Raw genomic sequence first — 71,056 nt, 5'->3', positions numbered from 1 at the left:
GTTACCTGGCTGTGCCAGCCGTAATACATGGTCCTGCAAAAGAAGCTTGAGAAAGGTGTAAGCAGGGTCAATTTGGTCTCCCGCTTTCTTACAAGATATGTTGGTTGAGTTTTGTTCTTTTTAGCTTTAGAGCACAGGCTGGGGATCCTCCCTGGGCTTCGCTTCTGCAGCTGTTAAAGGCATTACTACTGTAGGTCCTGGCTGGGATTTCTCCCCAGTAGCAGGGAGAGCAGAAGCAAACATGCTGGGTCTTCTGTGGCTTTATTTGTTGCTTCAAATAGTAACTTAATTTTTGCAAGCTGCTGGGAGGTTTTTCAAACCAAGCTCAAAGATCAAGATGTCAGTAAAACTCTTTAAGAGAACCCTTTCTTCAAAGGATGTGTCTGCAAGTGGAATAGAACCTGACCAAATAGAATCATAGAGTCTTTAGAATTGTTTGGGTGGGAAAGGACCTTAAAGATCATCTTGTTCAAACCCCCTGCCATAGCAGGAGCACCTTCCCCTAGTCAAGGCTGGTGTTAGTCTGTCTAATTGCTCACTGTCACTTGTGCTCCGTTTGTTGGTGATTCCCACCAGAGCTGTCTAGCAAAAAAATCCACTACACCACGTATTTTGAGCCTTGAGGGTGAGTCACAGAAGGCTTTCAGTGGTTTTGAACCAGAAGGACTCAGCCTTGTTTATTTTGTATTCTTCCAATGCATCTCTGCTAAGAGGGAGCAAATGGGCCTGTCCCATTTTAGGGCTCTGTTGGGGAGTGTGTAAAGCTCAGCCCTTTGAGTTTCCATTACCCAAGCTTAAAGGGGCTTATGAAAAAGCAGGAGAGTGACATTTTACACAGGCAGATAGTGATAGGACAAGGAGGAAATAATTTTCAACTACAGAAAGTAGGTTTAACAGAAGTTAGGAAGAGGTGGTGAGGCACTGGCAGAGTTGCCCATGGGAAGCTGTGGATGCTCCACCCTCTCCTCCTGCTCTCTGCCTCGCTCTCTCTCAGTCCAGCACAGCAGCTGTGCTCAGCACATCTGACCCAAAGGCTCCCTTCAGATGGTGTGGTTTGCATTTCAGTTTTGGGGCAGCCTGGGCTGTGTTTTCCCAGCAGTCAGGTGTTTAGGGAAGCCCTTCCACTGTCATGGGCTGTTCTCTGTGCCAGCTCAGACCCACCGTTGCCATTCCCTGAGATTTCTGTGCCCACAGCAGCACCAGGATGGGGATGGAGGTTATGGGGCTGCAGGAGCTGCTGCCGAGCCAGCCATGAGGGGAGAGCAGTTGTGATGGAGGTGGGAAACAGGAGCAGGAGGCAGCTGAGGGCTGGGGTCCCAGGTCCTGAGCAGACGGCATGCAGCCCACAGGGTCCCTGCCTGTGCAGGCAGCAGATGGTGCTGGGTTTCACAGCCCGAGCACGAGGCTCAGCACTCACTGTGGCTCACAGGGAAGGGCTGCTCTCAGAAATGTTTGCTGCTGCTGTTTGTGCCCAGGTCTCTCATGGAGGTGGTTATTGCCACTGTTAGGCTGTGCTGGGCACCCCTCTCATGGCAGGGACACAAACAGGCTGCTAGCGAATGTGCAGGTGGGAAAAACATATATTTCATATCTATTCTCATCCTGCCAAACACAAGGTTCCTGCCCATCAAAGGTGCTCTGCTAGGGTCTCTTTTCCATTCATCCCTTCCAGGCCATGATTGGTTGGTGGGGCTGTGCCAGGGCAGGTGGCAGAGCCCTGTATCAGGAGCCTGTCCCAGAGCAGAGCTGCAGATCCTTGTGATCTGGAGCAGGATTGCCTCTGGCCCCATAGCCCCAGGGGAGTGAGAACCCCCCAGGGAGGGTTCTGTGGGGCAGCCCACCCTGGCAAGGGCTCAGGGTGCCCATGGTGGGAGAGGGGATCCTGCCAGAGGAGCTGCTGGTTTGCTAGAAGTCGTCTCCTAAATATGGACATGATTATTTTTAATTTTTTATTTGCTTGCTCTGGAATCCTTTGCATTTTTCCCTTAATCCTGGAGAAGAATCAGCGGTGCCCTGTGTGCATGTGGCATGGCTGTGCACAAACTCCCTTTGTGACTTTCTTTCACGGGAGAGAAACACATTCAGGAAAAGCAGGGCCCTGACAACAGGAATCAAGTGTTTCTAAATATGGACATCCTTTTTTGGACTAAAAAGTCTTTTTGTACCATGCATATTTCCCCTGTTAATCATTTCCTTTTGTTCCTTGCAAACTTGGGTCCTCCAATGTTATAGGAGGAATTATAGCTGCTCTGTTTGTAAACTTTTCGTTATGATCCATGAGCTGCCTTGTACGTTGCTCTGATTTGCTGGGTTTTCTTTTTAATGTGGTTGGAAAGGCCAGCACTCTAGTTTACTCACCCTAGGCTTTCCTTTTTTTAAAAAATAGTCATATTTAGCTAAGCCCATCTCGAAATATTGGGGATTTTACAGGCCATTGAGCTTTGCCTGGTCCTATTCACTGCTTTTGTGCTGCACTAATTGGCTTGATAAAGAAGGGCCTGGGCTCTGTGGAGTGCTTCTCCTCCAAGGTGAAATGTGAGATGGAGGGGGAAATATTCAGATGTTCACTAGCAGTTATGCTCGCTGGATAATCTGAATGCATCAGAAATGAGCTAGAGCTCAGACAAAGTAGGGGATTAGGAGTCTGAGATGGGCGAGCGGGTGGACATCTGGAAGCCTGCTGTTGAGCTGTCTGCTGGGCTGGGCTGTGTCCCATAATGTGGGTTATGGCACTGCAAATGGACAGCACTGGGCTCACGGTGCCTCTCTGTGCCTGTGCTCCAAAATAACAATCACTGCTGTTCTTTGGGACCCCACCCTGCCCAGCAGAGCATTCGGCTCCCCTGTGACCCTGCAGGGACAGGCTCTGCTCTGGTGGCACTGTGTGCCTGCTCTGCCTGCTGCTCCGGGGTTCTGGGGAAGCCTCACCCATCCCGGGGCTGGTGATGCACAGCAGATGCTCAGGGCCTTGCTTGCACAGTGCCCCTGTGATTCTGGGCAGGGGCAGCTCTGCAGAGCCCACCAGAAAAGCCAAATGCATGGGGGAGGAGGAGAAAACCCAGCCCGGGGCTTCTGAGCCCTTCCCGTGTGCAGAGCCCAGCTGTCCCAAAGCTGAGCCCATGGTTACAGGGCAGGGCTGCCTGTGCCACCAGCAGCATCTGCTCTGAGCACTGGCTGCCCTTCCTCCATCCCTCCCTCATTCCCAGCCCCTCACCCTCACCCCTGCAGGCCAAGGTTCATGGCTTGGTCACCAGAGTGTGGATGGGTCAGGGTCTTCTTCATTTGATGATAAAATAGGAGTTCAAAAATCCTTCTGCTTTTTTGAAAACAGTGTTGGAGAAGGAATTACAAATATGTTGTGAACAGAAATAACTGAATAGTGGTTTGGTTTGTGTTTTCCCAAAAGGTAATTTCTTTCCCAGCCTCTCTTCATGTGCTCCCTTTCTGCTCCTCCCTCTCCAGCACCTTGCTCATGTTTCCATCCTTTTCCTGCATACCCTGCCCTGGCAGCTTCAATTTTGGCCACAGCTGTGAGTACCCAAAGCTGGCTGTGCACAGCTGGAGCCTCTTAGTGCTCCCAGCACACATCCCCTGCTGCTGGAGCAGCACTGTGCCTGCCACAGGTGGGAGCATCACCTGAGCCAGCCAGCACTGAGGGTTTCTTGTTCAGGAGCAGAGTAATTCCCACCCTGCTCTGATTCTGGCACTGCCACCACTGCTGGATCCATGTCCCAGGAATTAAAGCAGGAGTGAGGAGTGAGCTGTGTGCCAGTGTCACTGAAAGTTCTGACTCAGCAGGACGTGGCCAGGTTGTGTGACAGCCCTGCAAAATGTGTAATTTGTGGGGGATGGTCTTGTTTTACCTGTCAGCTCCACACACACTAAGCTGACCCATGAGGCTCTGGGTACAGCACCAATGGCCAGTGGCTCCTGCTGTGCTGCCTTGTCTTCTTGTCTCTTTCTGGCAAATCTGCTTTTTTAGCTTGGGGGAGCAGAGCTGAGTCCCAGTAGGCACTGGCAGCATTTTTACTTTTTGAGTACTTGTGTCCTACTGGGTTGAGATGTAGTTGTACATTTTTTTCTGGGTAGAAGCTTAGGGAGCTTCTGCTGAGGGTGATTTCTTGGCACTGGGTGGAGTGTGAGCACACAGGTAAAACAGCTGCTTTGCTGGGGCCAGTGTACCAGGGATCCTGCCTCTGTGCCAGCAGCACCTTTTGGCTGGGGAAATGCAGGTCTGGAGGAGTGGAGCAACACTTTGGGGTCACCTGTGGGCACCCTGGAAGCCAAAACTCTGGAAAGCTGGATTCAAAATACTCCTTTTTGCCCCAGAGTGGGAGGAGGCATGTATTTTGCCAGAAAAGCAGGGCCAGAAAGGGTTTTTGTGTGCTAGGGGGGCTCTAGGTTAGGTGACCTGCCTGATTTTACACATGCTGAATGCAGGTAAGCATCCCAGTCCCAATTCCTCCTGCACTGTAATGTAACTTCAGAAGTGCTGGCAGCACAAAACATTGAACCTGCTCCATACCAGGGGGAGACTCTGAGGGCTGCCCAGGGGCTTTGGGATCCCCAGGGCAGGACAGGGCACCCTGCAGCTCCCTGATATTCTTCTGGGCTGTCAAAGCCTTTGCTGTGAGGTGGAGAGCCCAGGTTTGGAGGAGGCAGCCCTGAGCCCTGTGCCAGTTCCTGGGTTCAGGGGGGGGATGCTCCTGCAAACAGCAGTGCTGGGAGTTTGCATTCCCCTCAGCCTCAGCCCTGAAGGAAGCCTAAAGCCTGGGTCAATAATAAGCTTATAAGACAGTAAATCTTGGTAATGAGAAAAACAGAAGACGGCATCTGCTCAGCACAATGGCGCTGTGTATGGTCTGGTAAACAGCTATTGAAAGGAGATGCCTGTTGTGGAATGGGTTACAGCTGAACAGCCCAATTTCCATGCAGGGCTGGGGGGTTTCACTGCCCCCAGCCCTGCTGGGGCTGAGCACAGGCAGAGCTGACCTGTTGCCCATGAGGCTCTGTGCTTTCCACAGGTGCAGCAGCCCCTGCCCCAAAACAGAGCCCAGCTATCACTGTCCTGCACGTGTGGAGCTGGAGATGAGATGGGACTGTCACCGTGGCTGTCTGCCCCTCCTCCTGTGCCCCTCCAGGGCCTCCTTGCAATGCCTGCACTGGGAGATGTGCATACTCCAGAGGGTACTCTGCTGCAAAAGGGGTCGGGGTAAAAATGGGAAACAGCTTCTTCTGTTGTCTTTGGAGGTGCCAGAATGAGATGAGCTGATGGGCAACAGGCACCTGGGGAAGAATGAGTTGTGCAGGAAGGAGAAGAGGCTGGGTCTTCACCTGACACTCACTTCACCTGAGGAGCCTGCTGCCCGTGGGTGGGAGCTGGCAGTGCTCCTGCTCCAGCTGTGTGAAGCCAGGTCTGCAAAATGGGGAGGAGGAGGAGAAGGGGGGAGTTAAGGGGAAGAAATCTGCATATGGTGTGTAATGCGTTTATGAATTGGGTCTTTAATAATTTACATTACCAGTTTAATACTTTGAATACAAATTATCTTGCCCATATGCTGTGCTGACAAACATAAAAATGGAGTAATCAAAGCTGTAATAGCACTACAGCAAAAAGACATAAAATGCCACTAGAAGGCTTAGGATAAATTATTGCATGCACACACCAGCTCTATGGCTCCCTGGTGCCAAAGGATGCATTGCAATTTCTTCCTCAGACTTTGCATTTGGGCTTGAGGACTGATGCAGTACCAGGAGTTCTGCTCAGAATTCTGCAAGACAGGCAGCATTTAACAAAGGAGAGGGAAGAAAAAAAGGCTCAGACTTGTTTGATAAACACGGCAATTTAAATTCTGCTCTGGCATTCCATGGGCTGCCAAGAAAATATAGCCCTCTTATTTGTAGGGAGCCCCTTTCTCCCTCCAGCAGGGTTATTTGCATGTATTATAAACTGCAGTGCTGGCTTGCCATCTTCAGGCAGCTGCCACACACTGCACAGCATCCCTGTGCATCCCTGTCCATCCCTGTGCTGCTTGGAGGGGCTGGGTGCAGCCTGGGTCCACGAGGGATGCCCAAGGGAAGAGGCACCAGGGGACCCAGGCAAAGGGCAGCATCAGTGAAACACAGGTTTCACATCATCCCACTTGAATGTGTTCCCCTCTAATGCCTGAGCATTAGGGGTTGGAGGAGGTGGAGAGGATGAAACAGCCCCTGGTGCTGCCTCTTGGCCCCTCCTGGGCTGCAGTTTGGGTACAAGGGAGCAGCTTGGGAGGCCTTGGGAGCTCACAGATGCTGCACTTAGGGTTTGTTTTTAGCAGTCTTTTGGTGCACGTGTGTGTGTGTGCTGGGCACAGGGTTCTGCAGCAAAAGGAGCAGGTTTGCAAAACAGAGATGCAAGTTGTGCTCACAGGGAGCAGCTGCATCTGTAAATGTCAGCAGAGCTTGTGTTGTACCTTGTGGCAGAGCCTCTGCTTTGAAATAAATACCAGCCTATTCAGTGGTGCCACATCTCCAGCACATCCCAGCTACAGGCAGTCTTTCACAGAAAGAGCCATTTAAGGCTCCCATTTGCATACACTGAATTTCTCAGCTATCAGGGTTACTCCATGCTGTAATCCATTCTGGGCTTTTACTCCATTCTGTAATACCATCAGTGAAAAATGAGGCTTCTTCCCAAATAAATCATCACCAGTGAAGGAAATGGTGGCTTTTCCACAAGGCCTGAGGCTCCTGCAGCAGCAATGTCTTTTTCCAAAAGGCAGAGAACACTGGGCAGGCTCATTCTGTGCTGCATGAGCTCACTGCCACTCTCCCCAAGATCTAAGTCCTTTGCATATGAATGAGTTTTTCCTGTCTTTGCCTCTCCCAGGATCTGCTGCTGTCTGTCTCCCTGGAATGTGGTGCCAGCAGCTCGGGAATAGTGCACTCACAGGCTGGGGCTGCCCCTCTTTGTCTCAGCCTTTATTCCATGCACTGGTGCACCTCCCTCTCACTGCTAAGGGAAGAGGAGTGAATGCCAGTGTTTGGCATCCTGGCAAGGTGGGTGCTCAGGGCTACAAGAAGTCAGAGAGAGAAGAGGGCACCCTCCCCCTGCCTAGCCTGCCAGTTCCTGTGTTCCACCTTGCTCTGCTCCTTGTCTTCCTCCAAAGCCTGATTTGGCCTGTGAGCAGGGGGTTTTGGAGGAGCCCCTCTGCATCCCCTGCCCCTGGGGAGCAACCACATGACAGAGCAGGCCTGTTACTGCAGCCAAAAACCCTCAGTGCAAAGAGGCAACCACAGCTTTTCCTGCCAGAGCAGAGGGACCTGTGTGAGTCAGGATGGGGAGAAACAGGTGGGCATCCAGCCCCCACTGAAAGAACTTTTCCCATTGCCAGATCTTCTGCAGAATTAGGCCCTCACTGATCCTTTTGATCCACAAATAAATTGGATGGATGAAGACCACAATGAGAAATATCCCCATTCTCATCCAGAAGGGATTTTCAGCATAAAAAGGCTTTATGTGACTCATAAACTTTAACATTTATTTCTGCACGCGAGGTAAATATTTCCCCCTCTGAACGTCTAAGCAATGCAATTTTGTTTGAAGCCTCTATTTGTTTAAGTCTGAAGGTGACAATAATTCACTTGTTTTCCCTTCCTGTATTTCCCCAAGCAGTGGCACGAGCCTAAATAGAGCAAACTCAGCTTTGGCTGTTTGTCACCTGTCAGCTCTGTCCCTCAAATGTGCTCAGACAAGCTTTGTCCTGGAGTTTACATCTGGGCACCTTCTGACCTCTAGCTGCTGGTAAATGGCCCCATGTTCTCCTGCTTAGAGGAAGAAATACAGCATACCTGCATGCTGCCACTGCCAGGGCAGGCAGGAGAGAGAGTCATAACTTAATCTAACTCCAGATAAATCACGATTTCACAGCAATCTGCCTGCCACAGGCAGTTGGGAGTCCCATCTCCTTGGCACTGTAGCAACACTTGTCATCCAATGTCCCAAAGAGACCCACTCATGGCCAGAGATCACAGATGACTGGGAAGATGCCTGGAGTTGTAAACATCAATCTGGAGAAAACAAACACTCCTGGGAGCTGGTGTCAGGTCGGGATGTTCGAAGTCAGCGCTTGTCTCTGCAGAGCACAGGATGTGCACATGGGCTGAATGGATCCATACCTCACACCTCCCCAGGTCTGGAGCTCCAGCAAATCCAGGGAGACAAAGTGCTGTCTGTCTTCTTCCCTGGGAGGGCTTGGGTCCCCAGATTTTGGAGGCTGCAGCCCCCCATGCAGCTCACAGAAGGGGACCAAGGTAGGAGTGAGCTGCTGTGGGGCATTGGGGGTGGCTTTGGGGCTGTGTACAGCTGCTGGGGGGCAGAGGGGGTAGGAGGTGGCATCGGGGCTGGCCTTGGGGCTGTGTGCAGCTGCTGTGGGGCAGAGGTGTTTGGGGTGGCTTTGGGGCTGCCATGTGGCTGTGTGCAGCTGCTGGGGCAGCCCCATGCCTGCCAGGTGCCCTTTGCCACCTGCTCCTGCCAGAGAGGGAGGCTGGTTTGGGAGAGGTGGTAAAGTTTTGTTTTCAGTTCCCCACTTACAGGCAGAGCCCCCCATTGTGGGCAGAGAGCCCCTTGTCCCACGGCAGCTTTTGGAGAAGCTCCCCCATCTCATCACAGGCAGTGTGTTTGCAGCACAGGTGCCTCACTTGGTTTTTATCCTTTTTGGTATCCCTTTGGTGTCTTTCCTGGCTTTGGTGGAGCCACTTTGATGTACAGCTGGTGTCATATGAAATCTGAAGCAGGTGCTCTCCTTCTGCCCTGCTCCCACCCAGGACTCCCCTGCAGCTCCCAGTGTCCCCCTGGGTCTCTGCCTGTCCTCAAGGATGTCTTCATGTCCAAGCCTAAATTCAATGCTAACATGCACAGGCTGTTTCTGTATCTGTCTGCCCTTTTTTTCCTTTTCCCTTTATTTTAAAGGAAACTGAATCCAAGGCTGCCATGTAATGATGACATTATTGTTAGCAGTTATTTCTATTTCCATAGTTCCAAGAGGTAGAGAACAGAGTCCCACTGGGTTAAATGCAGCACATGTTATAACAAAAAGACAGTCTGAGTGCCAAACAACTTGCAATCTTCTTTTTAATGCAAGGAATGTAAAATTAAGATTACTATAGCAACATCTTGCCCACGATGAACACAGATAGGATTTGTTGGTCTTTATAAATATATATGAGTGTGTGTATGTATATATATATGTAATGTACACATACAAATCCTAAATATCTCTGGCAACCTTTTCTGTAGTTGAATTTATATTTAATTTCAAGCTCTCTGTATTACAGATCTAATTTGCATCCAGCTTTCTTTTTTCATAACTTCGGCAGCCCTGCCTTTTCCTTCAGGCTATTATGTGCACACTGCATGGCAGGCTGGAGTGCCCACTGCCTGGGGAGAGTGCTTACTCCCTTCCTGGGAGCAGGGACAAACTGACTGGGGGAGCTAATCCATCTACTGGGGTTTCATTTTAACTGTGTACAACCCTGTTAAACCTTATAACTGACTTAACATCTCCAAATTTGCTTTCTTCAATCAGATTTTAGGAAAGTGGGGTGAACCTGAGACATGCACATCCTTCCTTTTTCTTCCCATTTCTCTTCTCTGAAGTTATTCCTTCAACTTTCAATGAATTTCCTATGAGGTATGAACTGAAGCTCTCATTTCTTCCCCATGACTGAATAAAACCTGGGCCTGGTTTTATTAAGAAATGCCTGTGGGAAGGGCAGAGCACAACCAGGAGTGAGGAGCTGAGGGAAAGGCAGCAGGAGGATGGATGCTCCTACAGCTCAGTGCCACTTAAATTCTCTAAGAAAGCAGCAGAAATTCAAGCACTGTTTTCACCTTGTTGCAGAGGTAAGTGGAGTTACTGATAAAGAAGAGCTTTAACATCACCAGATCTGAAGAGAACTGTGTGCTAATGAGCCTGCAATTGGGGAGGAGGGGGAAACCAGGCACCAAACTGTGCTAAGGAGAGCTGGAGGATACCGCTCTCTGCCATAGACACATTGGGGGGATACCCTCCTCTTTGGAGGAGCAGGAGGAACTTGCAGCTCACTTGTAGCAGCTTTAAGGCTGTGGAGTTGAACGTGCACAGTTGGAGGGTTGGTGGATCCACTGTTTTGAGACCAGACTGTAATGGAGATCTGAGAACCAAAACTGAAAACGCCTGCTGGCAGGTCTGGATGGAGAAGCTGGAAAGCAGCCTGGAGTTGCCAGCTGCAGATTTCTGGTGCCTATGACTTAGCAGAATTAAATACAAGGAAATAAATCACAGGCAGCTCTGCCTGCAGGGTGTAGAAGGAAAGCAAAGGGGCTGGGGTGAGGAGGGTGAGCAACCCCAGTGGGTCTGTGGGGACGGCAGGAGTGGAAAGGTGAAGAATGGATCTGCAGGGCACAGAGAGGCCCACTTTCAAAGCCCACCCAGGCAAAACCAATAGCTTTCCTTCTGGCAGAACTGCTCTGTGAGCAGGAATCAATGCCCTCCTGCAGAGCCTGCAAAGGCACTGACAGGTGTAAGTGTGCAGGGCTGATGCCCAGAGGAGGTTTCTGGGTGCAGTTATTGTAGAGATGGGTGGGACAGAGCAAACACGAGGGGCTCTTCACACGTGCATTGGGCGTTGGTGTGCACATTACAGTGGCAGGCTGAAGATCAAACCAGACAATGGGGAGTGGCTTGGAGACCAGTGTAAGTTCATGAGCAGTGAGGTATTATAGGGCAGAACAAAGTGATTTTTGTAAGATGGGCACTCAGCTGTTTGCTGCAGGAAAGTTGTTCCTTTGCTTCAATGTCCCTGACCCAACCTGTAGGCAGAAGAGACATTGCCACCTCCTTGCCCAAAGGAAGGAGTAAAGGCAGGCTCCAGGGGTCCAGCAGGGCAGTGAAACAGGCCCAGGAGGAGTCAGCAAGGTCTGTAGGGCTGAATAAACCATCTTCAAGACCACTGGTTAAAATCCACACACACTTTCTCACCCTGTTCTCTGGAATGGGCACCCAGCAGGACAAGAGTCTGTTTATGCTGGAAGTTAACCCTGGGCTCCCTCAGGTAAGAGCAGCTGCTGTGGGCAATGTGAGCACCAGTGCTGCGCACGGGGTAAAGGTTTGTGTGCAACCTCAGCCCAGAGACCTGGTGCTTGCCTTTTGGAAATGCTGCAGAGCTGTGCAGGTGTGCTGGATGGTCCAGTGGAATCAGAGCTTTTAGTGGGAGTACAGCAAGAGAAGAGAGTAACTTCCCACCTATGGGCTGCACATTGCTGATCCGTACCAAAGTGATAGCCTGAGGAAAGGGAATCTCTTCACTGCAGAAAAAGCTTTGGTTGTGGAGTCAGCTGGCTGCAGCCCTCTGTGAACCCCCAGCACACTGGCACTGTGGGAGGCTGCACTTGTGCAGGGGCAGGTAGGTACCACATCCCCCTTGGCTCCACAGCACTGCGGTGCCAGCCACCACCACCTCTCTGCTTTTTGTTGCTCGTGACCCTCCTGTTCCCATCAGGTGTTTTTAGCAGGCCTGCCACCAAGGCTGTAATCGGTTCTCATGTGCTCCTATTTATGCTCTCACCCAGCAATTTGCACAGGGCTGTCGAGCTCTCTGCTGGTAATTGACAGGGGAAGGCAATCTGCTTCATGAGAGGAAACATCTCCACGGCTGCTGGATCTGAGCAGGCCATTTCCCATAATGAGGGTGAGGTAAAACAGGATCTCACTAACAGCCGTGGATGTAGCTGGGCCCTCATTACTGCAGGCACGGAGGTGCTGCTTGGGACATAATTAAGAGCTCAAAAGTGTGGCACTGTCCTTCCTACACTGCTGCCCCATAGCAAGATGCTTAGCGGCAAGTGCTCCTGAAGTTTGCTCAAGTCACGATCCAGGCTGCAGGAGGGGCTGCTCCAGCAAAGGGAAAGCTCCTTGTCTTCTTTCTTAAGGCAGCTCATGAAGAGGAATTTCAGCCTTAGCATTGGAAAGCAATGCCAGTGTCAATGGCTTGTGCCATCCCCAGCTGGAGCAGCAGCTTGGACGTGGTGTGGGCAGAATGTTTGCAGGTGGGTGTGCATCCAAACACAAATGGGGGCTGGGGAGGCAGGGAATGTGAAGGGGAGAGTCCCCAGAGCATCTCAGCAGGGATGCAGAGCTGGGTTCGAGGCACTGATGATGCTGCAGGAAGAAGCCTGAGTTTCTGAGTTTCTTCACACGTATTTATTTGCCAGCAGAGACTGTACAAATCCCATGCATAATTCAGCCACTGCCATACAAATCATCCCACCAGCAAAAGCTTTTTCAGAAAGCACGATTTGATTGCAACAAACTTTGACCTAAATGTGCTGCAGCCCCGTATGACAGGTTTTAAACTTTTGCCGTCACTTCCTTCCGAGAGGCAGAGTGAATCTAGGTCAGCCCCCCTTGTTTGTTTGTAATGAGGCTAATTCTGATTTCATTCATGTTGCATCCTCGAGTTTGAGATGGGGGGAAAAATGGGATATTCGAAAAGGCAAGTCAGCCTCAAAGTCATTCTTAAATCTCATTGTGGAGCAAAGGAAGCGGCTTGATGTTGCATTGTAAGGCAACATTGATGGTGCCATTTACTATTCAGGGTGCAAAAGGCAGACAGAGTTTTCCTTCTTTCCCTTTTTATTTCGATTGCAGCGCTAAGCTGGGCTGAATGAGCGGGCCTGTGCCGGGTTTCTGGCGGTGATTAGCAGCCAGGGCTGCTCTGGCCGGCGGGTTGTGTGCGCTGCTCGCTGCTGCCGCCGGGGACAAAGGGGGAGGCGGCTGAACACGAGGTTCCCTGTTCGTCTGGAGCTCCTGGGCAAGCTCCACAGCATAAACAGAGCCGCTGGTTTGTTGATCTGCTCCAGGATGGCAGCTCAGGGCAAGCTGCTGCATTCATCTGTTTGCTGCTGAAGCTGCCAGTGCTGCTTTTCCCAGGACTGGGATTCCCTTAGCCGTGCACAGAACAGCTGTGCTGCCTCTCTGTACCACAGAAAAGTTTGGGAGAGAGAAACAGCTCCTGAATATGTTTGGCTAAAGAATTGCAGGTGGGCAATAGTGATTCCCCCTGCATATCGTGATTCTGCCTCCTGGCCACGAGCTGGATTTAAGGGCAGAATTGAGATAAGGGGTAGGGGGTGGAAAGTGTTTGCCCTTATTTTTATGCTAATAGTCATGATGCGTGGCATAAAATGACTTATTTTAGCCGTGTTTGTGGGCTCAGTGAGTCTTAGACTGCACTGAGGAATGAACCTCCACTGTCTGGGAGGTCTAGATCAGAATCTTAAGCAAATAAACCAGACTGTACTGGAAAGGCATGTGCTGAAGCTGTGCACTGGCTGAGCGCTGCATCCTTGTGGCATTCAACACCTGTGGGCTGCTGCTATCAATATGGGAGGCAGCAGAGACCTCTACACTCTCACCCAGTCTGTTCAGGGGTGGAGGAAACCTGCTCTGCCCATCACCAGGAGCAGCCTAAAGAGTGCAGGGGCTGAAGAGTGTGGAAATAGTCCATGTGGCAAAGGATTTATCAGCCTTATTTCTGCTTCTGCTTAGTGTGTCTCCCAAAGGCCATTGCTTGAGTCAAAATGCCCATGTGTTGAGAAACTACAACTTTCATTTGTTTTTGTTAGAAATAAATACAGGTACTTGGCTAGGCTGTGTGGTGGGAGAAGAGGGTTCAGCTTCATTCAGCATCTTTGCCCTGCGTGTGTGGGTCTGGGGAACAGAGCAGGTGTTTGGTGGGACACGGGCAAGGGAGACAACTGAGTGTTACTGCTTGGGGAGCTCAGTGTCAGGAGTGACTATAAAACTGCCCTTGCAGCTCACTGGGAGTTATTTTCAGTGAGGAAACCACTAACCTGCCCCATGGTCCTGGTGGTCCCTGGGGTCCTGGTACTGCTTTTGCAAGGAGGGAGTTCCACATCAAAGATGGCTTGCCTGCACCCTGTCTGCAACTGAGACAGGCAGTGTGGAAATTGAGACTCTGATTTTGTATCTCTCTCTTTTCTTTTCATGTCTTATCCCTCCTTTGAAGTGGGATACCAAGATACCTTTGAATGAGCTCATGTTGGAATTCTGAAATTTCCAATCTGAAATTTCCTGATTCAGTGCTAACCTACCTGTTCCAGCCTGTGCTCAGGGGGCCACTAATCATCATGAGGTGTTCCCCAGTTCTGGCTAAAGGGAATGGGTATGTCACTGTCACTAAGCATGCTTAGTCAAAACAGCAAGAAAAATTGGCCTTAAATATGCCAAATTCAGTATAGTAGTATTTGTAGAGAACAGCTATTATCTTTGTATATTTGACAAAAGTTAATTGTCTCTGTGACAGTCAGGGTAGTAGTCAGCCTGTCCCTGTAAAGGAGGGGAAAAAAATTCTTCATTTATAAGCGATTCATTAAGTAGCATTAAAGCTGTCTCTGAAGACAAAATAATCTTTTTAAAGAGGACTCAAGGTAGCGAGAAGGAAGATTAATGCCTCAGCTATTTTTCAATTATGTAAGCTTCCATTTATTGCAGTATACCTGGATTAACTCTTACTAAGCTGTGTGGCCTGGTAGGCAGGGGTGTGAAATGGGGATGTTTTGTGCCACTGGACGTGCTCAGTGAGGGGTGAGAGATGCTCTGCACAGGGCTGCTGTGATGGGCATGGCAGGAGGGTGCCAGGCACTGCCCCTCTCAGCCTCCCTGTCAGCAAAGCTCTGACAATTTTGCACAAGGAGTGTGCATTTATGGTGCTGGAATATTTTGCACTGATTACATTCTACTTGGTCTTCCTGTCTGCATGCATGTACCTACTCTCTCTGGTGTAGTTCAGGCACTGAAGGGTTCTGGTTTCTGGTACTAATTCAGGTGTCTTCTCCTGTGATCATGTTCATGATCCTTTCAAATGAGCCTAAATTCTTCTAACACACTGGGGATCCTCTTATTTCAGCGTGATTTATGTCAGCAGTTCTGGTAAAGTGTAATTAAAAGGATCTCATTGATACCGCTACCTTAATTTTTTTCCCTTGCCACTGCTTGCCTTGTCTTAATTGAAGCAGTGAAGAGTCCATTTAGCAGCAAGGGGGGAGGAAACAGCCTGAAGATCATTCATCTAAATCACTCCAGCGATGAAAACAGTTGCTCACTACATCTATCATAATTTCTTCTAAGTTTCTTATGGAAGATTAGTTGCTGCAGCTATGCAGATGCACACATGCCTGGTGGAGCTCTGCAGACCTGCCTGTCCAGGGCAGTCACCCCAGGCTGTGGAAAAAAAGCTGCTTTTTGCAGGTATAAATTACACACCAAAAAAAGTGTCCAGATTAAAAGCCCTTTTAATGTTTTTCCAGTTGCATTTGTTTAATGAAATGTTACACCCCCTTTACCTTGCACTGCTCTGTGAACAAGGTTTTTTTAAGTCTGAGGCCAAAATCTTTTTTGGGTAGCTTTGGTGCTCTTGCCAAGACACGTTTATGTAAAGTTCAGGTCCTTTGAAGTCACATCCTTGTTCTCCACAGCTGAAATACTCCTGAGAGCATCTTATACATGGTGCAAAACCGACAGAGAAGAATGAAGGTGAAAGAGACTGAAAGGATATGTCCATGAGACTTCACCTTACTCCTGTCTGCAGGTAAGACAGGAGAACAGAGCAGCTGAAAGTCCATGAACAAAATTATTTGATTTACACGGAGAAAATATTTTCAAAACTATGCAGAATTCAGTGCAGAATGTCAAAAGGAAGCCAAAAGAAGCTACATATCAAGGCAAAATGCTGTCTTTAACAACTCAAGGATTTTGATAGCTCTGACCCTGGGCCACCAGGCCAGGGCAGACCCTGTTTGCTGCTGGTCTCTGCTGGCAGGGAATGAGCCACCAAAGGCTTTGCTTTTTGCTCTGTTATTGACTCACTCGACCGGGCAGCAATAAAACCCCCATGGTGGGTTGTGACACAAGCTTAATGTTTGCTTGGACACTTTGACCTGCACACAGAGGGGAGGCTTTGGGCAGGAGCAGGAGGTGGTGCTGGACAGCCTGAGCATGGTCCTGCCCTCTGTCCTGCCCATGGCTGGTGCTGAGCACCTCTGCTGTGAACACAGGCTGAGAGAGCTGGGCTGTTCAACCTGGAGAAGAGAAAGTTTCAGGGACACCTTATAGCACCTTCCAGTCCCTAAAGGGGCTACAAGAGAGCTGGAGAAGGACTTTAGACAAGGGCAGGGAATGGCTTTAAACGGACGGAGGGTGGGTTTAGATTAGATATAGGAAAGAAATTTTTGACTGTTGGGGATGATGAGGCACAGGTTGCCCAGAGCAGCTGTGAATGCCCCATCACTTGAAATGTTCCAGGCCAAGCTGGATGGAGCTCTGAGCATCCTGGTGCTCCTGAAGGTGTCCCTGCTCAGGGCATGGGGAATTGGAACTGAATGATCTTGAAGGTCCTTTCCAACTCAAACCATTCCATGCTTCTATAGTATCCCTATTTTCTCTTTTCTGATTTTGTTTTCTAAACAAAGCTGAGAGCTCATGTGGTTGTGGTATTGCAGCCACAGCCTGACCACAATGGTTTGGTGTCCTCTTGCTCATGGTGGTGTGGAACAAAGCACAGAAAGTGCCTGGAAGCCCCAGCCATGGGGCTGGACGTTGGGAACTGGGTATTCTGGCTATGGGAGCTGGGCATCCCGATTGAGAGAGCTGGATATCCCGGCTACGGGAGCTGGGTATCCCGGCTGAGAAGCCGCTGAGTGAGGGGGCTGCTGAGTTTAAATTACTGCTGGGGATTCTGCAGTGCACACGTTACAATCGGTTAAAAGTACTAAACCGAAAATGAATGGTCTTATTCTGGCGTAATTGGTTGAAAAATTCCCTGTGGGGATGGGTTTGCCTGAGGGGTGGCTGGCTGGGAGCGGAGCCGCGGGGCGATGGGAAGCAAAGGCACCGAGAAAGGCTTCAGCGACTCGAGGTGCGAAACTTCGCCGCGTATTCTCTCCCTGCCGGCACCTGTGCCCGAGGGCGGAGACGGGAGAGCGTCCCGGCGACAGCGGAGGAGGGCGGGGTGCGGGTCCCGCGGGGAGGACGGGCGGGGTGCGGGTCCCGGCGGGGCTGCGGGTCCCGCGGGGAGGGCGGGCGGGGCTGTGGGCCCGGCGGGGCTGCGGGTCCCGCGGGGAGGGCGGGCGGGGCTGTGGGCCCGGCGGGGTGCGGGTCCCGCGGGGAGGGCGGGCGGGGCTGTGGGCCCGGCGGGGTGCGGGTCCCGGCGTAGCCGCGGGCGGGCGGGCGGGGCTGTGGGCCCGGCGGGGCTGCGGGCCCGGCGGCTCCGAGCGGGGACCCCCGCCCGCCCCCGCCCCGCGCCGCCCGCCGCCGCCGCGCGGTGGCGCCATCGGCCCGGAGAGCGCCTCAGTGCCCCCGGCGCGCGCCGGGCACCCCCGCCCGGCCCCCCCGCTCCGCCCCGGGCAGGGCGGCGGCACCGCCGGGGAGGGGGCGGCGGGCTCGCCCCGGGACGGGCCGGGCCGGGCCGGGCCCGGGGGTGAGAGCTGCCGTCGGGGCGGGAGGAGGAGGAGGGGCCCCGGCGGCGGTGGGCAGAGGCGCGCATGGAGCGGCCGGGGAGCAACGGCAGCTGCCCAGGCTGCCGGCTGGAGGGGGGCCCGGCGGCGGGAGCCGCCACCGGCCTGGCGGCCGTGCTCATCTTCACCATCGTGGTGGACGTGCTGGGCAACGCGCTGGTCATCCTGTCTGTGCTGCGGAACAAGAAGCTCCGCAACGCCGGTGAGCGCGAGGCGGGCGCGGGGCGGGCGCGAGGGGCGGGCGGAGCGGAGCGGCCCCAGCGGAGCGGAGCGGCCCCGCTCCTCACCGCACCGCACCGCGCCCCGGGCTCCGCCGGCCCGGCCCCGCACGGCCCCGCTGCTGGCGGGACAGGAGCCCGCTGGCGGCGGCGAGAGCAGAACGGCACCGGGGCCGTGAGGGCACCTCCGCTGGGGAGCCCCGGGCCGGTCTGCCCCGGCCGAGGGCTCCGAGCTGCCGCTGAGCCGCAGCAGTGCCCGCCCGTCGCTTCCCTCCGGTGGCCGGGCTGCCGCGGGGCTCCCGGCTCGCTCTCTGCCCGTCCCGTCCCGCTGCTGCTGCTGTCCTCCGACTTGTCGAAACTTTTATCCCCCAGAGGCAGCTGCAGACGGAGGAGCCAGCTCAGGTAAAACCCACGTCCCTTCAGCGAGCCGCGCTGGGAGAAGCGGGGCAGAGGTGCAGGTGAGGACGACTCCGAGTGCCGCGTCAGGTGCTGAGCAGGAGAGCTCGGGTTTTTAAGACAAGACCATTTCAACGTTGAACACTTGCTTTTGTGTTCCAGCCTTTCAGTGTTTTAGTATTTTTATTGCAAACCTGCTGTGCTGAAAGCACAGTGAAGAATTTACGTCTTTTTTCCACGGGTAACTTGGAAGTCTGCCTTGTAGCCTTATGTATTGACTTCCCTAATGAATTCATCTAGGAAAATTGTTAAACTGATACTATTCAGTATTTTCAAGAAAGCTGTATTATTTGAGGATGTAAATTTCTTTCTTTCAAAGTCTTGTTATTTTAGCAAAGAAATACTGGATATCTGTATTAACAGAGAACTTATCCTGGATATAAGTTGCTCTGTAAGGAGTTTGAAGTAGTCTGTGTAGTGCTGCTTATATTGAACCGTAGAGTATGTTTTACTGAGAGCTATATCACTGTCTGCTTTTATAGAGAGAGACATAAAATGACCTTCAGTTTTATAGCTTGTAAAGTGGCTTTAATGAAATATCTGTGGTGTTTACGATGTGCAAGTTGCAAGTATTTTGAGATGCTGATGTCTCACTGTCCCTCTCAGTCTCCTGTAAATAAGCAGTAACTCAGCAAGGTTCAGTAAAAGTACCGGATAGATAAGGCTGAGAGGACAATTTCACTCCAGTGCCTCTAGCATTTGATTGATTTATTAATGAAAGAAAGCACAGAAATGGCCATTGGCTTGGGCAGGCACTGAATGCAGTGACCCTGAATAGTGAGTTGCTTTTTAACTGGTACATAAAACGCTGCCCATAGCTACACAGACAGGCTGTGCTGGGTTTATGAGAAACTGCAGTGTAGCTGGAAAAGCTCTTCTCTTCAGCTTTGCTTTAAAATGTGGGTGCTGCAAGCCAGTAATCGGTGGTTCTGGGGAAGAAAAGCACCCTGCCCTTCTCCCAAGATAACTAGCTGTTTGTGTTATCTGGCTGCCAGCAGATTTGAAGCTATTAACAGCTTTTATTACTTTTCGATTTCTTGATCACTTGAATGCATTTCATGTTTTGAGACTTCCTCCACTGTGAGTAGGGTTAAAGCTCCCGTGAAAGTGAAAAAGAACAGCTTTGTGTTGAAGTGATCACGGAGATATTTTCCAGATCTTAGTCCTTGTCAGTAGCCTGTTGTCCGCTCTCTGTACGAGCTGTCGGCGTGTAGGAATAAAGTCAACACAAGTGCAAACAGTGCTAACCTTCCTGATCTGAGGGGACGTGGCTCTTGTTGCAGACAGAACGTGAGTGTGACTAGTGGGGAATTCAGTGTGACAGACTTTGAAGCTGTGGCAAGTCCCAAGACCCGTCCTGTTTTGTTCACCTGAGCACTGTTCCTGCTTCAGTCACAGCCTAAACTGGGAATTCCTGTGCTAAATCGCAAAGGGGTTCAGCAGCAGGGGGTGAGGTGGTCAGGCCAGTGGTGGTGGTGATTCAGTAAAGTAAAATGTCTAACCTGCATCTGAGTGTTGTCATCTTGTGTTGCTAAAAAGATCATATGTGCTTAGGGTATTCAGGCAGTCCTGCATATCTCTGTGTTGGGATGTAAGCAGTCTGCCAGCCTCCCTGGATGCAGGACAAAAAGTCAGGGATCTCAGCTCAGTTCATGCTCCTCCTGACATGTGAGCAGCCACGTGAATGAGAGGGGCTCATCTGGAGCCCAGCAGCCAGATTGAAGTCTTTTGGACAAAGAGTTTATCTGCTCATGTGCGAATACAGCCTAAGCCAGTTCAATAAATGAAAAGGGCACCTGTGATGGCTGTGTCAGCTCCTGCCAAATCCTGGAAGGACCAAGTCTTCTGTTTCTGGAGCAAGCTCATGCAAGGTCATCCACTGGAGCTAAAACTGTATTGTCAGGATAAGCTGGGTTCAGGCTGGGATGTGTAACTGGCGCTGCTTCAGGAGCTGTGGTGGGTGTCACTCTTGTGAGGTGGGGTTTTTGGTCTGTTACCCTGGATGCTTTTGAAGAACTTATCCCTTGTCACTTCAGCACTGCCCACAGCTGCAATGGCACATAGCCACAGGAGTGTGACTGTTGGGCAGCACCTCACATCAGCATTTGCCTGGAACTGAACAAAGAGAAGGAGGTGAGTGGTGCCTGTGGGCAGAAGAAACTGGGATTCACTGAAAGCCCCAGGTGTGCTCTGTGGTAGACAGCTCACATCCACAGCTGGCTCTTCAGTCAGTCATGCTGGGCAATGTCTGGTGTTGGGCTCTCCTACATCCAGGGTTACCTGGACACTTGGAGATATTTGTGTGGTCCGAGAGGTTCAAAAAAGCTCCAGGCTTTGGTCTGTATGTCCACAGTGCAGGGCAGTGACATGATTGAGGGTGAAGGGTGTGAGGAATAACCCTGCTCCTCTCACAGGAAAGATGTCTCTATGTTTCTATGGGAGGGGTGAAGTTTTTTGGCAGCTGAAAACTTTGACAAACCTGATCAGCCTTCTATTGCTCTGGACACTGGGGGCGTTGGGAAGAACTTGCTCTTTCCAGAGAAATCACACTGCTTGTCTTTCCATCTGGGAAGGTGTAAGGTAAGTTGATGTGCCCCGTGTTGTTACTGGGAGGTGCCCAGAGTGCTGAGCACAGATTGGGACCCAAGTAACAAACAATGGTAGTGAGCTGTGTACAATGGGGCATGTGCGGGATCAGGACCCGCCGAGGGCTGCTGGCATGGCTGAGTTTACAGCTTTCCATTCTGCCTCTGGCCAGCTTTACAAGTGTGAAAATCAGCTCTAAAACCAGCCAATATTTTTCAATGAGCTAGCCTGCTCCCTAGGCAGAGGCTCTGGCAATACCCTCCTCTAGTTCTTCTGAACTCGCTGCAAACTCAGGCACAGAGCCCAAACATGCATTCCCTGGAAACCCATGTCTCCCAGCAGTGCTGCCTGGAGCGTTGTGTGCAGAGAGCAATTTCTGCTGCCTCACAGGCCCTTTTTGCTCTTGGGAATGTCATTTCTAGGGATCCAAACCCTCTCTAGGGGCAGGCAGAGCAGGTACAACTCTAATGAGGTCACTGGCTTTTAATCCTTTGGATATACACTATACAGGGCTGTTTGCATAGCGAGGGGATTTTGTTCTTGAACTGTCACCCCAGCCAAAGTCGGGCGTCACATACAAATCTGGATGTATTATGTCAACAGTTACCTTTGTCAGCCAAATGCAAACTCTCAGAAGAAATCCTAGATCTGTTTGACAAGCTCTGCAGCCAGAAAACTGTGTTGACTAACAGGAGTTGTGTTTCCATCCCTGAGCACGGGCAGGGTGACCAGCCTGCACTGCCCGGGTCAGCCGTTTGCCCTCTGGAAACGCTGGCACTGGGCTAAGTTTTTGTTTGCTTGAGCAGGGCTTTTTATTTATTATCCCAAGACCTCTGGAACTTCCTGGCTGGCCTGGGACAGGCTTCTGGTTTGTTTTTTTTTTTTGAAGTCAATGTTAGGAATTTGGGTGAGCTCCTTCATAGGCTCTGAGTCCAGGTTTTCTCGTTACAGATGTGAGGATGGTTGGCAGATGGTGCTGGGGATCTTCCCAACTTGCTTCTCAGAGAATTTTGTTATAGCTGAGATTTAAGTCATCCTTATTTGCAAAGATAAAACGTAATACTTGTACTTTCTGTATCATCTATATCAGGATACTTTCACTGTACTTTTTTAGCATCAAGCCTAATGTATTGATAGATTGTTGCTTTTTTCCTGATAGAACTATTGCCTCTGTTTTTTTAATATCCTTTAGCTTTCTTTATAAAATGTGTTGAATTATATAAAATTGGCTCTAATTTTATAGTAGATTTAAATTTTTTACTTTTTTTAAATTTGGCTCTTGTCTTAATTTCTATTTTAAACCAAATATTTTCTAAAAAATATACTGTTGCTTTTCTTGGTGGGAAAGAGGGCTCTACTAAGGCATCTTTAAACATCCTTCAATAAGTATTGTCACACTTACTTATATTTAGATGTTTTCTCTCAGTTATTTTTGTGTCTGGTTCTTTTTAGTTTTGTGAAACTGACCTTTAGGAGATGTTGTTTTGGACCATGTTCTGTTTCCTTACCTCAAATGTAGTTGGGAACTGTGATTGGTTTTCTTCCAGCTACTGCAGGATTTCCTTGTCCTAGAAAGCTATCTATTATATGTAGGTGTTGAGATTTATTTTTTTTTAATTTTTTTTAGCACCACAAACCCTCCAGCATCTGCCATAAGCCTGAAATTCCATCTCTTCTTGCTGTACACTGTGGGTAGATGCTTCAGGAGCTGCTCATCTGTTGCACTGATTCACTTGTCTACAGCAAACTCCTACCAGTGCTGCTGGTGCACCCAGCCCATGGCCCTGAAGTGAGGGGGCCCTGCTGCAGGTGGCTGGGCTTTCTGGGGGGCTCTGCAGAGGGGAGCAGCCTGTGTGTTGGTTAAACTGTCACAAGGTTGCTGGCACTCCCTCTGCTGTGGAAGGGTGGCACCCAGCGCCCCTTGCCCTTCAGCAGGGATGGCACCTGTGGCATCGGAGGGGTGAGCTGCTGGCAGATGTCTCTGCTCCAGAGGGGCGCTGTCCATGCCAGGGGTTGTTCTTGGCTTTGTTACTGATGCACCAAGAGCTCGGTGGTGAGTTTGCCATCTCGAGCTGACTCCCCCTGTGCCCCAGCCATGGGAGTGGTACCTGCAGCACTGGGGCTGCAGAGGAGCCTGGCTGGGGCTGGGGCTCAGCACAGCGAGGGCCTGGGCTGCAGGGCTGCTGCAGAGAAGTGTTGAGAGTGGTCTCTTGGGGGTATGGTGGGCTCTGGGAGCAAGAGGGCAGGGGGGGATGGATCTGTCCCTCTGCTGCAGCCCTCTGCATTGCAGTGGGTGCTGGAATGGGGCTGCTGGCTGTGGCAGGGAGGTGGGAGAAGCAGGAGTGACAGTGGGATGAAACCTGTGGGAAAATCAATTTGGATTGAGGTGAAGTGTGAACTTTGAGTGTAATAGGTGTAATAAAGTAGAGAACAGTGTTGACCTGTCTTTTCCTAGAAGATGTCTTGCACAGTGAGACACAGAGACAGGGCATTTGTTTGGGCTGTGTTGGAGCCACAGGCACAGCCCCATGGCCAGACTGATTTGGAGAGGTCTCTGATGGCATCACCTTCATCTGCTCCTGCATTGGTGAGCGTTCAGGCTGCGTTCCCATCCAGGCCCTGGCACATCCCTCCTTCCAGCAGTGCTGCTCTGGGCTCCTCCTGGGCCGTGTCCAGAGTGCCAAGGAGGGGGCTCAGCCCCTGCCCTGTCTTGCTCCAAGTGGCATTTGTGCTCCCATGCTGTGCTGCTCCCATGCTGTGTTCCCAGGGCTCCAGAGGAAGCAGCAGCTCACTCAGCCATGAGCAGCTCCTAAGTTGCTTTGTAGCACAGTAGCTTCAGAAATATTTCTAAATTGGTCCTTCATGTAGCTCCTTTGGGGTTCCCAAGGGGATTCCATCCCATCAACTCTGTGAGGTCAAAGCTTCCAATATTTGGGTTTGGTTTTTTTTTTCTTTTCTATTTTTTTTTTCCAGGGAAAAAAGTCTTTATGTAGATGTGAGTATTTTTAGGAACACTGGATCTCAGGAGCCCCTTTGTGAAACTCTGTGTAACTCCCAGCAGAAATTTTTGGTCCTCCCACTCCAAACTCGGGGTTGGAGCAGGACTTGAACACAGCACTGTAAATCATGGATGTGTGGCTGGGGAGTGGAGCTGAAGCACTGTTAGTCATTCAGTAAGTCAGCAGTGCTCAGCATGCACTTCAGGTGTACCAGTGGTTTGGGAGCCAGATGGTATGTGGTCAAGTGATAAATACATGATTCGAGAGGAATTGTCATGGTTTGATGCTGGCCCAGTGCCAGGCACCCACGAGAGTCTTTTGCTCACCCTCCCCTGCTACAGCTGGGCAGTGGAGAGGGGGAAAAATAATTGACAAACATTTCGTGAGTGACATAAGGACCAGGAAAAACACTTAAAGGACAAAACAGGCTCAATTTATGGTTGCAAAATGAATTTATTACTGACAAGATCAGAGGAGGATAATGAGAAGTAAAACAAACCCCTAAAACACTGCTTCCCCCCAGCCCCTGGCTCCTTCTGACTGACAGGGCAGGGAGACAGGGCTCGGGGGTTTGTTCAGCTCATCATTGAGATTTTCTGCTGCTGCTCAGGGAGAGGACCCCTTCCCCTGTGAGACTGTGGGGTCACTCCCACGGGAGACAGTTCTCCTTGAACTTCTCCAGAGTGGGTCCACTTTCATGAGCAGCAGCCGCACCACACCTGCTGCAACATGAACTCCCCTATGGGCAGCAGCCCTCCCAAAACTGCTGTGATGTGGCTCTCTCTTCCCATGGGGTGCAGCCCTCCAAGGACAGACTGCTCCAGCCTGGAAGAAGGGTCCCTCTTTCTCCATCAGGTCTTCCACTGGATCACAGCCTCCTCCAGGCATCCACCTGCTCTGGTGTGGGCACCTTCCCCTATGGGCTGTGGGTGGGTCTCTGCATCCCCTGTGGATCCCCAGTGGCTGTGGGTGGATCTCTGCATCCCCTGTGGATCCCCACAGGCTGTGGGTGGATCTCTGCATCCATCTCTGCATCCCCTGTGGATCCCCACAGGCTGTGGGTGGGTCTCTGCATCCGTCTCTGCATCCCCTGGGATCCCCACAGGCTGTGGGTGGATCTCTGCATCCATCTCTGCATCCCCTGTGGATCCCCACAGGCTGTGGGTGGATCTCTGCATCTGTCTCTGCATCCCCACAGGCTGTGGGTGGGTCTCTGCATCCCCCTGGATCCCCACAGGCTGTGGGTGGGTCTCTGCATCCCCCTGGATCCCCACAGGCTGTGGGGGAGTCTCTGCATCCCCCTGGATCCCCACAGGCTGTGGGGGAGTCTCTGCATCCCCTGGATCCCCACAGGCTGTGGGTGGATCTCTGCATCCCCTGGATCCCCACAGGCTGTGGGTGGATCTCTGCATCCCCTGGATCCCCACAGGCTGTGGGTGGGTCTCTGCATCCCCTGGATCCCCACAGGCTGTGGGTGGATCTCTGCATCCCCTGGATCCCCACAGGCTGTGGGTGGATCTCTGCATCCCCTGGATCCCCACAGGCTGTGGGTGGGTCTCTGCATCCTCTGGGATCCCCACAGGCTGCAGGGGCTCAGCTGCTTCGCCCTGGTCTCACCATGGCTGCAGAGCAATCTCAGCTCCCATGCCTGGAGCACCTCCTCCCCCTCCTTCTCCACTGACCTTGGTGTCTCCATCTTGTTTTCCCTCACATGTTCTCACCTCCTCCTCTGACTAGAAGCAAAACCTGTGACTTTGTTTTGATTTCATTCTTAAATGTGTCATCACAGAGGCATTACCAGCCTCTCTCATTGGCTCAGTTTTGGCCAGCAGCCTGTCCATCTTCAGAGCCATCAGAGTTTGGCTCTGCTGGACATGGTGGAAGCTTCCAGGAGCTTTTCACAGGAGCCATCTTTGTGACTCCCCTGCTACCAAAAACCAGGCTGTGCAAAACCAATGCACCAATGAATCAGGTTTCCACTAGGAACAGTAATTCTGGCATTTCTGAACTGAAGATTATTTGCCTTTGCAGTGTTTGACAAAAGTTCTGTTACACATGGGTAACAGGTTGAAATTAGTTGAAACAAAACTCCTATTATTAGGCAGATCTGTGCAGATTTGTGTCTTGTATCGTGTCAAATAACACCCTGCCTCCCCAGCTGGCCACCCTATGGACAAGAGATCAACCCGTGTTCAGCACACTGTTGAGCTCCTGTTCTCCCTTTCTTAATCCCTCCTAGCCCTGTGCCCTTCCCTGTCTCTACCAAAGGCTCTTCTTTTCAGCCCCAAAGAGCATTGCTGCCCAAGGACTTGATGTTCCTAAAAAATCTCAAGAGCCAAGTACTGGCGTAGATAATGGTAAATAATTAATTACCTTGCAGACAGTCCTTCAATATGAGCTGGAACATCTTTCAGGAAAAGGGAAGGTGGGCATATGTGCTCAAAGTAACTGTTCCCTGTGATTAATTAAAAGGCTTAGAAGGACAACTGTCATGTCATGCCCTATAAATAAAATGGAAATTATTTCAGAGATGGGTTTTGTATACTTTTATCTTTTTTTTTCATTTTGTTTGCATTTTGTTGTTTGCCTTTTGTTTACTTTTGTCTCTCTGTGCAGGATGTTTAATTCCTTCCAAGTCTGTCCCACAGCAGAGAGCAGGGGTGGAGGAGGACAGGACAGTCCTTAGGAGAAGGCTGTGCCACAATCCCAGGACAGTCTTGTCTGCCGCAGCCCCAGTCTGATGGTACTGCTTTTTCTGGTACTGAGCAGGCACACAGCCTGCAGTTCCCATGGGCTTTATGAGCTGTAACTTAAATGCAGTTTAACATATTTCATCTTACTCTTAGCCTGTTGTGTGGCCTTCAGATCTCAGCTGAGAGTTTTATTTCTGCAGGTACTGCAGTAGAAAATAGATCAAATTGAATCTGAATGGGATGGTAGAAATCCACAGCAGCGTGGCATTTGGATGCATTAGGAAATGGAGCCCTGGCTGTGCTGCCCAGGGAGTGCTGCCTGACAGCCAGGTGGGAGGGAGCAGCCTCCCAGGGTGCCCACAGCATGAGCCAGGATGGGGCACAGGGCTCCTCTGGTGGCCTCGGCTCTGCCCTACTCGTGAGGAGATTCAGAAGGAGCAATTTAGGAAAGGGAGAGATGTTCTCCAGGTGGTCCAGGATTTTCCAGTGACTTGTGCAGAGTTACTAACTTTCTGTCCTGTGTCCCTAAGGGGAGGAGACGCTGTTCCTTTAGGTGACCACTGCAGCTTAGGCTGTCCCTGGACTTGCATACAAACATGGCATAGGAGGGTTTGTGGAGTGAACAGCACATAGAAGGTAAGAGAGAGTAGAAGTCTGGAGTCCTGGTGCCTGGGTATGGATTTGGGCTCTGCTTTTAGGGTAGAACTATGGGAGACTGGGAGATGCTGATCTCTGCTCAGGGGTGGTTCTTCTGCACCCACCCAATCCACCTGCTTCTCCTGCTTTCATCTGCTGGCCAGTCAATGGCAAGAGCCATCCAGATCTCACTGGGTCAGTTCTTTGGCCCTCAGTCCCACCTGCAGGTTGCTGAAATAGCCGTGCCCAGTCCTTTTTAGTGGCTTGCATTGGCAGCACTCAGCTTTGGGGCTTCATGGGCCAATGGAGGGTCCCTGGCTCATAGGGGAGCAGGGTCAGGATCAGCAGGAAGGATCCAGGCTTGATGGGAGCTGTGTTTTTAAGGCACACTGATGGAGGAGGGAGTGTGTGAGGCTTCTGCTGGTGTCCCTGAGGGAGCAGTGAGACAGGGATGGCAGCATGGTGGCACTTCCCTTGTGCTGCTGTCAGTTTTTTTGGCTGGTTTCTAGGAAAATGGATTATACCACATTCAAAATATTCACTACTGGATTTAATAATATTTCAAAAATAACTTAAATGTGTTTCTTTCAGAAGTGGTATTCCATGGAAATCCTTTCTGTTTATCTGCTGGCATTGCCAAGCACGTACTCCAAGGCCAGCATCCACACAAGTCATTGCTTTTTTAAACAGAATGGGAGAACAATAGCCTGTGTCATTAGCCTGGCCCCGAGCTGTCTGAGGACAAGGGCTGTGCATTGTGTCATTCCCTACCTGCAGCTTTTCCCTGAAGTTGTCTGGGTCATATCTCTGTGTTGGCTCTGCCAGAGGTGCCTCAGGGAGCAGAGCCAGGGCTGAATGGCTGGGCAGTCTCCCACTACCACTGCACCTTTCCCAGCTGAGTTTGTTCTTCAGCCTCAGTACCTCTAGAGACAATTCTTCAGTCTCTACATGTCAACGTCCTCCCTCCTCATCTTTGAGGTGCTCTGGAACTTTCTGAAGTGTTTCACTTGTGGAGTGCTGGGAAGGTGGTGATCTCTCAACACTGGCCTGATGGCTTCTTTGCGGAGCTGACATGAGCCAGCCCAAATAACAGCAAACTTCTGTGACTGATTGCCCAGCCAGGTGAAGTTGCCCAGCCTTACAGCACCCCAGGACACTCCTGTGGCTTCTCTGTGTGTTAAGGGAGGAGGTCAGAGCTGAAACTCAGAGTTTGGCCAGTGGTGCTATGAAGATGTGGGCGTGAGGTGCATTAGCTTTACCTCAAGTGTAGCAAACACCCTTTCCAATTCCTGGTACAGAGATTGAAAGAAAGTCATGACAACACAGAATATTCCTGGAAGAGGTTTCCAGTAGCATTTGGAGTAGTCTGGAGTTGCCAAGGTTAGTATTCCTGCTGTTCTCTCAAGCTCCTCTCTCACCTCCACTCTTCTGACTCCAGTGGAAGGCAGATTGTGCTCACACTGGCAGTATCTGTTAATATCTGACTGAAAATATCTGTCTCTACTGAGTGTGGCACCATTAGCTTATTTACAAATGGTCAGTATGATCTCAGCACCTCAATAAAGAGCAGTAGCAAAGATCATGGAATTCACGGATTGGTTTAGATTGAAAGGGATGTTTAAAGGTCATCTGGTCCAGGCCTCCTTCATGGAGCAAGGGCATCTTCAACCAGATCAGGTCACTCAGAGCTCTGTCCAACCTGGCCTTGAATGTTGCAGGAATGGGGCACCTACCACCTCTCTGGGCAGCCCCTACCAGTGGCTCACTATCCTCATCATAAAAATCTTTTTCCTAATATTTAATCCAAATCTACCTTCTTTTAATTTAAACCCATTATCATTTGGTCCTAGTGCAACAACCCTTGGTAAAATGTCTGTCCCCGTCTTTCTTACAGACCTCTTTAGGTACAAGGAAATGCTGTAAAGTCTCTCTGGAACCTTCTCCAGACTGAACACCCCCAAGAATCTCAACCTTTCCTTCATAGGAGAGGTGTTCCAAAATGAGGATGAGTTGAAGAGTTAGCTATCCTCTGCTTTCCACCACTAGTTCTGCCTGTTTTCTTTCTGGCCTTTCCAAAAATATTGGCAGCATCTCTGGAGTTTTCAGTGCTCTGCTTTGCAGGGAGAAATTAAGCTAGAATGAAGTATACTGTGCCTTTATGCAGAAGTATATGTTGTCAAGGCTGAGATTATATCTTGGCTTTTTAAAGGGAACACTAAAAAAGAAAAAAAAATATTTTTCTACTGTACCTAAGATGTGAGCATTAAGTCAGTGGTGAGCTCTGCGATTATGGCTTGTGTTTTAAACAGTCTTTCTACTAACCAAAAGTGATTAGTCAAAATTAATTGGACTGAGTGGAAAGCTTGCTGACAAAACACTTCAAGAGTAGGTGGAGCTGACAGGCACCAAAACGGTCAGACATGACAATGTGGATTGCAAACTCTGCCTCTGCCGTGCTCATCGTGGGAGTTTCTGTAGGGAAGAGAGAAGTGTGGTGTGAGGATTGCAGAAAAACTCAGGTGTGATGGGAGAAGGAGGGGCATGTGGATGGGAACAGGAGGGATACTTGTGGTGGGAGGCTGTGGGTGAATCCCTGCCTTGGAAGAGGCAGTCCTGGCTGCTGAGAGTTAATGCCATGGCCAGCAGTCAGAGCAAGGAGGAGCAGCAGCAGAGCTCTGCTGGCTCTGGCCAGGCACAGGTTTGCAGCTCCTGCACAGGATCCACCTGCACTCCTTGCTGAGATACATTTGGGCCCAGAGCAGACCAGCAAACCCAGCCTGCTGGAAGGTGCCTGACCTCAGGTCGCTCCTCACCCAGGTTAGGAGCATTGTACAGCACATGTACTGGCCTTCAGGCCCTTCAGGGATAGAATTAGACAATGCTTTGTTTTGGAAGGGATTTTAAAGGTCATCTCATTCCAACCCCACTGGCACTGCTGTTACCCTCTTAGGAAAACAGAGAATTTGTAAGACAATGCACTCTTGTTCCTGACAGATGCTGATGAGCCAGTTCCTAATGACCCAAGACCTTGCTGGGGACTCGAGGGGGCCCTGTTTTCAGAGCAGCTGCAGTGAACAAAACATTCCCTGCCTGCTCTAGGCTCTCATGGAAAGGTGAGGCAATGCTGTCTGCCTGCACCTTGCTCTAAGTCCTTCTAAAAAGCAAGTGAGCACAGAGAAGCCAGGAATTGACTTGAGGGAAAACCTAGGTGAGAAAACCAGAGTTTCCCATGCAAGGCAATGAGGAAGTAAAACTGACTTGCCTAATTAAGACAATAGACTAATTAGCTAATGAGAGAAATCTTTCCAGTGTGGATGTACCATTCAAAGCCATTAATTAAAAGTCTTGCTAATCCCAGACTAGGCAAAGCCTTTGATAATAGAGAAGAGGAAGAAGTAGTTAGCACTGTGTCCCTTAGCACACACAAAGCCTTCTCCATGGAGTCTTTAAAATAATAAATTTGCTTTGGAATAAATTATACAGATATGGAAACAGAGGAGTGGGGAAGCAACAAACAGGGCTTACAAGGAGCTAGACTCTTTCAGTCTTGCTGTGGCAGCAGCTGTTCTTCCTTACTGGTATTTTGACTCCAGTTCTCTCATTTGTTATTTCCTTTTTGAGATAAATTTTTCCCAGGAGAGGTTGGATTTCTCCTGATTGATCGTTGCATTACAAAACCAGTTGCTGCTGCTGGGCAGTTTCCATTGCTTTGGCAGACCAGTCTTTTACAGTTTCCTCTTACCTTTAAAAGTGATTCTTTTAATTATTTCTAACAAATCTGTAAAGATACCAGTTTTTCCTCCCATGTGGAATGAAGACAAATGATCAAACTCTGACACCTTTTTCATGGAATATGATCCTGGTTTGTAATCAACTCTTCTATTTTTCTCTTCCCTGTTTTTAAATGAGTTTCAGTTCCTGGTAGTCAACAAAACTGTCCATGGCCTGGCCTGCAAGAGAACTCGAGAGGGACTTTTAGAGGGGGGCTGTAGGGACAGGAGAAGGCAGAAAGGCTTCATGCTGACAGAAGGCTGGTTTGGATGAGATACTAAGACAAAATTCTTCAGTATGAGGATGTAGTGGGATAGAATATAAGAAAATAAAGATAGTGTAGAAAGTAATCTCACCCCTAAGGAGTTGCAGCTGGGCCAATTATCAAAGATTAGGAGCAGGCCTGACTTTAACAGGCCACAGCTGTAACCAGTGAGAAGAAGAGTGCTGTAAAAGAGTGGGGTGGCTGGGTGAGAGGGGAACTGGAGTCACTGGCTGCTTTGTGAAGAGGAATGAGTCAGTGCTCTGAGCAGCTGCCCATGAGAAACGCCAATAAGGTATGGAACTTTTGTGATAGGAGACAACAGTATGGGACCCCTGTGATAAGATGGCAATGAGGATGGTGAGACACTGGCACAGGTTGCCCAGAGAAGCTGTGGATGCCCCATCCCTGGAAGTGTTCAAGGCCAGTTTGGACTTGGCTTGGAGCAAATGGGTCTAGTGGAAGATGTCCCTGCCTGGGGAGTTGTTGTGTCAAGCCCTTGGCCACAAGTTTTCCTTACCTGGGCTAAAATTGTCCCCAAACTGGAATGGGAGGATACAGCATGTCAATGAAGAGGAAGTGCTGAGCAGCCCTCTGTTGAGTTTAACTTTCTGCCATGGACATGTAAGACAATTCATTCTAAAATAGAAAGCTGAACAGTTATTCTGCACTGTGTTGTTCTAGAAAAGCATTTATTTTTTTAAAGAACAGACAGAGAAGCCAATTCCTGCTAAGCATTCATTTTGTATTTGTCCTTTCACTCACCCTTGCTTCTCTAATTCTGCTGAGACTGATCTCTCACCAGGAAATGAGGAAGGCTGGGGAAAGGTGCTGTGTGGGGGGCATCTAAATGCACTTGGTTGCTGACTGCAGGTGGATGAGGATGTCAGCACAGACGAGCATGTGGCAGTGGCTTGCACCTCTTCAGAAACCAGTGGCCCTTTTTGTTCTGAGGGATCTGTTTTAACTCCTGGACTTTCTTGAAAGCAGGGTTCTCAGTGTGTGCTGAATCCTTTTTAAAGTAACTGGGTTGGATTTGAATTAGGAGCCCTCTAAATACTGTGAGGAGCTGGTGGTACAGCTATATTTGTAGTGGCATCCTGGCTGCGATGCCATAGCTCTGAGCTGCCACACCAGCAGGGACTGTAGGGCTTGGGAACAAAGGCATTGGGCACAGTGGGTGTTGTGTCTCTGTAGGGTGTTGAGTGTCTGTCCTGTTCTCCCACTGTGCTGAGAGGTCCTTGGGGGCAGGAGAGAGGGGAAAACAGAGTGGAACCAGGAGAGAGAATGACTCTAGTCATCCTAGAGCTCAAAGTAGAATTGGAAAATCTCCAGGACCACTGAGTCCTACCATTGACCTAACACTGTCAGGTCCATCATTAATCCTGTCCCTAAGTGTCACATCTACACATTTTTTGAACGTTTCCACCAGCCTCCTTATCCTTCTTTGGACACAAATCACTTGAACATTACTTGAACAGCTCTGCTCTAATAGGAAGATAGATATTTTGCAATCATGCTAAAACAAGACTATAAAAGTCTTCTGATTCTGGATCTTTTGGCCTGGCTGGTGCCGACTTTAAAGGTGAGGTCTCTGCTGAAGTGGCCCAGGAATAGAACAGGGGAAGCTGTTGTGGAAGTTCCCTGCAGTGTTGGTAAAAGGACAGTCTGAGCTGAAGTGTCCTTCAGTGGCAGAAGAGATGAAAGTAGCTTTGGCTTGTGTACAGCCCCTTTCATATGCCTGTGCCTGTGATCTCTGTGCCTGTGTGCTTGTCAAAAACAGTGTTCAGTTTCCTTTTGTGGAGGGTGTGAGTGGTTAGAAAGCTCTTGTCCTGGCTTTCTGGGCAGCTGTGAACAAACCCCGGTGCTGTTGATATCCCTTCCACAAAACTGGGCCTGGTAATGTTTATCTTTCACCCTTGTGAAAGGGAGACAGAAGATGGGATTTCTTTGGGATGGTGGTGAGCTGTGGACTGTAAAAAGAACCTCCTTTCCAGAGGACTGCTGCCAGACCAGTACACTTCAGACAGACTATGTGCTGCTTTCTCTGTCCTAGACAAGGAGATTTTTAGCGCTGTGGTACCTGAAAGAAGCTAAGGTGTGTTTGTGTCCATCTGTCCTGGTTTCAGCTGGGATGGGGTTAATTGGAGCCCAGTGCTGGGCGTTGGATTTAGGATGAGAATAGTGTTGATAACACACTGATGTTTCAGTTGCTGCTAAGTGTTAGTGTTTACACTAACTCAATGACTTTTCAGCTTCTCATGCAGCCCTGCCAGCAAAGGGGGCATAAGGAGCCAGAAGGGGCATGGCCAGGGCAGCTGACCCCAACTGACCACAGGGATATTCCAGACTGTGTGCTGTCATGCTCAGCCTATAAATTATGGGCAAAGCTGGCCAGGGGCTGCTGCTCAGGGACTGGCTGGGCATCAGTTGTCAGGTGGTGAGCAATTGCATTGTGTATAATTTGTTTTGCATACTCTAATTGTGTTATTGTTATTACTTCCCTTCCATTTCTGTGCTATGAAACTGTGTCTTTTTCTCAACACACAAATTCTATCTTCCCATTCACTCTCCCATTCCACTGGAAGGACATGAGTGAGCAGCTCTGTGGTGTTTAGTTACTTGCTGAGGTAAAGCATGACACTGTCCCATCATCTGGTTTACTTTGTTTTTGTCAGAGGTGCCCAGTTTGCACTTTAGGAGCTGCATCAGGGACAATGCTTCTTCCTTGTGAGAAGTGCTGGTGGTGGGATGTGACACCTGTGGAGCTGTATTTTCCCCTCACATTGTATTAGTTTCTTTGTCTCATTCTTTCTCCCTTCATCTAAAATTATTTTAGCTTTTAAGTGCATTTCCAAGCTGTGGAAAGCTACTGACATTCAGAAGCTTTCAATCTTCACCACCAAGAGCACAATTCTTCTGCATTTTCTATCAAAAAGTGTATTATAACTCATCAGTCCAGTAACACCTAAGTTTGCAAAGGTTTATGGGTTGTTTAAATATGTTAAGTCTATGAATCCAAAAAGTAGGTATCTGCTAATGCATCAGATCTGATCCTTATGCCTCTTGTACTTCCCTGCCTTCCTCACAATCCTGCTGTAGTAATTTTTTCAGGGACTAACAGTGTCTGCCTGTAATTGTGTTGTGAGCATCTTGAGAAGTAAGAAGCCAGATAAAATTCAAAGCAGGACAAGGCAATCTTCCTACAGATTTTGAAAGTGCTGCAGAATTGTGCATTAAAGAGATCAAGCACCTCTGCTTTTGCCCTTTCCCTTCTGCCTGGGTGGTGAATGACCTGCATTAAAACAGTTTAGCAGAGCAACAAAACACAGCTAGTTTTAAGCAACAAAAAGGCAGAAATAGAGCAAAAAGAGTCCAAAATTAATTTGTGAAGCAGCCTGTTGCCTTCTGATTTAAGATCTGTGTTCTGAATCATTGTTGAGAAAGAGAAGCCGGTGTCCATGTGAGTGGATTTACATTGGGTTTAAAAGGAAACAGTGAGATTGAGTCTGGTGTTTAGGTTTGCCTGCCATGAGTCTTCATCTCAGTTTCTCTCTCCTGTGACACTCCCATGGAAGTAGGCCAAGAGAGTTTCACTCTGGGAAGCAATGTAAAGCCAATGAGTGGAGTTTCACAGCATGGAAAATATTTGCTCTCTTCTGCCAGTCTTCTTCCTTAATCTCTGAATATCTCCATGCACAATCTCGTCTGTAATTACAGCTGCACTGGAACCTGAGAGTTTGACACCTATAAGTTACTTACTTTATATTTATTTATTCATATAACTTTTATTGTCTTTTATCTGTGTTGAAAACCAGATTTTTATTTTCAATTGTTCAAAGTCAAGTGTTTAAAAAACACACAAACCCAATCCTGTTGGCCTAGGCACTCATACACCAGTACAAGTGTATCATGTGCCTTGTCATCTTACCAAAAGCTGCAACTTCTAAAAAAAGTAAATTGTTTTATCAGTGATTCTGGCAGCTCAGGCAGGGGTTTGTATGAACAGATGCTTTAAAGGCTAAAGGGACCAAACAAGGGTGCATGTTTCAGTGTTGTTCCGAGACAATGGAGATATGGCCAGCCAAGTTGTTTGAGCTAAACAATGGACTTTTTGCATACTAATTGATAGCCTGATGTTTTCTTGAAATGTGCTGGTTAACAAAAATAATGACTGCATCACTAGGATACAATACATCAGAGAATCATAGAGTTATCTAGTTGGAAAAGACCTCCAAGATTCAGCCATTAACCCAGCACTGCCATGTTCATCACTAAACCACGTCCTAAATGCCACATCTACACGTCCTTTAAATCCCTGACAGGATAATAACTTTACTGTGTCCCTGGGCAGTGTGTTCCAAAGGTTAGCCACCCTTTTGGTAAAGAAATTTTTCATAATATTCAATACAAACCTACCCTGGAGAACTTGAGGCCATTTCCTCTTGTCCCTTGCTACTTACCTGGGAGAAGAGCCTGACTCCCACCTGGGTACAACCTCTTTTCAGGCCCTTGTGCAGAGTGATAAGGTCCCTCCTGAGCCTCCTTTTCTCTAGGATGAACATCCCCAGCTCCCTCAGCTGCTCCTTATCAGCCTTGTGCTCCAGACCCTTCCCCAGCTCCATTGTCCTTCTCTGGACACACTGCAGCCCCTCAATGTCCTTCTCGTGAGGGGCCCAAAACTGAGCTCAGCATTCCAGGTGTGCCCTCAGCAGTGCCCCATCATTCCAGCTTATGGCTTTATCTATTTCATGTTTGATTTAGATTCTAATTTTTCACATCATTCAGAAAAAAAAGGTTTTAAACAAGCAGTGCCTCTTAACATACATGTAATTTAATCTTCTGCTCTGAGTAAAGGAGTATAACAGGGAGCAGGTGTTGCTTCTCCCAGCTTTATACATACTTGACTGTGATGCTTCTTTTAGAAATGTTTCCTTCTCCAAAGAGCCAAGTTTTAAAAACTGTCATCTTGATAACGATGACCAGTTAAGAAAAGGCAACATGGAAATTTCAGGAGAGGGAACAGCGTATGACCCTTATAAAGTGCTGTAAGCACTGTGGAGAGCAAACAACTGTACTTGGTTCCTGGCAATATCTTTAAAAATTAAAATATGGGGTAGCCCAGGAGGAGCTGGTTGTAGAGCTCTGTACACCATCAGTGGTGTAGTCTGGTTTTTTCTCCAACACCTTCAAGCCAGAACTTTGGAAGAATTTAATTAACAAAACTGTATTTTAATTTCACAGTGGTTAAAAAGGTATCATTTCTTGACAAAAGTGTATCTGTCAAATTTTAAATACTCTTTTCTCTTCTTCCATGGCCAATTTTGATTAAGACCTGCTTTGCAACAATGCCAGTAAAGCCAAAGCTTTTTTACTTCAGAACATGGAGAAAGGTTCAGCAGATTTATTGGCAAGGCTGGATGTATTTTATTAACACCACGATGGGGAAGTCTGATTCTGATTTATTTGCAGAAATTTCACAGTTTGGCAGTGCTGTCTGGCAGACTTTCTCTTGATCGTTAATTGTCTGAATATTAGGATTGGCCTGAATAGAAAGTTTTGTTTGAATGGGAACTTCAGTGTGTGCTGAATCCTTTTTGGAACCTGTGAACATTTTTGAGAACCTAAGGCACAAAGGTAAATGTTAGAGAGTTTAGAAGGAACCAGTAGTTCCTGATCACAATGCAGTTCTAATTCACATATCTGTTAGAAATAGAACTTTTCCAAAAGCTTCTGTCTAAATTTAAATGGACTGTTTATAGCAACCAGCCAGTAATACAATATACTGAGCAAAATGTGCTGAGCATGTGGAGCAAACAGGGTTATTAAGGCATGAATAAATCATTGGTTCAAATCAACTTGCACTAACGATGGTGCCCATTTAAAGAAAATGTACCTCGTAATTCAAAGTGTTTCAGAATTTATAATAATAATTAACAGTCTTAATCACCAGGAGGCAATGTTTCTTTCCCTTGGTGGCAGAGGAAACCTTACTAATGTAGGGCTTCTCCTTCTCTAGGTATAAGACTCTAATTTCCCCATGAAAATCATATCAGACACGTGCCATTGTATGGGATTATTCCCCTCTGCCAAATGGGGAAAGGGAGAGAAAGATGACAAATTTGGCCTTGTATATTGTTTTAGGGAGTGAATGTCTTTGACTCCTAATTTCTGTACTATGGGGAATTGTCATGTCCAGATTTGGGTTTTGGTGTTTAAAATTGGAACAAAAAGTCAAAATTCACTGAGGACTGGAGGTCGATTGCAGCTTGTCAAAACACTCTTATTAGTGCTGAAAAATGTAAATGTGCATATAAGGTAAAATGGAACTTTTCCATGAGGCAGCTCCTTCTGGCAGTGGTGGTGCAGGGCATGGCACCAGATGACCCTCAGGTCTGCTTTGATGTGGCTGTTCTCAGGCTCAGAGCATTCCTCAACCCTTTGGTCTCCATGAGGTATGAGAGAACACTGCCTTAACAGACCTCTGTGCATTAACTCCATGTGCCAATATTGACCTTATTTACCTGGCTTTCTGAAAACTTCCTGCTTCTAGTGGCACTCAGAAAGTCCAAGGCATTTTTTTTAGAGAGACCTGAAAATGCAGGGTACTGAAGCAAAAGGAAAACAGTCAAAATGTAAGCTTTCTACAGCTCCATGTATTGCAACCCCTTGCATTAGTAAACCTTTTATTTATTATATCAGACATAGCTGTGTGAATTCATACACTTCAGATGTATACAAGTATATTCCCAATGAACAGGAAGAATTTTAAGTTACTTTATGAGTGGGTACTTTCTGCAGTTTTTATTTTTTTTATGGTGCTTGATGCTCTTTATCCTCCTAAAACTTGAAAATAGGACAGTTAATGCTGTGGGATGGGATGAGAGGGAGTTTGAAGAATGCAAAAGCACCAGAAACAGTTTCTTATAAGGTTACCTATAATCCCCTGCTAAATCCATCCTTCAGAAGCATCTTGAAAGGGATGGTGCTGATGTTGCCACAGAAGCAGTGTGAGTGTTCCAGTACACCAGGATCAGCCCTGTTGGGAATGTCCCTTCCCATAAAGAGAAAGGAGGGAATTTACCCTTGAGACTTGTCTGTAGTGGGAAGGGAAGTACCAAGAGGGTTCGTTTTCCTACCACATGAGGTTTCCCACTGCACTCACTTTTCCTATATTTTGCTGAAAAATAGAAGAAAAGCACCAAGGGAGTGGGGTAGAAATGAGAAAGAGAGGAATGGTAAGGATTCCCTTGTCTTTGGGATGTGGATTTATGAGTCTCATAAAATGCTTTTCTGCTTTTCCTAGTGAGAAATAATCTCAATTCTGTTATCTTTAAGAGCATGATGATTTATGCTTTTAGAATGAGTGTTCTTTCCAGTTTTCCACATCTTTTCAGTGCTTCAACAATGTCTTGGAGAGATTTCTTTTTCCCAAGAAAGGGTGGACCAGATGATCCTTGGGGCCCCTTTCCAGCCTGGTTTTCTATGATTCTATGAAAAAGTATGTTTGATTTTTTGTTATTTTTTCCATATGTAGTTGTGTGGTGTTCTCCATTAAGGGCTCTGTGATTGTGTCTCTGGGAAATGTGTTTAGATACATAATCATTCACATGATTTTGCCAGAGTCAAAATCTGTGTAATTATCTAAACAACTGCATAGCCTGCAGAGTTGGGTTGAAATTCATGGCTTTCAACCTGGGCTTTATGAACTATCTAGTTTTGTCTTTGATATTATGTGAGTAATTCACATTATGTCATTCAAGTTTGCAAAATACATCTCCAGAGTATTGGTTCTGGGATCATTAGTAATGAACATTAATCATAATTAAAGGGATGTCATTATTTGAACTTTTGAATTTTTGTCCTTTCAATGTTTATATGACTGTTGCAGCAGCTGCAAATATTGTTGTAAACATCTGACCACATCCATGGAAAGAAATCTGTAAATGATCAGAAGACTACTAAAGTTAGGGCTTTCTTTTCCTGGACTTTAAATGGTGTCAGCAGCATAGTTACCTTCCCAATGTGTTTTCCCTTTTCTTCCTAATACAGAGAGGAGCCAGCTTTGCCTTCCTTTACAACCCCTGTCCATGGATAACAATCCAAATTAATCCTGATACCATCTTTCTACACCATTTGCACATTGCAGGAGAATGTGTAAGTGAGGGAGGGTAAATATTTAGAGCAGGTACTGTCATAGCGTGCAGCCAGTGGGTGTGGGCTGGGGACACGTCACCCCAGAACGTGTTGTAGGATGCACTGTGGTGAGGTAAGGCACAAAGCATCTTTCTCATCATGTGCCCAAAGAGGCTGGACCCAGCACATCCAGGAAATAGCAAGGTTGGGTTTGTTTCCAGAGGGCTTGTTCCCATGCAGTCTCCAGCACGCTCACCCTGGCTCAGGCTGCGTGCACTGGACAGAGCATTTCAATTTCCAGCTCTGCCTGTAGGGAAATGAAGGAGCATTCTAAGACCTACTGCTTCTCCTTGCAGAGGTCACACTAGTTCAGTGAGAATTGGGTTTGTCTTCCCATGACACAGCAGTCTGAGGGGAAAAAATATGTGAATCCTGGCTTAAATGGATAATGTGAAATGCAGATGTGTCATTATGCCTTGCCCTGCTGTCTGCAGGGGCAGGGCTGAGCCTTGTGCTTCTGCTGACAGGGGTCTTGCATGGTTCCCAAAGTGTCAAAAGTTGAAGACAACTGTACTTTTTGGGTCTCTAGAGAGAGTGTGCAGTGCCCACACCCCAACTTCCCCAGCATTCCATCCATCCTGGTCCCCTTCCTCCCTCTCAGCTGCCTCCTGGGCTTTGTCTGCCTTCAGCCCAATCCTGTATGAAAACAACAGAGGGAGCTGGCAGGGGCTGTCATTTTCCTTCTGCTGTCACATCCACCCCAGAAGGAATCTGAGGGTGACTTATGGGTTTAAAGTGAACTGCACGTTCTGCTCTTATTCCTGATTTTTCTCTACTCATTGAATGCAGCCTCTCGTCAGAGAAGGAGCTGTCCTGCTGGCTGCAGCAAGCAGGCACTACAGAAGGAGGGGACACTGCCCATGAGCTCCCACTGCTTTCAAGGGTGATGCCAGGCCCTGCAGTCACATCTCTGAGTCTTGCAGGAGGGTGGGAATTCCACTGAGTTGTATTGATGCAGGCAAACAGTGCAACCTATGTGTTTTCATCAGCCTTTTTCTCACTTAAAACCCTTTTAATTGAACCCTTTTTGAAATTCTTGAGCATGTTTCCTCTTGCCCTACTTCATGTCCCAAGTTAAAAATTGCCATTAAAGTTTTTACAGATAATTGTATCTTTATTGCATCCTGCAGGCAGAGCTCAAAGGTTGAGAGGAATGATGTGCCAAGCTGGGCTTTCCCTGAGGGGATTTCCTTTGTGATGGAGCATTCTGGCTCCAGCAGATTCTTCAGCCAACTTTTCTTTGTCAGCCTTCATTTTAGAATGTGACCAGGTAATACTAGAAGAAAATATGGCTTTTAATTCTTACTCTTAGGTTTTTCCCTGTTGGCTTTCAAACCAATGATGTTTCTGAAATGCTGAGATTCAGATTTGTTTCCATGTTTTCTTCCACGGAGTGAGCAATGGCAGCCCTGCAGGTCCTCAAATGAGTGATAATGTTTTACAGAAAAAACCTTTTTTGGTGAAAAATTATGTAATCAATTTCCTAGATTCTTTTTTGCAGAAAACATTTTTTGTGTTGAGAGGAAGAACAAAATAGTGGTTTTGACATCTTCAGAAATTAAGGTTTTCATGTAAAACTTTCTTGAAAAAAGCCCCAACCCAACACTTTAGTTTTATAATGATAATAAAAGAGCTTGAAGTCACAGTGAAATATTCTGCTCCCAAATTTCTTCTTGTTTGATGCACTGGAAATTAAATTTTCTGAAGTAATGAAGAACAAATTGTGTTGAAGCAGGAGCCAAACACTCTTGTTCCAAACAGAAGGTTATTTGTACAACCTGTGTGCTGGAGTGTGCCAGGAAGTGTGTGAGGAAAGAGCAGTGGCACTCCAGATGCCACACTTTACCAATCCTTCCATTTTCAGGTTTTTCTGAATTGCAAAGTTTATCTTGTGTTTTGGATGGAAAATACAGATCCAGCTCAAACAAGCAGTCTGTCTTCAGTGACTTGATAAATTGTTCTTAATTTTCTGGAATAGGTTAATTTCATTTAGGTAAGGAAAGGCAAAAAAGCAGGCTTTTCAGGGCACTGCCAAAAAGGAGATTAAGTCAGCATCAAATCCATTAGTCAACCAATTTATCTGTGTTGGCTAATACCATTTCAGCCTCTTTGTCTGTCTTTTTTTTTCTCATTAAGTGACAGTTTAGGTAACTTTTCACTGCTGTATTGCAGCATTGCCTGGTGGTTTCTCTGCATAAAACTAGGTTTACTGCCCTCTTAAAATTTTTTAAAGCAGATTTTGTTTAGTTTTATTTTTTTATGGCAACTTTTTCTTCTTCTGTGAGTGTACCAGTTCTTTGAAAACTGATTTCTGGGACTGTGCAATCCTAATCATTGTGTAGACTGCTGCAGAACATGCCTGTAGTAGAAGTTGCCTCTATCAATTGTGCATTTTTGTGTTCATCATTATTCAGTGCCAGCTCTGGGTTTCCTTTGAGGATACCTGTTCCAGGCTCCATGGTGTGCTTGCTTGGGGTTGTCTTGGCAGCTTTTGTTTTCCTCATTTGAGTTTCCTATGACAGAGGGTTGGAGATTCCTCATAGACAGAGGTTCTGGTGTCAGCTGAAGTCCAACCAGTGATGGAGACTTTTTTCACCTTTGGAATATTTCTAACATGTCCATCTTTTGAGGATTCTTTTCTAATTCCCTGGTATTAAATTTTTAAAATTCTTCCAAGAAACATGTATGCCAGCTATTATCCCTGCCTTTGCTGGTGTTGCTGAAGCAATTAGGGATTTAGGGGAAAATACTGGTTTAGAGGAGATTTCTGCTAATAACTTCTTCCCAAAATGAGTTTTCATCTTCTAACCTGATACGCTGAAGGTGAGTTAGTTTCACTTGAAGTCAGCATCGTCCTCTCAGCAGGAAATGTTCCTCTGGTATCATGGTGGGGGAATGACCCCATGGAGTTGTGGGAAGAGTGTTGCCTATGGAATTTAGAGTTGCATGTGCTGCATTCAGCATTTCTCATATGAGCTCCTCCCAGTGTGGGGGATTGTGGGGAACTCCGGGACTGGTGAACAGGGATGTGCTTCTGCCAGTTATCTCCCATTTCTTTGGTTGTTGTTGCTGTCACAGCCCCTGAGCCCGCTGTGCACAGAGCTGTACAAAGTGCTCAGTGAGGGAGGACTCCCCAGAGCCACAAGGTGAGCATGCTGGAAATGTTTCAATTTCTCTTCTGCCTTCCAGTCAGTGACATCCTCGTGCTCACAGATAGCAGTGAATCCACTGGAGGCAAATCTTTGCTGGCAGAGCAGGAAGCTGGAACATGCAGAGGCAGCGGTTTGCTCGCACTGTGTGGCGATTAACTGGAAAAGTCCTTGCTTGGAACAAGGATGTGTCTCTCGTTTGTCCTTATATTCAGTTCTTCAATATAAGACTAGCTCTTACTAATTAAATGCAGAATTACACAGTGCAGTCACCTTCTGTCCTCTGAAGAAATAGAGAACAAAACGTGTCAGCACTGCACTCTCCTGCTGTGGGGTAATCTGGAACTGGCTCTTGGTTATGTACTTAATTTGTTTGGTTTGTCAGTGTTTATTAGGAGCCTGATTAAAACAAAATCATCCCATCCTCTCTGGAAATCAGCATCCTTCTAGCAAAATGTACAGCTTAGCTTGCAGGATACTTTTTAGTCCCAAGTATTTCTCTGTGGCTTTTGTGGTACCTCTACAAAATCAACTCCAGGTGTGACTTAATACAGTCCTGTTCCCCCAGCAATCCCAGCTGCTTTCATGGTGTAGTCACTAGTGCCTGGTGGCATAGAGAATTTGGGAGTGCTGAAAGGTGGTGACAGGAGTGGCCTTGACCTCTCTGGGAAGAAGGAAATGTGTGGTTTGTTCTACAGGCCATCAGCATCCTCCATGTTGAATGGAATATTGTAACACCAAGTGAACAGCAGTAAAATTCAATCTGGTAAGATTTATTACTTTAATATTGGAGGGCTTAAGCTGATACCAGATTAACATATTCATAGGGTTTTAGGAACTGCTTGGGTATTAGCTGCTTCCTTTTAAACTGAAAACTTTGCAAGGGTGTTGCATCTCCTCTGCGCTAATGACTCAGTCTGTCTTTGTAAGAGGTTGAATTTCTTTACATGATATTTTGAGACTAAATATGAAAGAGGGGAAATGGTCCTTAATTTTAACAAGTTCCCATTTGGTTTAACAGCTGCTGTGAGATCTCTCTTGTCTTTTTGGCTGTGTTTGCCACTTAGGCAGTGTGTTTCTGGTTGTCAGAGTCATACAGAGTTCTAATGAAGTGCAACACTTTTTTCTTTTCCCTACAGCTGTTATTTGTCATTTGATATAACTCTGCCTTGTGAGAGTTTTATTCCTGAATAGATGATAAAAGGACAGCTAGTATCAGAAGGCAGTGCTGGCATAAGAGTTCCTGCTTTGTTGCTAACATGGAAGAAGCCATTGCTCTCCTTTTAAAGGATGTGTTATGTGGCTGAATTAGGGAAAGCCTTTCAACTCCTGAGGGAGCCAAAGCCAGCCTCTTCCCCTGTTCTCCCCACCGCTGCTGTCCTGTCCTAATTAGCAGTTAAACTCCACGCCCTGTGCTCCCAGTGCCAAGACACTGACTTCTGGCAGTCATGGGAGGTTTGTTTTTCACTGCAGTGCAGTAAACACTCTGTGTTTGTGCTCTGTGCTCCCAGATGAGGGCTGTGAGATCTGCTGAGTCAGCAGACACGGCCCACGGTCCTTGGGGCTCATCCTCCTCTGCCCCAGAGGGGGGAGATGTGACAGCTAGGGCTGGGTGATGTGATGGCCTGGGCATGGTGTGGCCCTGGGGAGGCTCTTGGGTGGTCCAGAATGGGAGTTTGCTGCAAGAGCTGGGCTCTGCTATTTTGTGTAAATCTGTTATTGAAGCTGCAGATCCTGGTTCTGCTAGCTCTGACGTTACAGATAACCCCCTGATTCCTTAGAGTACGCACAGAGCTCAGCTGAGCTATTTCACTGTTGGACATTTCATGTGACTGTTGTACCTTCTGCTGGGCTGAAGGTGACTCCCATACTCTCAAGATGTTTCTTGAGCTCCCTAAATGCATGCACAACCAACATGGTGTGCTCCCATGCCTGCCAGGGAAATACACACCATATCCTTGCATGCTGCCAGCTCTGCTTGGGAAGCAGAGACTGTTTGCTGGACTCCACTCGTTCATGTGCAAAGCTCTCATCCGTTGCCAGCAACGTGCCAAGCAAATTTTTGGATGGAATTTCTGTGAAGCTCTTTGTAATGCACACTAACCTTGCCTTATGTCTCCCTGTCCTCTCTGTGTTTGTGTGCTTTTGGGGTTCCCTTTGGAGGAGGAGGTGGGAAACATGCTGTGAGTTTCCGTTCCCTACCTGGATATGTCTGTGTTACACTGCTGCTGAGGACTAGAACCCCTCATCCTTTCTAACCCTGCCAAATCAACCCCCACTTAAAAAAGTATCTTTAATGATGTGTGATAGTCCCACTGCCCTGAAGATTTAATGTTGAATGTATGACATCAGTATTTGTTACAAATACTTCTCCCTAGAAGACTCTGTATTAAGCCCATGCTTCATTTAATCCTTAAAACTTCTCTTACTTTGGAGTTAGTTCATAAACAAAATTACTGTATTGGGGACAGATAACAACATGGGGTTTCAGCAATTAAATGAAAAGTAGCAGGGAATCCTAAGGAGAGGAAATGGAGGGTCATAAATGGCTCTGAAGAGACTTGAAGGCAGGAATTAATATCTATGCTTAATGAATGACAGCCCTTCAAAAAATGCTGTTAGATAAAGCAATATAAAGAGGACTTTTCAGAAATTGCACAGACTGATAGATGTTGCGGTGTGTCTTAAGCTTCCGGGTCCCTTCCCCAGGTGTGCCAATACCCCCCTCTCCCTTCCCCCTCGCCCCTTGCTGAGTGAGTCCTGTCAATCAGGCTTAACATTCCAGCAAGGCGTCGTGTGGTTGGTCAAGTTCAAAGGATGCCCCTCAGGCCTGGGGGTCATTGGCCTGTCTGGGTGTCATCTTCCCCTGAGACCCTGCCCCTCTCACCTGGTTGGTGCTCACCTGTCCCCTCCCCTTCCCCTGTCCCTGAGCTTAAAAGGTGAATCGAGACATGCGGTCAGGATTCTGTTGGAGCAGTTGCCTACCATTCAGACCTCTGTAACCATGGAATAAACCTCTGGATATAAATCCTCCAGCAGAATTCATCTCCTTTTCTCTTCACCATCACCTGAAGCTTTCCTCCTGAGGTAAATGGAGTTCCTAACAAGCCTGGACTTGTTCAGTGCCCAGCTGCAACCTCCAGCAAGCCAAGGTATCTCTGGGGTGATTACACCACAGTTGCTGCCTTTGGCCCAGCAGCGAGGGTCAGACTGGCCCAGGCACAATATAACTGGTAATATTGGGATTCATATTCCAATATTTTGGCGTCCCTGGGGTGGGCAAAGCGACTCTGCAGCCCGAGAACGGACTCCCAATACCTCGGGCAAGCTTCTGGCAGCCGTACACCCAGCTGGAAGGGCTTTGGTTGCATCGCCCTCAGCTAGAGACTTTGGGAATATTCCCAGAAGAAGTTTCGTGGACTGTTCGGCGCCTCTGGAAAGCCCAGCTCCTTTGTGGTGAGCAGATTTTCCAGAGGAAGAACAGATAGATGGTTTTTCTTTTAGAAATTTCACAAACTTGACCATTTCTCTTGTCTTTGGAGAGGGTGGCAAATGAAAGCATGACCTCTAAAACTGATAGAAATTCCAACACTTCAGGAGCAAAAGGCAGTGTGAAAAGCTATAGCTTTTTCCTCTATTTTGCCCCTGTGAGAGGAGAAATCTCACACTGACTGAAGGTGCTGAGTTATTTCTTTGTTTCTGAGTTTACTCAACCAGCACATGCCTAAAGCATTTTTTATGGTAGCAAGTAGGGTGGAAGGTGTAGCTTGGATTTGAATAATGGCAATGTAGTTATAGAAACCATAGAATCATAGATTCATTAAGGTTGGGAAAGAACTCTAAGGTCATCAAGTCTAACCATTAGCCCAGCACTACCATGTTCTCCACTGAGCTATATCCCCCCAGTGCCACATCCTCACACTTTTGGAACACTTGAAGGGATGGTGATTCCACCATTTACCTAGGCAGCCTGTCCCAAGTGAAGAAAGGCTCCTCCTTTTAGCAGTTTTTAAGAACTGTGGCTGAGGGGGATGTTCAGTTGACCTCCCAGGGTCCCTCCAGCTCTGTTGTTGCCGATGGATTTTATAGTCACACCCTTGGCTGCACAAACATGGAGGTGGAGAGCAGAGTCTCCTTTACCAACCTCCAACTAGCTTGAAAGGTCACTCGGGGTTAGCATTAAAGGGCTGCATCCTCCTGGCTTCCTAGTGGGAATCATGAGGCTCAAGTGAACACATTACCACTTTGAAGTATGGAGGTGTGGATGTGGATGCTAAGTAGTTTCAGAGAGAAGAAATGTCTGTGATTTATTTCTTGCTGAGAAATTTCATTAGGGAGAAAAAGTGAAAGGAGGGGAAAATTTTTAAGGGGACACTGAAAGCATAATCAACTGATGGTGGTTATACAACTCTAAAAGTAGGCCTACCCTTATCACTACAGATTAGAGAGTAGGACTCAGGGGTATTCCAGGATTAGGCAATTTAGCTAAATACGTCAGAGTTTCTTTGCCTTATGTGGATGGTCTTTTTTACAGCACCTTTTATTCTTTGTGGAGCTTTTTTTTTTTCTTTTTTGCTGAGGGCAAAACATAGTTTGTAAGAGCAGAATCCAGCAGTGCTCTTCTACTGGAAGCTGTTGATAGCAGAGTGTCTGCCAGCCTCTTCAAGTATCATCCACAGGTGTGAGATCTGCCCTTGAATGTGTGTATTGCTGCCTCTAAGTCTGACTACTTACTGCCTTCAGTAATTTAGGTGTCACTGTCCCATGGAGTCTTATTTGCCTTCAAGCCACTTGGACCTTATCCACCACTAGACTCCCGTTGAGATCAGTGTTGGAGCACACCCACTTGAGCCATTTTCACACAGGCTCATGCTGGAGCTCATTTACTCTGGACTTTACTGCAAAAACATCTTTTCTCCTTTTATAGACCCACACGTGGCACCTCAGTGTTTTGTAAGTCATGAGGAAAAGAACAGTAGCAGATGACATCCAGCAATACATTTGGGACTCCCTAGTCCAAGTTTCTCATATCATTGATCGTTTCTTCTTGTTCATCCTGTAGCCAGGCTTGACATGAGCTCTGTAAACCCTGTGGAATATCTGGAGTGAAACTTTTGCTGATGTTCTGGGAAACAATGTTTTTGGACTCCTTTCTGGGAAAATGAGGGCATGAGAGTTTTTTATTTTCCAGTATCATTATATTCTTACTGAACCAACTTTAACTGTTTGCATTGGACTTTTGCCTGTGTAATTGTATCAGAGTCCCTAAAGTGTTTCCAGGTGAAAGTAACTCTCCATTTCCTGTGGGGTTAGTAAATAGTTATGAATGATCCAGGAGGTCCAGAACAGATTTTCTTTTGCTTTCTTTTCTCCTACTTGCATTCACTGTGTCTCTCACAGTTCACACAGTCTTGATGAAGCCATGACATCTTGGGATTCTTTCTTGGCCTGTCCATTTTGTAAGGCCTCTTCTAGCAGATTGTGAAAGCTGGATGAGCAGTTCTTCAGGTATCTCAGCCCTTTCCATTGTCCCTGGTCATGCTGCTTTCCTGTCCCTCATGGCATCATTTCTCTTCCAGCCTCAACTCCACTGTTTGTGTGTACTGTGGCTGTACCTGCTTCATGCCAGATTCAGTGTGAGGCCACAGGAGAAAAAATGGGCTCTAGGGAATTCTATGATCTAAATCTAGCCCATGGGGTATTGGTTTTTTTTGGTTTTTTTTGTTTGTTTTTTTTTTTTTAATTTGTTAAGGTCTTTTGAAGAAAGCCAATCATTTGGGGCACAGCACTGTGTGGCATACCAGGACTGTGCTGTAGCCTACAACTGTGCTATCACCTTGGAGATCATTTGGATCCAAATTATGTTTCTTTTTCCTAAGTCTAGAGGCAAATGCTGTGCAGAAGCACAGGTGATCATTACCCTGCTACTACCCTAACACCCAAGCCTTCATTCAGGAAACCTAGAATTGGTTCAGAATGAGTTAAACACTAAATGATCTTCATTTTTGTGTGGTGACTGTTTCTTTAGTAACTTCATTATTTCCATATGCAATTCAAAAGAATTATAGGGGGGAAAAACCACCTCCCATTCTCCCCAGCTAAGAAGGAAGAGCTGGGACTGGAGAGAGAATCATCCCTGCTATGTCAAGACAAGTTATTAATTGTGGCATCTGCTCCTTTGCAGTGCATGTCCATGGTTGTAGTGACTGGTGCTGGCACTAAGGTTTAGTCAACAAACTGCTGGTGAGGCACAAGGAGGAGCAGGAGCAACTCCCAGGCTCAGCTGTGGTGGTTCAGCAGGGCTCTCCAGGGCAGTCAGGCAAGATTTTTATCACTAAAATGAGCTCTGTGTTCATATCTGACTGTATGCTCTGCCTGACAGCTGCCTAGGAGTTGGTTGCTTGCACACAGCTCCTTTCTGGGAGCACACTTTGACCAACACCAATAGCAAAAGAGCATTATTAAGTCTACTAAGCCTGAGTTGGCAGATTTTTTTTTCTAGAATAGTAACAGATGGCAAATGCTGGTGGTACAGCTGCTAGGACTGGGAGAGGATGGATGTTGGTTTGTCATTTCAGTGGATGCTGGCAATAATTCATATTTGTGTTTATACAGGGTCTTTCCTCTTTGAGAGCACTTTACAAACCAGGTGATAAATAATGGCCTGGAGTTAATGTGGGCTGGTAGAGCTCATCCCTGAGCCCATGTGGCCAGTGTGGGAGGGTAAACATAAGGGCAGTGGCTTGTGCTTCCTGCACAGCCTGGATGTGGACGGGGCAGCTGCTCTACGTAACAGAGTGCCACTCAGCAGGGGTTTCAGGCAGAAAAGGAGGGCAAACAGCTGGAATTCAGGGGGTGACACTGGTATCCAGGGTGCCAGGTGCTACTGTGGGTACCTGGACTGACCTCTGGCTGTGTGGAGTTTTGTGTAGACTCTTCCCAGAGTCACCTGTGTCCCACAAGAAGCTGCCTTAGGGTTAGGTGGCCACCAGCCTGCTGTCCTTGCAGAGTCAGACACTGCAGATCACCTGGCACTGACAGAGGTGCTCAGGCTCCCTCTCACTCTGTGCAAGTTGGAACATGGCCCCACGGCCCTCTTGGCTCTGACACTTGCTCTCCATCAGCCTTGCTGGGATGTGCTGTGAAGGCAGGCAGGATTTCCAGGCCCGTCTTTAGTCCAGGCATTTGGAATTGATAGGAGAAGGAATCAGGATTTTGTGTGGATTGGCTCACTGTCTCACAGTGTTACTGCAGGTGATGAGTTTGGTGGATATAACAGTGAAAGGACAGAAATCTGGGGCTCATAAGCAGAAAGGGCACTTTTTAGCACTTCTTTTGTATTTATTAGGAGCTGGATCAAGACCACCACTTACTCCTTCTCCATTACTAGCAGATTCAGTTGCCATAATTGCATTCAGGAAAAATATCCCACTAGCAAGAGCTAAGTATAAAAATCCGTAAGAATTACAGCACTGTGGTTTTCCCTAATGCGAAGGGTCAGAACTTACAGGAAAACACAGGAAGAAATCATTAAAAGACACTTAAATAAACATTAAATGGTATTTTAGAAATTTGAAAAATGTTGAAGGTAGGTAGAATGTCAACTTTATATTGTTTTTCCTTTCTTTATATTCTATTCAGATCACATTTTCAGGAGGGAGTGCCTGAGGTGAGCAGGATGTGTGAGGATTAATGGGTAACAACATTTGGAAACTTGCCAAATACAGTTTCCCTAGGATGGTGTAAAAACTTCCTTTTATTTATAAAGTATTTGAAATTCTGAAGATGGGGAAGTTGCTCTGCATTGGTACCAAAAGAGGGCTGACCACTTTTTAGGTGTTCAGAAGAAGATAGAATTTAATAATTTTTATTCATATGAGAGTGAATGTCCAGCTACCATTTGTGTAGCAGCAAAAGAAAAATCCTCCCCTTTACATTGCTTCCAGTGCAATGGTAAGTGATATAAGGAAGGATATGAAATCATGTTAACAGGGTGTTCTCTAATTTCTAGCTTATTTCGACAGACTTCTGAGCTCAGCTAAGGCTGTGAATCTGGCTGATCTTAGCCAAATGAAACTTATGACTCTCTGGGGTGTGAACACTGCCAACTATTGCCCTTTTCTGCATTCAGTTAGAGTGGCTGAAGGCATGGCTCAAATATGGTTTTGGCAGCAAGACAATTAGAAAGTCATGACTTAAAAGTTTAAAATCCAGTAAATCCAGTCCTTCACCTGGCAATGTAAACAATTCTTGAGCCATCAGCCATGATAATATATGGTGCATAACAAATGTAATCGAAGCCCTACAGGACTGGTCTTTTCTTCTCCAGTAAATCTCTGAGGTTTTTCTCCTCCTTTCTCAGAGGTCCAGAGGGAAGGGCAGCTTTCAGATCTGGAGGGATGTACTGATGAGAGGGCTCGTGGAGTCGGGGATGCCAAAGTGCCTGGTCACAGCAAGGCAGAGGAGGAGAGTTTGCTTTGTGGGCTGCCCTGGCCCTGCTCTGTGCATCTGCAGGGCTGGCACAAGGCAGGAGCAGCTCTAGGTGCCCCCAGTTTTCCCATAGGGAATGATGCCAGCAAACCAGCTAATAGTTGGTAGCCCATTGCATACTGCTGTTTTCTGGCTTTGTGGTTGTGCTGAGGGATCTCAAAGGACTGTTTTCAGGAGTGAAATTATTCTGGAGTTTAATGCGTTTTTAGGACTTTCGTAATGTCCTTAAATTGGATATTTCCACATTGTCTAACCTTATATGCTAAGAATGCTGTGGGTTGGCAATACCTCCTGCCCTTTTTGTTATTATCCTGTGTATCATTTTGTGCAGCACAGTCAGGATTTGAGAGCAGCTGACAGCCCAACTGCACTGTCTGTTTAACTGCAGGAAACCACACTTTATCCCTGTCTGAATGCTAATGGAGTAATGATAGCAGATAATTAATTGAATGTCTTTCTCTTTCTTTTGTTTATTCCTCTCTTTGAACATACTCCCTCAATACACAAATAAAATCCTCAATTAAAATTTATGGATTAATGAATTGAACAACAAATCTTTTTCTTTTTTTTTTTTTTCTGTTTGCCTGGATCTCAGTGAGAATTTTGCTGATTTTCACTTGTGCTCCCCTGTCAAACATTTTCAGTTGTCATAATGGGTAAGTATACACTGGGCTGTCATGTGGGTACATCAGTGTATCAGTGCTTATCAGAATGGTGGAAAGAGATGACAACAGTCTGGGATTCCTCCTGTGTCATTGTGTGTAGTGTGGAAGCCAGGAGCTTGTAAGGATCAGTGCAATGGTCCCCACTCCTCTACAGAAGGATTGTTCTTAATGCACTTTGATGGGGTAAATATTGTGTACCCAGGAATGACCCTTCAGAGTTTGTGATGTAAGAAATGCTTCTCAGAGTGAGGGCTGCAGGCTCAGCATCCCCCAACACCACAGCATCCACTTAATTACAGCAGTGCATGATCAGTATGATTGCACATGCTCAGTGGTATCTTTATGTCATAAAAGAAGAAAATTGATCTGAAAGCGTTTCCTATGAACTGCCACTTAGCAGAACTGAGCACACACTTTACATCTGCAGGCTGGATGTTAGTGACACACAAGCAATCACACAGCAAGTGGCAGGTAAAAACAAACAGGAAAAAGAGGCCATCACAGCTAATAAAGAGTCTTCTTGCATGCTGAATAAAGCTTTTTATGACTTTATTTTTTTGCTTGAAGCAAATAGTCCATTTTGTTTCTGTTTTGCAGTGAGCATAAGCTTTGGAAGGTTAAACAGAGAGTATTAGATTATGGTAAGTGGTCATCAGAGGCTTGCTTTACAGTCACGGCCTGTTAAATTGTTTACTGAACCTCATTTTATATATGTCTCTGAGGCTGATGTGTGTCTTAAATCCCATCTATCTGGAAGACTTGAGTCTGTTTTTTTTATAAAGCCTGAATGAACAAACATAAAATTTAAGATTCTCTTTATTATACGCTGTGGTTTATAGTATAATTACAGTAGTAAGAAGTCACTGCAAACATACCAGTTGCATCAATAAACTTTCAGCATTTTGTTTAATATCTTCATTGATGAAATGGATGAGGGGATTGAGTCCACCATCAGTAAATTTGCAGATGGCACCAAGCTGGGAGCATGTGTCAATCTGCTGGAGGGTAGGAGGGCTCTGCGATGGGCCAAGTCCAGCAACATGAAGTTTAATAAGTCCAAGTGCCAAGTCCTGCACTTTGGCCACAACAACCCCTGCAGTGCTCCAGGCTGGGGACAGGGTGGCTGGACAATGCCCAGGTAAAAAGGGACCTGGGTGTGCTGGACAGCAGACTGAACATGAGCCAGCAGAGTGCCCTGGTGGCCACAAAGGCCAAGGGCTCCTGGCCTGTGTCAGGAAAGGTGTGGCCAGCAGGAGCAGGGAGGTCACTGTGCCCCTGTACCTGCCACTGGTGAGGGCACACCTGGAGTGCTGTGTCCAGTCTGGGCCCTCAGCTTGGGGAGGACCTTGGGACACTGAGCACATCCAGAGGAGGCAACGAGGCTGGGAACACAAACCCTGAGAAGAACCACTGAGGGAGCTGGGGGTGCTCAGCCTGGAGAAAAGGAGACTCAGGGTGACCTTATCACTCTCTACAACTCCCTGAAAGATGGTTGTAGTCAGGTTGGGGTTGGTCTCTTTCTCCAGGCAGCAACTGACAGAACAAGAGGACACAGTCTTAAGCTGTGTCAAGGGAGGTTTAGGTTAAATGTCAGAAAGAAATTCTCCACTGAAAGAGTGATTGTGTGCTGGAACCATCTGCCCAGGGAGGTGGTGGAGTCACTGTCCCTGGAGGTGTTTAAAAAAAGACTGGGCATGGCACTCAGTGCCTCCTAGCACCAGGAGGTGTCAGGTAATAGGTTGGAATAGATGATCTTAAAGGTCTTTTCCAACCTAGCTCATTCTGTAATTCTGTTATTGTGTATCTTAGCACATTTTTATAATACAGGTTTTTAGACCTGCTTTTCTACAGCTGTCAGTTAATCTGGCAGAAGCTGGACAGACACCAGGGTCTGATCTCACTGCTGGGAAGAGGCTGGAACAGCAAGGTGACCAGTCATGCAGTGAGCCCCATGGCACTCATCCATTGTGCCCATGGGTCAACTTCTCACTTGCTGCCTCTGAAGCTGTTGTGTGTGGTTTTGTTTGCCTCAAAATGCTGTGCTGAGCACTGTCTATTTGGGAACAACTCAAATCCCTGAACAGAGTGGGGAGGAAGCAGCAGCCGGGACAGCAGGCTCACTTGGAGTTAGACTGTTCCAGGTGAGCCGAAGTTGGTCCACAGCTGTGCTTCTGCTTTGGTGCAAATCCTGTCACTCAGGACAGTTCATTTTCAGCACTGGGTGTACAGGTAACAGTGCTGACTTCAGGTTCCTTTGAGCATCTCTGTCTTCTTCCCCTGAGGGAAACAGTTTTGTAGTTCTGTAATACTTCTGTAAAAGAACTTCATATGAATAACAAAGAGGTCTGGACATTTTGAGATGTACAAAAAGTGACAACTTTCAGAAAAATAATTTATCTCCTTCTTCACCCTCAACTTTTAATTCTGGTTCTCAATTCAGGATATGCTAAACCACAGCCTGTAAAGGACAGCCTACAGCTGCTGTGTGGGAAAACCAGGGAGAGGCTGGATCCGTGCAACAGGAGCTTGGGCACCAGGGGATTTCCAACAGCCTCTTGAGGCAGGCAGTGCCAGTGACCCTGGTGTTTGTACAGTGATGCTCAGTTAGGCTCTGTAGAATGATACCTGTTTGGATGAGTCAGGTGCTGCTGGGGCAGCCTGCCAGTAAAGACTTTTGCGTATGTGGTTTATTGATTTGCAGAATCCATTGAGGTATTTCCACATTTCCTAGAACCAGGGCTTGGTATGTCCTCAGATAACCTGTGTTGTTGGATAATCCAGGCAGAATGAGAGGTAAGGCCAGGCAACTGCTGGAGTACAGGAGCAGACTGCTGGAGTGGGCAGAAATAGGTTTATGGGAGCAGAGGGAGAACTCAAAGAAGTGCTAAGGCATGAGATGTTCTGGAATAAATTCCCTTTTGCATCACTTGCACATGCCTGTAATCTGCTCTGCAGCTGGGCTTCAGGTTGCTTGGAGTTGGGTTTTTTTTTCCCTAAGCAATTGTGGAGTACACTGTGTTGTACCTCTGTAATTTGTAGCTTTGTGTTGGACTTCTGTAATATAAAAGAATTTGTAACTTCTCTGAAAATGTGGAGAAGTCTGTATTACCAGTGTTACATTTGCCTTTCTCTCTCATTCCTGCCTCTTCATGTATGACTGTAACTGGGGGATGGAGCACAGTGGCACATGGGCCAGTTTATAATAAGTAGAAATTAAAAAAGGGATGGAAAATATGAAAGCTAATGAGGAAATATAGTCACATGCCAACAAAGAGAAAAAGATACATCTGAAAATATTGTGGCAGAAGCAGATAAATTTAAGTTGGAGATAAAGCCCTACTGGTATTATTTATGGGCCAGGCTCCTTTGTTTTATAGTGGGAAAATGTAAAAAAAGCAGTACTGGGGATTATTGGCAGGAGATTGCTCTTCACCTTTTCTAAAAGCCACATATATTAGATGGCTTCCCATTCTGCAGTGTCTCTGGGAAGGGGGTCCAGCCTCATCCTACAGAGGGAAGGACACAAGCTGTTGGTGCAGGGCTCAGCACACGGTGCTCTCACAGCAAACCAGGGACTGCAAGGCTACAGCAATGTTTAACTCAGATTACCTCTATTTTAATAATTAGCCAACAGCCCGTTCCCATGCTTTGAAGGGCATGTTCTGCTTTGGTGGCATGCAGTGTGCCCCCTCTTTTCAGTACTCACCATTAAAAATGCACTGATTTCCAGGACTGACCTGCAAGTGGCTGTTTTATGGGTCTGCCTTGCCCCTTCTCCTCACCAGAAGAAAGGGATGAAGTTGAGTGCATTGCCACATAAAGTGGGAGATGGTCTTGTTTCTGTGCAGCAGTGCTGAGTGAATCTTTCTGGCTGTATTGCAGGCACCCAGCACCCTCCTGGGCCATAGGCCTGGTGGGTAGGAGAGGTGAGACTGCACCACTGAAGGTACAGAGCAGGGCAGATTTGCCCCCTGAGTGGAGGAGGAGATGATTATTTTCTTGATAAAACCATCTCATTTTCTCCTTGCAATGAAGTTGTGTCAAAATAATACACACAATACTATGCTCTTGGATTGAATCCAAACGATGAAGTTCATCCTGTGAATATTATTTCTATAGATTTTTTTCCCTTTTATTTTTACTTTCAAATATTCAAGTTGGTTAAGAAAGACCAACAGAAACTGCTTATTTCTTCCAGCAGCTGGCAGTGAAGTAAGAATAGTAATTTTCCCTATGAGTTTTCTAAGCTCTGGATTAAATCCATGGATGTGGTGTTTTAAGTAGGGAACATTCAGCTTTGTTCTGCTCTGCCTGGTTCAGAACTGGACATTGAATGTGTCTCTTTCATGCCCAGCAAAAGCAGAGACTTGCTTTCTAGCTGCTAGTGTATAAATGTGTATCCAGGTTGGACAGGTCTAGTGAACAGGGACAGTTGTGGTCCAGTTAGTGGAGTCTGTCTCCAGTATCCTCTGGAAGTGTCTAAACTGGATTGCTGATACCTCTCTGTCTCTGTTTCACTCTCTTGAAAATTGTTTTAGAAAAGGAAATTCTGGTGCTGGGGTCACATTTTCTTTTTGTTGAAGTGCATGTTTTTGATCGAGTGAATAAAAGTTTTGCTGCAGAAGAGCATTCCCTCTCTGGGGTGCCTGCAGCCTCACTAAACCTGGCCACAGTTGGTTCTGCCCTTGAAAATGGGCATAAATGGAATTAATTATATAGGGGACCGGGTTCAGTAACTGCATTTTAAAAGGCTCTCAGTAAGTTATTAAATCAGCAAGAAAGCAGCACTGAGGCCCAGCAGATGCAGAAGCTGTGTGCTGTGGTAAACCTGTGTATGTGAAATTTCTCTCTAAAAAGATTTTAGCACTTCACATGACCTCTGCTAATACTTATTTTGAAGTGACAATCTGTGTCAGCTGCCTCAGCTGCACACTGCCAGGTGCTATTCTCCAGTCTGGACTGCTTTCTGGTCAGCATGAAGTGCCCTGATATGAGCTGTTGACTTGTCCTGATAGTTTTTGTTGGCACAAACACAGCCGTGACCCAACTGCAATGGCAATGCAGCCATGCTTTCCAACAGCCCTTGCATGTTTTTTCCAAATGCTAAAGCCTGTGATCTGGTTGAATCGAGGTGTAAGAGAGTCCTTTCAGGGATACTACATAAAAATACCTCTTTTTAGTAATTTTAAAATATATATCTACTCCACTAGACAGCAGGATACGAGGGTTTGAGGAGGAGGTGTAGGTGTGATCAGTTGGATGGGATGTTGCTTGCATCACATAGGGGCACAGGTCTTCACACCTCAAATGTGTTACGTACAACTGTATTCTCTATATATGCTCTCTCTATGTGTCTATATATCTGCTGTCTAGTAATATTTTCCTTCCCAATGCTGCAGATACACCTGAAAGTTGCAGAGTTAGGAAAACCAACTGTTTTCTCTAGTGTGCTGTCCTCTAACTGAAGTATTGAGCTCCTGCTGACATGACACTCTCTGTGGTCATCGCAATGCTGAGTATTGACAGATGTCCTTTTCCACATTGTAGCTAGTGCTGTAGTTACACCAGTTCCCACAAGACCTTGGGGTCCTTTTCTTAATGCAGTCCTCCATGCTGACTGGCAGACTGAACAGAAAGGCTTTTTGCATCCCTGAAAATACACCAGACTCGTGAAATGAGCAGCAAGCGCTGTTAGAAGGTCACTGGTCACCCGGGTCATTGGAGGCTGCTCCTCACAGTGGAGCTGTCAGGTGTTGTCCCACACAATACAGAATTTTCAGTCCAATAAGGCTTAAATTATTTTATACTTTCTGAGACTCTCAACTCTCTGTTGTAGAGCCTAAATGAACTAGCTGCAGCACATACTCTGCAGAGATGACTGACTGCAGCTTATTAATCACATTCTCTGCCCAGGACCAGACAGCGAAGAAGTGACTGACCTTCCATATTGAACTGGACAACTTTAACATTAAAAAGACAGGAAAATACACCAAATAAGATAAGCACATCAAGGCTGCCTGCACCATGGTTCCTTGAAGAACACACAATCATTAACATGAACAGTGCAGAAATTCCGGTGAATGCATACCTACTTACATGCAAGAGAACAAAAGAGACTTTTCCTGTGCAATTGCTGTCAATGAAATTAATAAACCACTGAAAACATAACTTGCCTACCACACTCCTTTGGCCCATGATGGTCAGAGAGAGTCAAGCTGGCTGGTTAACAAGGAGAACAAAATCCTTCTCTCCTACACAACTTAGAGGACCACAGGTACCTGACTCCCAGCTGTAGCCAAGTTACAGGTAACACTTCTAGTGCAGACTGTTCCTAAGAAGGAACATGCAGGTCAATCATGCCTAGTTACTCTCCCTTGCTGTCACTAGTAGACCAAAGTCTTCTTTTCTAGGGTTTCAAATTCCAAATGGGTTGTAGAGTGAAGCCCATCAGAGGACTTAGGCCTAAAGAGGAGTTCTGAATTGCAAGTTGTCCATCTGGACCTACACTAACCTCTTGTGGTCTGTTCTTTTTTGTAGGCAACATCTTTGTTGTCAGCTTGTCTGTTGCAGACCTCGTGGTTGCAGTTTATCCTTACCCCCTGATCTTAAGTGCCATCTTCCACAATGGATGGACCATGGGAAATGTCCACTGCCAGATAAGTGGGTTCCTGATGGGTTTGAGTGTCATTGGGTCCATTTTCAACATCACGGCGATCGCCATCAACCGCTACTGCTACATCTGCCACAGCCTTCGGTACGACAAGCTCTTCAACCTGAAGAACACCTGCTGCTATCTCTGCCTCACCTGGACGCTCACGGTGGTGGCAATTGTGCCAAACTTCTTTGTTGGCTCCCTGCAGTACGACCCCCGGATTTACTCGTGCACCTTCGCCCAGACGGTGAGCACGTCGTACACCATCACGGTGGTGGTGGTTCACTTCATTGTCCCGCTCTCCGTCGTGACCTTCTGCTACCTGCGCATCTGGATCCTGGTGATTCAAGTCAAACACCGTGTGAGACAAGACTGCAAGCAGAAACTCAGGGCGGCTGACATCCGAAACTTCTTGACTATGTTTGTGGTTTTTGTCCTTTTTGCTGTGTGCTGGGGACCATTAAACTTTATTGGCCTTGCTGTTTCAATTAATCCTTCAAAAGTGCAGCCACACATTCCGGAATGGCTTTTTGTCCTGAGCTATTTTATGGCCTATTTTAACAGCTGCCTCAATGCTGTGATCTATGGACTTCTTAACCAGAATTTTCGGAAGGAATACAAAAGGATATTGCTGACATTGTGGACTCCCAGGCTGCTGTTCATTGATGTGTCCAAGGGCGGGACAGAAGGGATGAAAAGCAAGCATTCTCCAGCCATAACAACCAACAACAACCACGCTGAAATACACCTATGAGTCAGGACTACTATTTATTCTGGATTACAGTTGTGTATATAATACATAAGAGCCTTTCTAGCTGTGTGCATTGCACAGCTGGCGTTGCCCTCATGCAAGGAAGGAGTCTGCAACCTTTCATGCTTAGCTTATTTCTGTGACATCAAGGCTTTGAATAAGGATTTCCAGAAGGGAAATAACTGATTTTTTTTTATATGTCATCTTTCACTGTGTGCCTAATTAATCGGTTTGGTTGCTTTTGCCATGAGCATGCCAATACCCGAAAAGGGAAGCGTTCAGAGTGCATGGAGAAATGCAGTTATGCTTGAAATGCAACCTTCGAGAGGCAGCAAAATTGCCATTTATTACACACAAATCTTTCTCCCCTCCCTCTGAATTCTATTTTTCTAGCATTAACTTAACCTGAACTGTATCAAACAAAGTGTAAACTGCATGGCTTTTTATATTATAGATAAGTAACCGTATTAGCCAGCAGGTGTATGTATGGGCATGGTGTGTGTTTTCCTTTTTCTTTTCTCTTACGGTTTAGGAGCTAGCCTGGGCTAGATGTGAGGCAGGCAGAAGCCAGACCAGTGTGTGTCTGATGCACTCATTTTAATTGAGTATCTACAGACATTAAGTACCCCTGCACTCTCCTTCCCAGGCCATGAGTAAGTTTATGACATATGACATAATTTAATTGCAGTAAGATACTTGGAGCCTGATTCTAATTTAGGCAGTATCCTATCATGGCCAGCAGTCATTCCAAACATCTTTCACTAGTCACTGCTACATGAACATCACAGTAAAAAAGATGAACATAGCACAGTCCCATCTGTGTAACACAGATTGTGACTTTTAAGTTCCAGTAACATTTACACTTGCAGACAAAGGCAGAAGGGGAAGGCAGTGTTGTTACAAAAATCCTTTTTTTTGCACATCACAGAACATGAATTTGCTGATGGGAGAAAAAGTGGAGGTTGTTTTCCCATTTTATTCACGTACAGAACTGTAATTAACTCACAGAGTGGGGAGACGAAAGCTGCTTAAGCATAATTATGCATCAGTTCTGTTTAAGCCTGGACTGTGCTATCTGTATCACTGGAAACCATGTCATGAAGTTCTGGGGAAGCCAGTATCACATTAGACATAAGCACATGGGCAAAGATAAGGCTGTTTCTTTAATGGAGTATGAAAGGGGTGTGTGTGTGTGATGGCAGCTGTCTGTAGATAGCACTTCTTTGTTTCCTTAGCTTCATTGTGAATTCATCTCTTTATGGCTTTAAATGTGGATCCTGCTTTGAAACAATCCCATAAAATGAACAGGTAAGACTCCCCTGGTGCAACTCTACCTTCAGGTGAGCCCCCCTGCCTTGATGCTGGTGTGCTGAGGGGCACAGCAGGGAGAGGGGCAGGTCTGAGCCCTGGGGGTCTAACGAGGACAGCAGGCAGCCCTGCCCCTGCTCAAGGACTGCACTCTTCTTTCTTTGGTTCTAGTCAGGACTAGTTCCCAGCACTGAGCCTGAAAGACTGAGACCAGACTTCGCAGGCTCCTGGAGATGTATGTAGGATTTCCCCAAAGCCTGAGCAGGCAGTGTGCCTAATCCTTAGAGAAAATAATAAGCCATTTGTGCACTGCTTTCTGAAACCAACTTGCTGCTGAATTTTTTTGGGGGAAGAGGAATTGAGAGAAATTAAGGCTCTTTCTGAAGTAGGCCAAGGAACTTTGCATGCTGCGTTGCCTCCGTGAGGACTGAGTGTCTCTGCTGCCATGTGGTGAAGGTCACTGCAGTAACAGGGGGGCCCTGCATTAATAGGGTGCCCTGGCACTTAGGAAGTTTCAAACTTGAACATCTCAGCCACTTCAGATGAATGTTGTTTTAAAATGCACTGCAGCCAGCCTCCCATAATAGGAATCAAACTGAGTTCTGTTTTGGCCTCTTAATCTGTCTCAGCATGGCCAAATAAAGGTATTTTGACCCTCAGAAATAACTGTTGTCTGTTCGCCTTCCAGAAAAACCACCCTGGATGAATTCACACCATTCCATGCAAGCAAAATCATTTTGAATTAAACTTGGATAAGAAAAGCACTGAGGGCACATAGCTGCAGGGAGTGTTTGTCCCACCACGCCTGGGAGATGTCCCGTGTTCCATGACTTGCCTTCAAAGTCATTTGCAATTAGCCACAACAGTGTTAGTTAGAATCACATTAGCAAATTATTTGAAGCATCTAGTGCCAAGTGAAATATTCTGCTTTAAGACAATTGTGAAGAATCTTGTGCAAGTTTGCCAGATATCTCAAATATCCCAAAGCTGGGGTTTCATTTTAGGATTCTTGTCTTTTTAACTGAATGTTCAGTGGAGGAAATGTGGGGGGGGGGGGGTTATTATTATTTTATTCCTTAAGCTTGTATTTGCACTATTTCCTATTCAGGCTCCAAAGTTAACAGCCAGCAAGTATTTGAACCAAACCAAGTCCAAAGAGGTCCTGAACAGGCAAGCTGTGAGAGTCCCTTCTCCAGCTGGCAGGAATGGGAGCAGCAGGAGCATGATAGGGCATCTCCCCAGGACTCACAGAGTCACCACTCAACCAAACTATGCAAAATGATCTGCTCCTCTTGTGCCACAGGCTCTGAGCCCAGCTGCTGCCCAGATCTCTGCAGGGGCCAGGTGAAGTACCTGCAGTGCTGGGGTGGCTCTGGCAGCACAGGGAGCACAGCCCTGCCCAGGACCTGCTCAGAAGGCTCTGGGTGGCCCAGGGAGGTGCCAGGGCTGGGCTGGTTCAGCCACCATGGCTGGAGGCTTGAGCTCAGTCTGCTGGAGCCGAGGTTTGCCATATGAACCATGGGAAGCAGGGAATGTAGCCTCAAAGAGGAAACACTGTGCAGTTTGTTAGCACTTTGAGAGAGGCAGCGCTTAGGATAGCATGGAGTTTTATATTGGCTTATTTTAAAACTACCCAAGCAGCTCCTTATTTTTATGTTAGGAAATGGTTAACAGGGTACAGAGAGTTTATTTTTGTTAGCATTTGTTTACAGAAAAAGGGAAGTGTGTTTTAGCTGAGAATTCTGAGCAGTGTCACAGTTTCCCTATGGGAATCTAGCTTTAGTCCAAATTTGAGATTTCAGTGAGATCCTACAATTTTAATTGCATTCTGCCGGTTCCACCTGTTGCATATCTGGCCTTAAGTCTCATTGAGATCTCATATAAACTAGTTTCAAATCACTTGCTCTGGGTTTGATATGGTGTGTTGAATATCTATTCTAGTCCCAAGCTCTAAAATTGTTGTGGTAGAAACTTACAGAGAGGCAGTATTGCTGTGAAGAAAGATTAATCTCTTGCCACAAAGAAATATTTTTGGATGTTGCTAATGAATGTTGTTTCAGCAATTGAAGAAGAATGTAACCAATATATTTATATATAAATGTATATTGTATATACTGTTTCAATTTTAATGTTTAATTGAGAATCCTTCAGTATACTTTCCTCTTGCCATTTTTGTTCATAAAATAGATTAATTCCCTTTACCTGTTAAAAATGTAATAAATCTGCCATTGGACTATTTACTGATTTTTTTTTTCTCCAGTAGCAGTTACTTTTTAATAAATATTTGGAACATCAGCTTGAGTTTTGTTGACTCCTAGAAAGCAGACTGAATTGACAAACGTGTTTGAGTTCACACATATCTCAGCAGCCCAGCTTGGACCTGGAGGTGAATGACCAAGGCATCTGAGACATCTCCTTGGATCCACATGTTTTCTTCCACTTGCCTGTGGGCCAGCTGCCTGGTGCACTCTGGCTTTCCTCATCAGGGAAGAAACTTTCTCCACACAGCCATTGCTCTTCTCACTGTGTGCCCCTGCAGTGTCCTTATCCTGCCTACCCTCGTGTCTGTCCGGGCATGCTGTGGGAGCAGAGTTTGTCAAATCCCTTCCCTTGCTCTTTCCTGGGAAGGACAGCACAGCTGAGCTGTCAGCAGGAGGGTGTGGGAGCCAGGGGGGCTGTAAGTCAGGGCACAAGGTGCTGTTGGCTTGTCGGGAAGGGATGGGACAGAGAGGGTCACCCCGGGCTGGGGGCACAGGGAGGGCTGGCACACACAGAGCTTTGTGAGGATGCTGTATCCAAGATGTTCTGTTTGTGCTCTTTCCCCCACCTCTGTTTTGGGGCAGGTTTTGCTGTACTCATTGAGCCAATAGGTTCTATCCACAGCTTGCACTGATTATATTCCTGTGCTGACTTCACTGGAGCTGTTCTGGGGCAGTCCCTGAGCTGGTTGTGAAGCAGGGAATGTGGGAGTATGCAGGGGCCCAATGGTAACTGCAGCTTGAGCTCCTGTTTCCTAACCAGATGTCATGTAGAGCCATGGTGTTAAGGTACTACAGGCTGAGATTATCCAGGAAAACAAAGAACATCTGTTAAACCAAAGAACTGCTGAAAAGCCATGGAGCAGACATGTTGAATGAACCAGGAATATTCATTCAATTACATCCCCAAGCAGTTTTGTTACTTTTTTTCCCTAATCTTTTCCAATGGCACTGGACTTCATCTGCTGCTTCTACAATGAAGCCTGAAATGCTTGGTATTGTGACATGCTAAAAGCAGTGTTTATGACAGTGGCAAATCTCAAAATGTTTCTCTGTGCAGAGCTGCCAGAAAAGCCTTTCATGGACTTGTACCTGCTGTTTCTACCATGTGGAACAGAATGAATTGAACTGTCAGAAGTAAGGCAGAGTTATTTATTTACGTACTTGTCACAAAGTATAGTAACTGGGAGATAAGACAGAGATATAAAACACAAGAGGTGTGGAAATTTAATACCAGGATAAAATCTCACTCATAGTGACTATTTAGAAACCAATATTTGTCCTAATGTATTTACCTCCAAGCTTATAATTCATAACATGAAACCAGTCAGTAAAGAGCTACTGCATATGGATTTAGAAATTTATTGAAAAAATGTAAATCACTGGACTTAATGTAATACTTCTTACCACAAAAACCCTGAGATGAGAAATGCAGAATAGGTTCTTGTAAGAACTCTGTGATGGAATATGCAAATTTTTTTCATTGGTGATAAGAACCATAAAATTCATATCACTCAGGAACTACACTTGTGAATGGAAGCTCCATAATATTGTTAACTGAATTTTCATTTTCAAGTGCTTGTTTATAATATCCATTATTCATGGGCTATAAGTACTGTACAGCAGAGATAGAATTTACAGTACAGGGTCGATTTCCAGAGCAAGCAAGGTGGGTCTGAACCATTAACTGAAATATGTTTCTATATTTTCTGCCAAGCATGGTCTCCTGATAAGGTTTTTAACTCAAATGATTGCTTCTAAGAGTTCAGGGAAACTTTAATGTCTTTTAGATTAGGTGCAATGTCTGCACAGTCACAGCTTGCTTGGATTACCTTTTAAATAGACTTGAGCCATCAAACATTTTATGTCTGTCCAGTTGAAGCACATAATTTATTTTGTTTGTGGAGTATTTTATACATAGCACATTTAATAAACTGTTATGTCCTTCCTTCATCATTGTGCTTCTCCTGCAAGCAAAATTTCTGAATTTCACTGGAAATAGCATGCAAAATTGTTTTCTCAACTGTAAGCAGGTTGCTTTGCCTCGAGGTAGGTTTCCACTGGTTTTGATAAGTGTAGGATAGAGGTTTAATGTGGCATCAAAATACAACCATCTTCTGGCTGAAAAGTGACAGCTGTTAGCAATTTTTAAAAAAAGGGTGTAGAAAAAGCTCCAAAACAATTTGTAGGAAGTAATTGTAATAGACATTTCTGGTTGAAATAAGAGAGAAATATTTGAAGGAATCGTATTAAAGTGGGACCTGGCCAGGACAATGAAGTTAAGAAACCCTGTAATATGAAAAATGACCCAAGGATTTTTATGGCACAGGGACATGCAGGTGGCAGGGAATGGGTGTCTGGCTGCAGAGAAACAGTCAATACAGTAAGGAAAATGAAAGAAACCTAGAGTAAACCAGAGCACACTTTGGAAACTATTCAATGAACACATGTATTGGTAGTTTAGTAAGATTTTGCTTTTGGTCTTTCTTCTCTTTCCCTCCCCAGCTACGATTTCATTGTAAATAAAATTAAGTAGTCACTGTCAAGTGCTCCCAAAAGACAATTTGCCTTTGGTTTGTGTCTGTCTCTAGGGAGCCCCAAGCTGTAGGAATGGCAGCCTGGGCACAGCTTGGCCAGCAGGGACAGGATGGGGCTAATGAGCTGGCCCTGGGCAGAGTGAAGCCCTCAAGGGCTGAAATCCCCCTGGGGAGAGGCTCTGCTTTCCCAGGAGTGAATGGCTGGGAGAGGAGGAGGCTGTTGTGCTGTGGGAGGATGGGTTGTAGAATAAGAGATTGAAGATTGAAGATTGAAGAATAAGAGCTAGTGCAGCAGGCAATCTCACCCCTGAGGAGTTGCAGCTGTGCTAATTACCATGGATTGGGAACAGGCCTGCCCTTGGTAGGCACAGGTGTATCCAATGAGGCTGAGTGCTATAAAGGTGGGCTGGGGAGCTCAGAGAGAGTTGGAGTCACTTGGCAGTGCTGTGGTGAGGAGGAAGGAGCCAGCTGGCTGTGAGGAGCTACCCACGAGAGCTCACAGGGAAGGTATGGAAGCTTTACAGTCAGACAACAATGGCAGGTTGCTGTGCCAGCCCCAGGGGCACTGCAGGGCTCCAGCACCTTGAGGTGGTGCAAAACTGGGGCCACATCCAGTTCCAGTGGGGTCTGGTGGGACTAAATCAGGAGACAACCACACTGAGGCAGGATGGGGCAGTTCTGCTGGGGGTGGCAGGGAGGATTGCTTCCTTGGCACAATGCTCTTTATGGGAAAGTCAAAAGGTGTTCCAGCAAGCAGATATCTCCTGTGGGGAACAGAGCTGCTCTGTGCTTGTAGCCTGTGGCTGTCTCTGCCCTGCTGGTGGTGATGGAGGAATTAGAGTGGTGACAAGGGGTGTTTTTCACACCCAGGACCTGTCCTTGTTGCCCTGCCCTGGCTGTGCACTCCCAGAGCTGCTGTGCTCCTGACTGAGCTGGTGACACCAAGTACACCTAGCCCTGCCTGGGGACGTGAGAAATGTTAAATATTTAGACAATGACACAGGTTAAACCCTGCTTGGGTTGGTCATAACCAAGCCCTGCTTGAGAGTGGTAGCAGGGCCTTTGTCTGCAAACCTTGAGTGCAAATGATTCCACTTGAGACTCTCCTGATGTCTCCTAGGCCAGAAATTCCCCTCCTTCCCGGGCTCATCCCTTCCCTGTAGGTCACCACTGAAAGAGAATAATAGATAGATGAAGGAAAAAGAACTGTGCTTTGACTTGAAGCCCTTTGGAATCTAGAGTAGACCTTATACTGTTTTCCTCATTGTATAGAAGTGTGTATATGTATGATGACTTATTTATTGACACAGCCTTGGTTTTCCTAGAGGAATCAAGACCAGTCATACATTTAAAATAATTTGCTACACAAAAGTTCTGGGGTTTTTTCTTCCTGGGTACTTCAGAACAGATGGAAAATGCAGCAGGTGCTGCTAATGTTTTTCTACCCTTGGGAAAACTTGTCACAATTACCTGTTTATCTTGTTTATTTTGACATTTTGCTGCCTGAAACTGCTATGTAACATAAAGGCACATGCAGGGTGGTTAGAGGTGAACTCTTACAGATTCACATATTCTTGAACAATTGAAAACCAATAACTTACAAGCAACAAAGAAAAATGTGGGGTTTGGTGCATGTGGAAGACAGCTGGTATTTTTATTTTTACTGAGGAAATGTCATGGAGTAATTTGGGTTGGAAGGGGCTCTAAAGCTCATTCAATCCCAGCTCCCCTGCCATGGGCAGGGACACTTTCCACTGGACCAGGTTGCTCAAAGCCCCATCCTGTCCTTGAACACTTCCAGGGATGGGGCAGCCACAGCCTCTCTGGATAACCTGTGCCAGGGCCTCACCACTCTCACAGGGAAGAATTTCTTCCTTATGTCTAATCTAAGCCTGTCCTCTATCAGTTTGGAGCTATTATTCCTTGTCCTGTCATTCCATGCCCTTGTACAAATCCGTCTCCAGCCTCTTGTGGCTCCTGTAGATGCTGGAAATGCTGTAAGGTCACCCTGGAGCCCCTGTATTTCCATCAGGGAATGCAGGGGTTTGCACTTTGTGTATCCCTGACTGAAAAGTGTAAAATGAGCTTTGCTTTAGTTGCCATGCACAAGCTTTTCCTTTGCTTTTCAACAGGAAGCTGAAGGCTCAGTTTATTTTTGCCATGTTCTTAGGACTGTGCAGAAAAAGAATGAGGAGGTTGGTAATACAGACACTGGAGGGTTTCCTGTGCTCAGCATGTTTAAAAAGTGGAGTTTGTAGATGAAAGCAAGGCCAGTTGTGCTGTCTATCTGTTCTGCAGTGGGACTGGTGCTCAGAGCTTTGTAAGGGTTCAGGAGTGGGGATGCTTCTCCCCTGCTGATCCCTCTGAGGCCTGGAGAGATTTGGCCAGGCTTTACTCCCAGGAGGAAATAAAGACTTTGTTTTTAATTGTGGGTCCTTGGGCTGACAGAATGTGTCATTTCAGATGGCAGGCCTTTCCCTCACTCTGTTTTCTGATGCTGAAATTTTGGAAAAAAATGAATAGTCTTTACTGCTCCCACCCCAAGAGGCAGCATCTTGTGAATGCCTGGAGCTGGTTGCTTGCCTTGGGGTGTGTTTGTGGGTGTTGTTGTTTGAGGAATTGCTGTTACCCCTTTGAAGGGGCATGGGGCTGGGCTGGAGCAGCACAGCTGGTGATAACAGCGGGGATGGCAATGGCACAGTGTCTCCATCTCCGTGCCCTGTGGAGTCTGGTAATCAGACTTTTGGGTAATTGCACCTCTCTAACTTCACTGTCCCCTGGGGCTGCAGCAGACAATACCCATTACAGCCTGAGATGGAGGTGGGATGGCCACTTTGGAGCAATCTCTGTAGAACTTCTCAATTCTAAGGGTTGATCTCTTAGCTCAGACTTCTTAGTTGTGCAGTTTCATCTGAAATTTACCTTTGAGCCTTTGAAGTGAAATGAATCCTGAACAATTGTCTGAATTCAGAGCTTTCAGCTGAGTTATGTCTCAGTGTTTAACACCAATTAATACTGGCCGTTAAACATCTCAGCTGCTAATTAAATGGAGTATTTCTATGTTATATGTAAATCCATCCATATCTTGACTTTGCAGCCAAATAGAATTTCATTAAGGCACTTCAGTAACTCCAAAGGGACAGAAACAGCATTTTGGGGTATTTTGTGTTTAGTGAATTATGTAACTGACTTGTAGTGATTACTAAATACCTTAATGATATGTCTGGTGGAATTTATTCTAGTTTTGGCAGGGCCATTAGGATGATAAAGAGCTCAGCAAGGAAGAGTAAATTACAGCTGAGTTCAGAAATGGTGCTTGAATCTTTAAAGTCCATAGTTGCTGTAAGTTTTTACAAGGATGTGTAAAAAGAGCTAGCTAGCTTTGTACACAAGTCTATTTGTCAGACACACTGCACATCAAACACTGCCTTAATCTGCAGTTCCTTTATGTGACCAATGTGGAAAGGCTCCTTTTCTCAGCCTCTGTTCTCATATTTTTAGTTAGCAGCTAGCACTGGCTTTGGTGTCCTGGGTTTTGTGTCAGCTTGAGGAGGGGATGCTACCTAGTGGCTGAAACAGGGGACTGAGTGGAGGTGACAAGTCAGGACATTTGCCTCTGTTCTTGCCTCTCTCTATTTGTTTTGTGACCTTGAACTGAAGTGTGATTTACCTTTGGTTCTGAGATGTAGTTAATTACGCTGCAAAACACTGAGGATGAGACAATTAAGTTATCTAAGGGAATTGCACAATGATTAATCCTTAATTTGCTTTGTGGTTTCTTTGTTTCTCATTAAGCCTGCTGAAGCAGGACCTTTGAAGTGAAAAATCAAAGGTGAGTATTGGTTTTAGAAGTGTAGAGTACTGAATAAGTCAGCTGTGGGCATAGCTTTGCAGAGCCCATGGTTTTATATTGGCCTGGGGCAAAGCCCAGGGCTGGGTGTGTGTAACAGGTTGGCACCTGCTGCAGTCCCTGATTTTTTAATTAATTTTTTTCCTGTAACAGAACAACTGTTGTGAGAACAGTTAAAATCAGTGGGGGAAAGATCAGATCTGCAGCCATGCTTGATTTGCTTGGATGTGCAATTATCTGTAACACATTAGAGTCCAGTCAAGCTCATTTATCATTTCCCTCTTGGGATTTGTGGAGTTGTTTCAATGCAGATGTAGGACTGATTTTATTTTGGTTTATTTGGTGTTCATACTAAAGTATACTGTCTAATTCTACTGTCTGCAAGGTGGTGTGATAACTGAAATGAGTCAGTTTTCTTGGTGAAAACACTTAGTGACAATGAAACCTCAGATTTGCTGCAATATTCTTTGGCCACACTGATTAATTCTCCCTCCAGCATTGGGTCATGCATAAGTGTTTGTGGCCTAAACTCCTCCTCTAAGTGTATTAGGGAGGAAACAGTAGGACTGATTCTTTCTTTGTTTCCCAGCAAAGTGAACAAGACTAATTTCACTGAAAGCTGTAGTTATGCTAATGTAACATTGGTGTAGGAGGAGAACTGTGCCCAATCCAGAATGATTTGGTTTTATCAGTTGAAAATTAGGACTGTTGGTGGTAAAAGTAGCAATAAAAAATGAAAGTGAGAAGTGATTTAATGATAGAAATATAAATAGATCTTTTTAAAAAATTGGAGGTTGCTCCAGCAGTTCACGTGCAGGCAAAATTAACAATATCCATGGTGTCTCACTATACCATTAAAAAATGGTGTGTATATGTATAAAAAAGTATTAAAATTATTTCTATGCTCTACAGAACTACATAATATCTGTATTGAATATTCTTAAATGCAGTGAAAAACTATTTGGAGAGAGAAATTAGAGATATTACATTAATATATACATACACATATAAACTCACACAGGTAGTATTGTTACTGCTAGAGTCTCTTAATTTGAGGGAAAATAGCAGTGGCTGTATGCACTAGTGAGAGATAGATATATTCATGTAGAAAATGTGTATTTTAAGCTACAGTGAAAACCTGTCAAAACTGAGGCATAGTAGCTTGTGTTCTCAACAAGAATATCTCATCACTTAGATTAGAACCATGGAAGAATCATGGAAACCATTAGAACTTGGAAAAGACCAAGTCCAACCAAGCTCTGCCAAATCCTGCACTAATCCATGTCCCCAGGTGCCACATCTGTGTGTCTTTTAAATCTCTCCAGGAATGGCTGTGTTGGAGATTTTCACAAACTGGGATACATTCTTTGAGTTTTATTGTGTATCAGTCTCATTACATGGTTGAGACAGCTGAAAGATGGCAACAGCTCATGCCTTGCTAAAGATTTCTTTGTTATAGAGTATTTTACAAACTTTCTAGCCAACAGCACATTGTTAAAGCCTACAGAGGATTGTTCTAGCTAATCACTAAAAGCTCATGTACACTTGCTTCACACAATGCTTGCTTGTCTGCTTTTCCATTAACAATACACAATACTCTATTATTAAGTTTAAAACCTTCTACTATATTGTTAGGCATATTTTTTCTACAGTCTTAAGGTCTATCTTAGCTGAACCTAAAACTCAAACTATTGTTTCATGTCCTTGCTTGCTACACTGTTGTAACTTTTCTATTTCAGACTTTGCAGCTCTAAGTTCTCTGCTCTTTCTGAGGCCTACTTTTACAGCTTTCTGAAAATCTTCTTACATTTACTGTTTGCCAAAATGGTGACTCCACCACTTCCCTGTTCCAGTGCTTGACAACCCTTCCACTAAAGGAATTTCTCCTAATATCCAATCTAAACATCCCCTGGAGCATCTTGAGGCCATTTCCTCTTCTGTTGCTTGTCACCTGGGAAAAGAGACTGTACACCTGCCTGAAAGCAGCTTGTAGCCAGGTGGCAGTCAGAGTGACAAGGTCCCCCT

General features: G+C 46.6%; 1 protein-coding gene across 1 annotated transcript; it reads left to right on the top strand.

Moving 5' to 3' along the window:
• Window positions 1–17,581: 17,581 nt before the first annotated feature.
• On the top strand, window positions 17,582–62,596 carry GPR50 (G protein-coupled receptor 50). The gene is made up of 2 exons (XM_059483232.1): window positions 17,582–17,756; window positions 58,213–62,596. Exons 1-2 carry the CDS (start codon window positions 17,582–17,584, stop codon window positions 59,079–59,081), a joined length of 1,044 nt encoding a protein of 347 aa, XP_059339215.1. The 3' UTR covers window positions 59,082–62,596.
• The last annotated feature ends 8,460 nt before the right edge of the window (window positions 62,597–71,056 follow it).

This window comes from Ammospiza nelsoni, chromosome 15, assembly GCF_027579445.1.
Source record: "Ammospiza nelsoni isolate bAmmNel1 chromosome 15, bAmmNel1.pri, whole genome shotgun sequence".
Taxonomy (NCBI): Eukaryota; Metazoa; Chordata; class Aves; order Passeriformes; family Passerellidae; genus Ammospiza; species Ammospiza nelsoni.
The sequence above is the reverse complement of the archived record's forward strand: the minus strand, read 5'-3'. Positions and strand labels throughout refer to the sequence as shown.

Coding starts and splice junctions, on each gene's coding strand:
- GPR50 (XM_059483232.1), top strand. CDS start 17,582: ATGGAGCGGCCGGGGAGCAACGGCAGCTGCCCAGGCTGCCGGCTGGAG. Junction 17,757..58,212: donor CAAGAAGCTCCGCAACGCCG/GTGAGCGCGAGG, acceptor TCTTTTTTGTAG/GCAACATCTTTGTTGTCAGC.